Source organism: Mus musculus, chromosome 4 (assembly GCF_000001635.26).
Source record: "Mus musculus strain C57BL/6J chromosome 4, GRCm38.p6 C57BL/6J".
Lineage (NCBI taxonomy): Eukaryota > Metazoa > Chordata > Mammalia > Rodentia > Muridae > Mus > Mus musculus.
In genome coordinates this window covers 126,488,264-126,543,931 of record NC_000070.6, presented here as the reverse complement: position 1 = coordinate 126,543,931, position 55,668 = coordinate 126,488,264, and the positions used below count along the sequence as shown (strand labels likewise).

The window sequence follows — 55,668 nt, the reverse complement described above, 5'->3', positions numbered from 1 at the left end:
CTTCCTTCCTTCCTTCCTTCCTTCCTTCCTTCCTTCCTTCCTCCCTCTCTTTTCCTTCCTTCCTTCCTTCCTCCCTCCCTTCCTTCCTATCTGTATATGTGTGCAAGTGCACAAGTTTATGTATACCACACGCATGTCGGTTCCCCTGGAAATCGGAGGGCATCAGATTCCCTGCCTGAAGTTTCAAGCAGTTGTGAGTCACCTGATTTTGGTTCTGAGGCCCAAGCCCAGATTTTCTGCAAGAGCAGTTAGCTCTCTTAACTGAAGAGCCATCTCGCCAACACTTCACACTGTTTTTGTTTATTTGTTTTGAGACAGGTTTCATGTAGCTCAGTCTCTCAACTGACTATGTACTCAGGTGACTTTGAACTTCAGATCTTCCTGCCTCTGCTTCCCAAGTGCCGGGATTGCAGGCATGCACCCCAACATACCCAGTTTTGGTAGTTCTGGAAGTCAGACTCTGAGCTTTGAGCATGCTAGGCAAACACTCTACTAAGTAAGCTATACCCCAGCCCCTATTTTGATCCTTTCAAGAGCAAGTGATATTTTGTTTTGTTTTGTTTTGTTTTGTTTTTCTGTTTAAGTAGTACCAAGGATTCAGAGGAAAAAAATCTAAAGTCCTAAAGTGGTCTACAACTCCCTGATTGTCTGCCTGCCTACCATCTTTTCTGACTTTGTCTCTCACTCTCCTCCCTCAGTCAGGTTCAGTCCACAGCTTTGTTGCTCCCTGCAGCCCCCGGGGTGATGCTCTCAGAGGACTGAGTGTATGCACTCAGTGAGGTACGCGCTCAATGAGGATGCTCTCAGCTCTTTCCCCTCCTTTTCTGCATCAGTGAGGAGCCAAGCTCACATTTCCCGTTTTGGAGATGTGGAGATAACGCTCGGGGAAATTAACTAACCCAAGAGGAAGCCCACAAGTGTAGCTCAGTTGGTAGAGTTCTTGCCTAGCATGCACAATGCCCAGGGTTTGATCTCCAGCATGGAGTAAATCGGGTGTGGCAGTGGTACATCATTATAAAGTACCAGCTGTGTAGAGGCAGAGACCAGAGGGTTAAAACTGCAAGATCATCATTAACCACACAGTGAGTTCCAAACCACCCTGGGTTACATGCGACCCTGCCTCAAAAATAAAAGAAAGTAAAAATAAACGAATTAAAATAAAGTAAAAAAAAAAAAACCCACAGGACTTAAGATTTCTTTTTTTAGCACAAAAGAGTTCACCAAGTGCAGAATGACTAAAGACGAAATCTACGGACAGATACATTGTTTTGAAATTCCAGCTATAAAGAGAAGCTTCTATAAAAAGTTCCAGAGAGAAAAATAGGCCACATACAAAGCATCAGGAACCAGAGTAGATTTCGTTTTCTCTGCAGATAACCCAGGGCATAAAGGAACAGTGTTCTTCAGGAGACTTCTGTTAACCCAGAATTCTACACCCAAATGACTTTTTGGTCAAGCATGAGACTAGAATTAAAAAGGCTGAGACAAAGACTCTGAGACACCCTAACTTTAATTACCAGGGTTGGAGGATGAAGAGGCGGAAAGGCGGCGAAGGTCCAGAAGCTGGCGACCCTAAGGTAGAGAACAAACACACATCTGGGGAGAGACGGCTCAGTGGTTAAGAGCACTGCTGCTCTTTCCGAGGACCTGGGTTCAGTTCCCAGCACCTGTGTGATGGCTGACAACATCTGTAACTCCAAGGGAGCTGATGCCCTCTACTAACCTTGGCAGGCAGGAGACAGGTGCGTGAATCAGACATCTCTGCAAGCAAAACAGGCATTACATAAAGTAAGTAAATCTTGAAAAATATTAAAGATTTCATATTCTTAAATGTGTGTCAAAATCTGAGCTGAAATCCCACCTTGATCCCCTTGGTGCACCACACCCTGGTCACAACTCAACCAATCCAGAAACAACAGTTGCTTCTGGTGAACTGCACTCCTGTCCCGTGCTGTCCCCTGCTGTCCCCTGCTGTCCCCTGCTTAGTGTAACCTCACCTCTCTAATACAACAATGTAGAGGCTATATACATAGCTTATGCTTTCTTTCTACAGATTTTCCTTTTTAAAAAATGCTTTCAGTTTTGATCTAGCAGATGTATTTTGGACTGCTCAACTGGCCCTGATGCTGGCACCTGTGGGCTGGTTTCCCAAGGAGTGGTCCTTCTGTCAAACATCAGCAATAGCAAACAAAACAAAATAAAACCCCATCCCTTTAATTCAGGAGTACTGCAGTCTCAAGAGCTTTGTCTTAATTTCCAAACAAAACCCCACTCATCATATACCTGCCTGTGAGCACCACAGTGCTCATGCGGAAACCAAAGGGCAGCTTGAAGAAGTCCATTCACTTCTAGTGTGTGGGTTTGTGGGATCGAACTCTGGTTGCAAGGCTTGGCAGCAAGCTCCTTTATCCTCTGAGTTATCTTGCCAGCCTAAGTAGTAAAAGATGTAGTGACCGAAAAGATAGAGTCTCTGAGACAGGTGATATGAAAGAGAAAATCATTTCTCTGATATGTTTGATGAATGGAAAAAAGAAGTATTATAAAAGAATGCGAGTTTACTAAATGATACCGAAAATGGCTAATTTTTCTGTTAAATGGAATTTCAGCTCTATATATTTCCAATAACTGGGGTCAGGGTCAGGAATTTCCAGGTTCTTGGTCTCTTATTAGTTGAGACAAACATAAATTTGCAGTGCTCCAAAGGAAACATTATTTAAAGCAAGGCACCTGAGCTTGGTGGCATATGACTTTAATCCTATCACTTGAGAGCCAACATCAGGCAGACCAGCTATGTGATGACATCCTATCTCAGAGAGAGAGAGAGAGAGAGAGAGATTGAGAAAGAGAGATATACTTCAAGGGAACAGTGGGTCACATGAATAAAGACTCATAGCCCTGATTCAGGGCTTCCTTTCATAGGACTTAAGCGCTTAGGAGAAGGAGGAAGTTGGTACTAAGGGGCATGGTGAGTAGTTCTCTGTTTTGGTTAATAGATTCAGTTATATAATCATTCTCTGCTGCACCTGTCCCTTCCCACAATGCATTTCATTTTAATTGTATGCATGCTTAGCTATGTATAGGCGTAAAGTGCTAAATAGGGGATTCTCCCTAAAAGTTTATTTGAGGTCAAAATCAGCTTGGGCTAGGCTGACTTTTCCTTTTTTTCTACTGGATGCAGTCATCATAGGCTACACAGTGAGCATGATGGTTTGTATATGTTTGGCCCAGGGAGTGGCACTACTAGGAGGTGTAGCCTTGTTGGAATAGGTGTGTCACTGTGGGCGTGGACTTTAAGATCCTCATTTTAGCTGCCTGGAGGCCAGTCTTCTGCTAGCTGCCTTCAGAACAAGAGGTAGAACTCTCAGCTCCTCCAGCCCCATCTCTGCTTGGACACTGCCATGAACTTGCCTTGATGATAATGGACTGAATCTCTGAACCTGTAAGTCAGTCCCAATTAAATATTTTGTCCCTTATAAGAGTTGCCTTGGTCACGGTTTCTGTTCACAGCAGTAAAACTCTAAGCCAGTGAGTTTGAAGTCAGTTTAGGCTATATAAGACCGTGTCTTAAAAAAAGAAAAGAAGGGGCCAGAGACAGCTCAGTCGGCAAAATGTTAAGCACCAGGACACAAGTCTAATCCTTATAGTCTACATTAAAAAATGCATGGTAGCACACACTTGTAATCCCAGTCCTGGAAAGGCACTGCGAGCCAATCAATCTATGGGACTCACCAGCCAGCCAACCTAGCTTACTTGGCAAATTCCAAACCAGCAGAAGACCCTCTCAAAATACCGAGGAATGGCACCAGAGGAATAACACCTGAAGTTATTCTCTCACTACACAGACACACACACACATACACACACACACACCAACACACATACACACACCAACACATACATACACACACACATAGGCACACATGGACATGCATACCATAAGAAAAAAAAAGAAATAAAAGAATTAGAGCCCTTATAAATTGCCAGTGGCCACCAAGTAACACTGTCAACAAATTTAACATAGAGTGATCATATAAGCCAGCAGCAATGTCACCACTAGCTATACATCCAAAAAGAATTGAAGATTTATGATCACACAAAAAACTTGGGTATGGATGTTCACCACTGTATTATAGCTAGTGGATAAATAAAGTGTGGTAGTATAACGCTGGCAAGATTGGTCGGTGGTTTAGGCCACCTGCCAGCAAAGTTGATGATCTGAGTTGGATCCCTGGAACCTATCTGGTTTCAATTCCCTCAGGTTGTACATGCATGCTGTGGCATGTGTGTACACACAAATTGCCCCCAAATAAATGAATGTTTATCTCAGGCCTGTTCTTTTCTTTTTCAAGACAAGGTCTTATGTAGCCTAAACCAGCTTCAAACTCATTGTCTTAGAGTTTTATGACTGTGAACAGAAAACATCTGTTTTATTTTTGTGCCCGTGCCCGTGCCTGTGCCTGTTTATGCCACATGCATGTGGGTTTCCACAGAGGACCAAAAGAGGGTGTTTGGATTCCTTGGAGCTGGAGTTATAGGTAGTTGTGAACCAGCCCACATGGATGCTGGGAACTGAACTCTGGAAGAGCAGCAAGTACTCTCAATTGCTGAACCTTCTCTTCAGCTGCTGTAATAAAGTTTTAAATGTGGTATACCCATATCCATAGCTATAAAAAAAACAGTGAAGTATTGATACATGCTACTGCGTAGATAAGTTTTGAAAATGTGCTGAGTGAAAGAAATCAGATGTAAAAGGCCACATATTCTATGATTTCATGTATATGAAATGCCCAGAATATGAAAGCTCATGAAGACAGAAGGTAGAGTCATGGTTCCAGGGGCTATGTGGAGGAATGGACAGTGAGTACCCGTGAGGCTTCCTCTTGGGGTGGTGAATACATCCTGGAATTCTACAGTAGAGATGATTACATCTCATGAGTACACAAAAAACCCTCTGAACTGTGACTTTTAAGCTGGTAAATTTTAGCCAGGCACGGTAAGCACACGCCTTTAATCCCAGAGGCAGAGGTACATCTCTGTGAATTCCAGGCTAGCCTGGTCTCACATAGTGACTTCCAGGATAGCCAGAGCCACGTAGTGAGACTCTGTCTCAAGACAGAAACAAACAAACAAGTGTCGCGTCTGCTCTCGACCAGCAAGAACGACACGACTACCAGTCCTTCTAATAGCAGTTTATTCAGTCCTGATTCTTCTTGTTTATATCTCCCCCGAACCCTGGGCCTCTCACTCCTTTTATACTCTCATCCACGCACAGCAGGCCACGCCGCCTCACCAGGAACGCAGCTTCAGCTAATCAGGGCAGCAGGGGCATATCTCCATCAAACTGGATTCACCGGTATCCTAGCGCACCTGCGCAGCTCTCAAGATGTTTGTGGCTTATATGAGGAAGTCAGGTGCAAGTCATACGACTTAGCTACAGTCCCTGGCGCCTTTGGGACTGCCGCCACGCCCGCTCCTAACAAACAAGCAAACAAAAGGAAGGTAAATTTTACAGAAGAATTTTATCTCGGGGCTAGAGAGATGGCTAAAGCTTGCAATCAAACCTGATGACTGGCATTGGATATTTGAAAGCGGCATGACCTGAGCACTGTACACGCATACTCACATAAACACACACACACATTTATAAATAAATAAATACAAATTTTAAAAGAACTTCTCTCTAACTTCAGACTTGGAGAAAGAGCAAAGCTGCTGTGGACTGGAGAGTGTGGTCCAGCGCTCCATCTAGGTGGCTCTGGAGAGCTGCTCTTGTGTTCAGAGCTTGTCCCACTTTGGCTTCCTGTCGCTGTGATAAAAATTGTGACCAAGAACCTTGGTGAGGTTATTTGGCTCACACATCCTGATCACAGTTGATCTCTGGGGAAGTCAGGGCAGGCATTCAAGCAGGAACAGAGGCAGGAACCATGAAGGAAAGCTGCCTACTGCCTTGGTCTCTCCGCCTTTCTCATTTGGCTTTCTAATACAGCCCAGGATGGTCTGCCTGTCGGCAGCACTGCCCACTTTGGCTAGGCCCTTCCACATCAATCATTAATCAAGATCATGCCCCGCTGATGCTCCCACAGGCCAGTCTGATAGGGGCATTTTCTCAATTGAGGTTCCCTCTTCCCAGATGACTGTGCACCCAATTGTCCAAAACTAACCAGCACAATGTGAGTGGGTCCCTGCTCCCATCAGTAGGAATGGATCCACTTTAATTTCTACTTAAGTTCGTTTGTTTGAAAGCTGGACAGGGTGGTACATGTCTGTAATTCTAGCAGACTGAGGAAGCTGAGGATAGTGCAGCCCAGGCTATAGAGATAGGCCCAGTCTCAAATAAAATAAATAAAATAAAATAAAAGCTTTTGTTTGAATTGAGAGGTTCCCCAGCTAAAAGAGCAGGACTACCTATTGCAGTTGGTCAACAGCAAAGAAGTCCCTTCTCAACGTGCAAGCAATGGGCTCTCAGAAAAGCTGGTAGCTGTGGCATCAGAGTACGGACAGAACGGGAGCAGAGACAAGGGTGGAGTGTCACATAGTCCACTGGTGACTGGAGACAGAGCCTGAGCTCAACATCCACTGGTGAGGCTGCCTTGGCTTAGCCTGCCTCCGGAACAGCACCTACACGTTCAAGCAGCTCAGTTTGACTTGCCAACCGTCACTGAGCATGTCTGTGTGTCCAGCTCTCTCCTGCAGATGAGTGACTCGGGTACAGAGCGTGTCAACATGCTTAGTCCCCGAGGGCTCCATTCTCCTCACTTACATTGAGCTGAGATCTTGAGCTCACTATCTCTCAAGGGACCAACCCAGCAGGGCAACAGAGAGACACTTGGGGAAGGAGGAGGAACAAGGAGAACTAACAACTACTGCTCAAGGGCTGAAGGGGAAGTGATACAGATATGTGGCATTCTAGCCACAGCAGGAAGCAGAGAGGGAAGGTTCCTGAATTGAGACACGAGGCAGTTTATTGACGTGGAACTTCAATAGGAAGGGTTACTAGGAAGATGGTAAAAGGTGCCTCAGAGGGGGTGAGCCTGAGAATGGAATGGAGATACCATTCAGGTTGGGCTATTTGAGGGAGTGCAGCAATACAGTCCTTACTAGAACTGTACATTTCATGCTCCAGACTCTAAGCTAATGGTAACATTATTTATTTTTATGTAGAAAACAAGCTATAGTCAGGGTGCCTAAGGAAGAATAAGAGGAAATTTTGTTAGGAAGTAAGACTGGGCCAGTCTGCCTCAAACCAGTCCATTTCAGCCACCAGCATTGCTTAATTAGTTTTGTTTTGAGACAGGGTCTCATGTAGCTCAGGCTAGCCTTTAATTCACTATGTAGGTGAGGATGACTTTAAACTTCTAAACCTCCTGTATTTAGCTCCTAAGTGCTAGGACTACAGGAATAGGCTACCATGTCCAGTTTTATTGAACCTAGAGGCTTCCTGAACACAAGACAAGGCCTCTACCAACTAAGATAAATCCCCTAGCTCGACTGACATTGTTTAAATTGTATAAAGAAATGCGGTGGAGAAGGGAGGGTGGCTACCAGGTTTAAATGCTTGAGCCCTGGGTTGTCTTTTTTTTTTTTTTTTTTTTTTTTTTTTGAGACAGGGTTTCTCTGTATAGCCCTGGCTGTCCTGGAACTCACTCTGTAGACCAGGCTGAAATCCTGTCAGGCTGATTTCTGAGTTCGAGGCCAGCCTGGTCTACAAAGTGAGTTGCAGGACAGGCCGGTTTACACAGAGAAACCCTGTCTCGAAAAACCAAAAATAAATAAATAAATAAATAAATAAATAAAAATAAAAATAAAAATAAAAATAAAAAAATTTTAGGGGCTGGAGAGATGGCTCAGTGGTTAAGAGCACCGACTGCTCTTCTGAAGGTCCTGAGTTCAAATCCCAGCAACCACATGGTGGCTCACAACCATCCATAATGAGATCTGACTCCCTCTTCTGGTGCATCTGAAGACCGCTACAGTGTACTTAAGATATAATAATAAATTAATCTTTAAAAAAAAAAAAGAAAAAAGAAATCCTCCTGTCTCTGCCTCCCAAGTGCTGGGATTAAAGGCGTGCGCCACCACGCCCTGCACAGCACACATTCTTAATGGTTGAGTCATTTCTCAACCATTTAAAAACTGGGGCTCAGCCGGGCAGTGGTGGTGCATGCCTTTAATCCCAGCACTTGGGAGGCAGAGACAGGAGGATTTCTGAGTTCGAGGCCAGCCTGGTCTACAGAATGAGTTCCAGGACAGCCAGGGCTACACAGAGAAACCCTGTCTCGAAAAACAAAACAAAACAAAACAAAAGAGTGTGTGCTGCTCTTGCAGGAGACTTAGGTTCAAGTCCCAGTCCCTATATTCAGCAGTTCATAACCACCCTTAACTCTAGCCTCACAGGACCAGGAGCACTCTTCCGACTTCCATGTGTACTACATTCACACGCACAAACCCACAGTCAAACCCATACACATCCCCATAATTGAAAAAAAAAAACAAAAACAAAACTTTAAAAAAAAACCAACAAACTGTGAGCTTCATCCTGGGCATGGTGATGCATACATGTCTGTAACTCGGCCCTTGAGAATCCATGGCAGAAGGATCAGCAGTCATCCTTAGTCACACAGCAAGTTCTAGACCAGCCTGGGGCATGTGAGACCCTGTCTCAAAACAGCAATAACAAAATCCAAACCAAAACAAATCCCTTGAGCTTCTTTCTAGACAGTGGTTTTTCTTTTCCTTTTAGTTATACACCAGTTTTTCTTTTCTTTTCTTTTCTTTTCTTTTCTTTTCTTTTCTTTTCTTTCTTTCTTTCTTCCTTCCTTTCTTTCTCTCTCTCTCTCTCTTTCTTTCTTTCTTTCTTTCTCTGTGTGTGTGTGTATGTATGTGTGTGGATTTGTATGTGTGTGTGCATACATGTGTATGTGTATGTGCAGGTATGTGATGTGTGTGTGGTGTATGCATGTGCATGTGTAAGTGTGTGGTGTGTATTTATGTGTGTATGTGGTATGTATATATCTGTGTGTGTATCTGTGTGTGTATGTATGTGTATGTACTGTATGTGTGTGTATGTACAGTGAGCTCCAGTGATCTGCCTGTCTTTGTCTCCTCTGTCTCACTCTGCAGTCCTGGCTGTCCTAGAAGTCACTACATAAGTAAACCGAATTGGCTCTGAACTGCCTCAGTCTCCCTAGTGCTGAGATTAAAGGCTACACTGGGCTGGAGTCTCTTAAAACATGGATTGCCTTAAATTCTTTGGTAGCAAAGGCTGGCCTTGAACTCTCCAACTTCCTACTCAGGCTGTCAATGTTATAAAGTACCTTTACCCACTGAGCCATCTTCCTTATAAGAAAAAGAAGTTGGGGGCTGTAGAGATGGCTTTAGTGGTTAAGGGTACCTCATACTCTTGCAGAGGCCCCAGGTTTGATTCTCAGCCCCTACACAGCTTACATTATCTGTAATCCTGTTTCGAGGGGATTCGATTTGGTCTTCTGGTCTCCGGAGGCACCAGGCACAAACACATGCATGCAGGCAAAAAATACTCATACACATAAATTAATTAAAACCAACCAAACAAAAAGGAGCGGTTTGAATAGAAGTTACCATGGGAAGACCGTGTGATAGCACAAGAAGATAGATTTCTACAACCGAAGGAGAAAAATCACACCCCCTGCCCCAACTCGCCTTGATTTTATTAGACTGTCGGTGTGCAAAACTGAGAGAAAACGCATTTCTATTGCACTAAGCTGAGGTACCCAATGGTGGGCCCCAGCAAACTAGAATGAGAGTGTTGTGCCTTTTTAACTAATAGACTGCCGTTGCCCGTTTAGTTGACCAGACAGCCTATGGTCCTGTCTTAACTGGAAGTCCTGAATGGAAACTTTAAGGACACTTGACTCGCTGAGCTACCTGCTGCCTTGGTGACATGTTGACCAGTCTTGGGACCCAGAACAGAACCTGCTTTCCCTGCACAGGGAAGGAAGGTGACTGGATATGTGGTGTCCGGGGTGAGGGTGGGGGTGGAGTAGGAGGAATGACTGAAGGTGACTGAAGGACCGATTGTGCCTGAAGTGTCCAGGGGTCATCTCTGGTGGTGGTGGAGCGATGGAGGACAGGTTCCTAAGGTGAGTCTCAGGACGAAGTGGAGGGCTGCTGCCTGTGGGTCATCAAGGACTGGAATCCAGCTCTTTCGATGGCGACTTGGAGGAAGGTTGCCAGAATGGGGACCGGCGGAGCGGCGTGCGGGACCGCAGGCGAGCGGGCCCGCTGGTGGAAGGGCGGGCGGGCGCGCGCCTGACGCGTCCTCTGGGCTCGGCCCCCCGGGCGCGCGCCCGTCCCTGCCGCACCCCGCCCCCTGCCTCGGTCAGGCTCGCTGGACCCCGCGCGTGCGGGGCCGCGCACGCCCCCTTCGCTAGCCGGGACCCGGGACCGCAGGCGCCTGGCGCCCCCGCCCCGCCCGGCGGGCGCGCGCCGCCTCCCGCTCCCGTTCCAGCTGGCGGCGGCGGCGGCAGCGGCCGGGATTGTTTTTGTTGTCGCTGAGGCCGGAAGAGCCGTGACAGAGTCGGGTCCCTGTCCCCGGACTGGGCGCCGCCGCCGCCCCCTGCCCGCCCCCGGCCCGCGTCTTCGCGGCGCCGCTTCAGCGCCAATATTCCAGAGAGCAAGCGTTACGCGGCTCCGGCGGGGCCCGGAGCGGGAGGCGCTGGGGACCGGAGCGAGGCGGCCCCCGTCGCCGCCATGGAGGCGCTGGGACCCGGTGAGGAGCGCGCTCGGACCAGGGTCAGACCTGGGGCTCGGGAGGGCAGACAGACCGGCGGAAGGGACTGTCGCTGCCCGACCGCCGCTCGCGGACCCGGCTGCCGGCTGCCAGGCCCCGGGAAGGAAGGGGTCCCATGCCCTCGTCCCTGGGGGGCGGGGACCACGCCCCAGCTGAAGACTCTAGGTCTATTCGGGACCCGTCTAAGGGAGGGAGGCTCAAGAGGTGACCCGAGTTCCCCGGGGTAGGGCAGACCTGTTCGGACCTTAGATCTCTGTCCACGGTCGCCGCGAGGCTAGTTGGGGCCTCAAATGGGACCGTGTGTCTGGGGCACGCCGAGGCCCGGCCCAAACCTGGAAGGCCTTCTACCTTCTGTCAAGGGTTTTCTTGGTGTGGGGCAGAATCCCTGTTTTCTTTTGCACTGGCATCTGGTTCCTCAGATGAGGAGGAGAGACCCACTCACTCATGTCCCTGAAAGCCAAAGGGAGAAATGTCCGTTCTTTTTCCAAAACTCTGAAGTTTGGTATCTGTCAGTTTGTCAGTCCCAGAGTGCTCTGGAATGACAATCCAATACTCTCCAGCAAGGGCATCAATGCCCTGCCTTCCCTTTTAATTGGGTTATCAGAGGCTGTTAAAATCAAACGAAAAAGTGTTTTTGAAACTGTGATTCTTTGCTGGTTATGGGTGGCCCCTGGTTCTCTCGCTCTCTGCTCCAACCCAAGGAAGCTTTCCAAACTCTCACGAATACTCTTCGTTTGGAGCCTTGTGCTCCTGTCTCAAGCCCTACAACAGGTTGCTAATGGCTTGGCTAAGTAGGGCAAGGTTTAGGGGCAGTGATGGAATTAGTTTTCATATTCAAACCTTGTCTACATAGTAGACTTAGTTGTATGTTTTTAAAATTCATAGAAAATTAGGTTTATTGTTTGCATTTGGAAATTTTGCAGGTTTGTTAACTTGGAACATATTTACATAACTGAGCGATTAAATCCTATCTTTATTTGCTGCTTAAGGTTTTCTTAAAAAGCCCACATAGTCAAATGTCATAAGCCTTCAAAAAATAAATCGGCTTAGCTGGGCATGGTGGCATATGCTCATAATGCAAACAGTTCTGGGGTGGAGGCAGGGAGCTCCAGAGTTCAAGGCCAGTCTCAGTTACAAAGTGAGTTTGAGGTAGGCCTGGGCTACTTGAGACCCTGATTATAAAATAAACAAACAGGTTTGAGCCTGCTGTAGTGGTGCATACTTATAATCTCAGCATTTGGAAGGCTGAGGAGGAGTAAGAGTTTGAAGATAGTTTGGACTACATAGACTGTTTCTAAAGGGAAAAAACCACATTGGTTTGTTACAGATTGTCAAATATATTGTTATATATATTTGATAAACCTCAGCATATTATGCTGTTATTTCAGACATGTTCCTATAGATAAAGGGATGCTTATGGCTTTGGGACTGTACCAAACTTCTATTCAAAACTAATATAGTAATTTCATACTTGGATTACCCCCCAACCCCCACCTCCACTTCCCCACAACTTACTTATGTTGAACTTCGGTTTCCTCTTCTCTAAGACAAGGCTAATGTGCTATAAGACTGACAGTGTGAGAATGAAAGCTGACGTTTGTGCAAAGTCCTGTCAAGTTCAGTACAGATGTTCGACAAATGTTTCTTTTTTTCTGTCCCATGAGTAACTTAAAATGGAAGCAATTGTTGCATTTATTAGCTGATATGGAAAGAGATGATGTATAACTGTGCATACAGCTGAGTTTCATGGAAAGACTCACTATGGAGATGTAAGGAGCTGTCCAGGAAACCAGCTGCCCACCCTCTTTGCTTTGCTTTTAGTTTTTGCAGGTTAGAGGACTTGGAAGTTAACTCAGAAATGCTGGATTTGTAGAAAATGACTATTCAATCACCCTATTTAAAAGGCATCAATGATTTAAACCAAAAATTTACATAGATCTTCTTCGTTGAATAATGTTTTCCTGTGTGCCTTATAGCAGACTCTTGGTATCCAACTACCTTAGAAACTCAGTTACTAATGAGTACTACCAGTTACTTGTTGAGCATGGACTGGGAACAGAGGGAGCCCATGGGTTTGGTGGGATGTTACTTCTAGGCTGTTTTTAGAACTTAAGAAGCACTTTTGCTTCCATTAGAGAGTGCCTAGCTCTAGTGTGTTGGGTCCTCTGCACTTCAGCAATCCCTGGGAGGCCTCTTAGTCCTGCTCACTCCTCTGTCATGGCCCAGGTTCATCATCTCATTCATTTTGGTTATAGTGATTAGAACCTTAATTTTTGCATGCTTTTCGTAGTTGTTGGCTTGTTTATTTATGTTTGTTTTTGCAGTGCTTGGGACCCACGAATAATAAGCAAATGTCCTACCACTGAGCGGCAGCCCTCCAGCCCTTTGCAGTACTTTATAACTTGTGAAATACTTTTATATGGGCTGGAGAAATGACTCAGTGGTTAAGAGTACTGGCTGTTCTTCCAGAGAACCTGGGTTGGATTCCCAGCGCCCACATAGTGCCTCACAACTGCCTGTAACTCCAGTCTCAGGGGATCCAACACCCTTTTCTGGCCTCTGTGGGCACTGCATATATGTGGTACATGGACACACATGCAAGAAAAAATATTCACACACATACAAAAATAAATAATTCTTTCTAAGAAAATAGTTTAATAATTATGAGCTCATTTGAGCTGTACTGGGTGGCTTATAACTTGATCTCAGCACTTGGAAGGCTGAAGATGAGGGATTACTGAGTGCAAAGCCTAGGTCACTGAGGAAGAACCTATCAAAACAAACAGCAGCAACAATAAACCTCACCAGCCAACCATTTAACAAGCCAGCTAACCAAACAAACGAGCAAATCCTATTAACCCATTTGATCCTTTGGGAAGTAGACAAAGTGTATGTCTATTTTCATTTTACAAATGAAGAAATGAGATTCGAGGAGTATAAATGAGTATAAATGACTTCATCGAGACTCATAGCTCTGTGGGAAAATGAGGGCCAAAGTGTGGGGCAGCTTATATTTATTCTAACACCCTCTTTATTCAAGGCTGATCTCATCCATTCTGAGTTAAGTCATAAACATCTTGTTTTCAGAAAATGTAATTTTTTGACTGTCCAACGTCCTACAGATGCTCCCAATATAAAACCGGAATACCTGTGAGCATTAACTCTGACCGTTATGCAGCTGTTATAATAGCAAACACTTATTGAATGCATAACTGTTACAAAGCACTGTTAAGCCTTTTGTGGACGTCATCTCCTGGAATCCTCACTATAGCATTGTGAGATAGATGCTATTATTACCACTTACCCCTGTTTTATAAAAGTGGAAGCTGAGCTATAGAGAAGCTAGGAAATAGCCTGATGCTGTCCAGTTAGGAAATGGTAACACCAGAACCAAACTCAAATCCGGATCGTTTGGCTCCTGAGGCTCAGCTGCTATGTTTGTTTTATTAAGTAGATAGTTTGCCTAACTCAAAGAAATTGGCTTTTGAACTAAAAATTTTAGAAAATAATTTTTCGGTTTTTTTGAGACAGGGTTTCTCTGTATAATCCTGGCTGTTCTGGAACTCACTCTGTAGACCAGGCTGGCCTTGAACTCAGAAATCTGCCTGCTTATGCCTCCCAAGTGCTGGGATTAAAGGAGTGCACCACCACTGCCCAGCTAGCATACCATTTCTAAATAGAGAAGTGGTCACTCACCTGGCTTTCTTGTGTCAAGAAAAAGAGACATAAAATATTTTACTCTACTTTTTAGAAAAGATTTACTTATTTATTTATTAATTTATATGAGTACATTGTAGCTGTCTTCAGACAGACCAGAATTGGGTCCCATTACAGATGGCTGTGAGCCACCATGTGGTTGCTGGGAATTGAACTCAGGGCTTCTGGAAGAAGTGCTCTTAACTTCTGAGCCATCTCTACAGCCCACTTTTTTTTTTTTTTTTTTTTGATGCTAAGGATCAGCCTAGGGTGTTATCTTGTATCTATAGGGGCATCCTTTACCAATGAGCTGTACTCCCAACCTTATATTTAACCTCTTTTATTTCAATCCCTTTGCCATTAAGTACTTTAGAGAAGTGTAGATAATCAAAGACCTGTGAAATCTGGGGAAGAAATGGGAGACTTTGATCCAGTGACTGTTACAAATCTGTTTCCTAGGGAACTCATTTGATTCAATTCTGCTTCCAATTTCTCCTTTAAAACTGGATTCTTTGTAATTGTATGTTACAATGATTGCTTACATGTATTTTGTGCAAGGCTGATTTATCTGCATGGTTTCATTGGGTTGATTGGTAATTGCCTTATCACACCCCAGTGCATCCCAGTGATGCATTTCATATGCCACGTGCTTCTGTACTGTTGAAGAACAATTGTCACATTTTGCATATTAGGGTTGAGGTTTCTGATTTCTACCTGGCTTTAAGGTTGCTCTTCCACATGTATGGAATTCATACAGCTTGCTGGGTGATGAGGTAGGTGTTGTGGGAGCCAGAACTGAAATTCTAGTTCTTTTAAGGATCTGTGTAAGTCTAGTACAGAAGACAGGACAATATAACAATTTGATCCCTTTAAAAATTATGTTTGGAAGCCAGGGCAGTGGTGGCGCACGCCTTTAATCCCAGCACTTAGGAGGCAGAGGCAGGCAGATTTCTGAGTTCAAGGCCAGCCTGGTCTACAGAGTGAGTTCCAGGACAGCCAGGGATACACAGAGGAACCCTGTCTCAAAAAACAAAACAAAAAAAATGTTTGATGTGTGTGTGCCTGTGTGTGTGTAATCAGTTCACTGTGTTCACCATGGGGACACAGGGATCAGACTCAAGAGTTTGGCAGCAAAGTACCTTTACCTGCTGTGCCATCTTGCTGGTCCACAAGTGATTTCTTACACTTGTGCTAAATCCTACCCTACACACAGGGTCTTGTGTATACAGGGGGTAGATCTTTCTTAGAAAATTGCATCTGAACTACATTCTGAAGTTTAGACTTTAGGAGGAAATGAACAATAAATTGAATATGTGAAGAGATTTTCAATACTTTAACTATTAGTATATGGCGATTTGTCAATAGAATTTCCATCAAGATATTTGCTGTGGTGTCCTTAAGTGATGTTGGACCACAGCAGATAAGTATTTCAAAGCTTTCCCTTTTTAGTGGCTTCTCAGCCAGTAAAATGTCACTTTAGTAAGAGAACTTGTAACTTTCCATTGTAACCACAGCCTACTTTGCTCAGTGCCTATTCATAATGGAGAAGATGCTTATGTTTTAGGCCAGTGTCCACTTGATAGTCTCATTAGAGGGAGATTGGTTAGATAAGTACCTGCAGGCTGTGTCTACAAAATCCTTTCCCAAAGAAGGTTAATAGAGGTTCAGTTTTGAGAGGGGGAATGGGGGTCAGGAGGAAGAAGGAAGAAAGGGAAAGGGGAGGGGGACAGGAGAGAAAGAGCTGTGGTAAAATAGCCTAGTAAACGATGAGTTTTGATTATTCATTGTATAACATATGTTACTATATTCTGTGGGTCTGGGGAGATGGCAGTGCAAGTAGGAGAACCTGAGTTTGGACTCGCAGCACCTATGTAAAAAGCACATGGTCAGCTCAGTGGGGGATGTTGTCTGGGAAAGTAAGGTGGAGGGACCTAAAGACACGGCTCTGTGGGTTAGAGCGCTTGTTGCTTTTGTAGAGGACCCAGGCTTGGTTTCTAGTACCCACATGGTGGTCACTCCAGTTCCAAGGGCTCTGATGCCCTCTCCTGGTGTCCACGGCACTAGGCAGGCATGTGGTACACATAGATACATGAAAGCAAAACACTCATACACATAAAAAATAAAGTAAATAAATCTAAAAAAAAATGTAAGGTGGAGACGATAGACGAGAATACCTGATATTTTCCTCTTTCTATTTTTGTTTTATTTATTTATTTTTTGAGACAGAGTCTCACTTTGTAGCTCTGGCTGGCATGCTTCTGCCTACGAGGTGCCAGAATTAAAGACATGCACCATCTTACTTGGCTCCTGGTTTTATTTTGTATTATAATTATTTTTTAAAATTTTACTAATCATATTTTGTCTGTTTGAGTCTCTTGCCTCCATGTATGTCTGTGCACCATGTGCATATCTGGTGCCCACAGCAGCCAGAAGAGGGCATCAGCTCACCTCTCATTGGAGTTACAGATAGTTGTGAGCTGTCATGTGAGTTCTGGGAATCAAATCCAAGTCCTTTGGAAGAGCAGACAGTGCTCTTAAGGGCTAAGATATCTCTCCAATCCCCTTATTATTTTAATGCATTCAGTGTGCGCGTGTGTGTGTGTGTGTGTGTGTGTGTGTGCGTGAGCGCATGCATTAGAGTCAGTTCTCTCCTATGATGTTGTCAGTCCTGGGTATTAAAATAAGGTTGTCAAACTTGGCAGTAAAGTCTTTTATTACTGAGCCATTTTACCAGCCCCTATTGCTATTTTTTGAGACAGGGTTATGTCTTTGAGCTCTTAAGTATCTTCCCTTAGCATCCCAGGTATGTGCAACCATGCTACCATGCCTGGCTACATGTTATTTTTTAATGTATATATGTGTTCAGCTCCCAGCACCTACATGGCAATTCACAACTGCCTGCATCTCCAGTTCAAGGGGTCTGATTCCTCACATGCAGCCAAAACACCAGTATGCATAAAAAATTAAAATGTGACATATTTCTTTTAAAAATTATGTGTGTGAGTGTCTTGCCTGCAGGAATGTATCCCGTATATATCTGGTGCCCATGAAGGTCTGAAGAGAGGCGTTGGATCCCCTAGAACTGGAGTTACAAACTGTTGTAAGCTGTCATTCTGGGAACAATGCCCGAGTCCTCTGGAAAAGCAGCCAGTGCTTTTAGCCTCTGAGCCTCAGCCTCAGATCCAAGATTTTTTTTTTTTTAATATCAGAACATGTTCAGTGATAAGTAAGACCTCAATAATTTTAACTGTCATTATTCTTCTCATTACCAAATAGCACAACATATGTCTTTCAATCTCTTTAGGACCTCCAGCCAGCCTCTTCCAGCCACCTCGGCGTCCTGGCCTTGGAACCGTTGGGAAACCAATTCGACTGTTAGCCAATCATTTTCAGGTTCAGATCCCTAAAATAGATGTGTATCACTATGATGTGGATATTAAACCAGAAAAACGGCCTCGTAGAGTCAACAGGTAAGAATCAAAAACAGTAGGATTTTAAGTGCATATAGTTCAGACAGTTTATTAAGTATTGTATTGTCTTTGGAAGTCTCTCAGCAGGTAGGCATTGTTTTACCCTAGTAGTAAGTGTATGCCGTGAATCTTTTCGGTTGTCCTGGCAACTCTGCTGGATATAGCATTGATCTATCAATAAATACATGCTCTTTGATAAAGTGAACATGGGTCATCATCAACCAAAGGTAACAGAAGTCTATGACAGGAGATGAAGCTGTCAGTGTATGAGAAGTAGAGTTATCTGGAGGTTTAGATGTTATTGCTTTGTACTGTACATGATAGCATCATGATGTAGGGATTGTCTTGGAAAAAAGTACTGAAGAAAGCTCCAGGAGTAGCCCTGCTTGTTTCTAGCATTAGTCAAGAGGGTCTGATGAAGTGACCTGGCTGGTGGGTGTGGTCGGGTTGCCCGTATGAAGATGCTCTGTAGCAAAAGCACGCACACACTCGCTTCCCTGTCTCTGCCTCCATGTGGTCTTCCGACTCCAGCAGCCTCCGACCGGAAGACTCCAGCACTGCTGCCAGCTGAGCTATGTGGCGACGTCTAGGGAGGTTTTTTGGTTTTGCTTTATCCTTCTTAAAATTAAAATTATGCTGCAATAATTTGGCTTTCTGGTATAGTTTAGTGTTGTATAAGCCCGTGATTGTTCAGCCCAGGTATAGAGATCACTCATCTTTTGAGACAGGGTCTTGATATGCAGCCCAGACAAGCATTGATTTATAATGTTTTTTAATTCAGATCTTCCAGCTTTAAATTTCTGAGTGAGGACATGTGCTTTAAATATTTATTTATTTGTGTGTGTGTGTGTGTGTGTGTGTGTCCTGGCCCATGGAGACCAGAAGAGGATGTCAGATTCCCTTGGAGCTGGAGGCAGTTTTGAGTGGCCCAACTGGGAATCGAATCTTAACTACTCTTCACTGCTGAGTTACCTCTTTAGCCCCAAGATACGCTAGGCATGCTAAGGTCACGGTGTCTATTAGATTACAGAACATGTGAAATTAGATTTAGGGGAGATGTGTACTGAAAGTAGGCATTTGAGAGTCATGAGTATGTTGTTGGTAAAGCACAATACTGAATGAGATCCATGTGGGATGTGACCATGGTTACAGAGAATAAGTAAGACTCCAAACAGCCCTGAGGACTGGAGTGGTAGGTGTAGGCCTCCACACCTGGCTCGACACAAACAGGGTAGGGCATTTACAGTGTAGCAGGTATTGTTCTGTGCTCTTCTGTACCAGAGATCTCTTGCCTTTCCACTGACAGGACAATCTTTTAGTAACTCACCAGAGGGATGAGGAAAAACGTGCTGTGTATGTAAGCTAGGTGTTTTAGAAAACATGGAGTTGTTCCTTTGGCCACATATGAATGAATACATAGGAAAGATGAAATTGTAGGCATCCGGGGAATGGGTGCTGTTCAAAACAGAACCCCTACAGGTGCTACCATCCATGCAAGTCAGACAAGTCCCCACTGTTACCCAGCATGCTCTTGGCATTGCTGTAAGCAGAGAAGTGAAGGGCAAGAATCTTGCCAAGAAAATGGGCACACTGAATACATTAAGTTCTCTTGAGAGATGAGCTAGCTTCTTAAAAACCCTGAAAGAATATGATTAGAAAAAGAAGGAGAGGCCGGGCAGTGGTGGTGCACGCCTTTGATTCCAGCACTTGGGAGGCAGAGGCAGGTGGATTTCTGAGTTTGAGGCCATCCTGGTCTACAGAGTGAGTTCCAGGACAGCCAGGGCTACACAGAGAAACCCTGTCTCGGAAAAACAAAACAAAAAAAAGAAAGAGAGAAAGAAAGAAAAAGAAGGAGTGAAAGCGCTTGTGCTCAGCTGCCAGGCTGGCTGGTACCACACACACACACACACACACACACACACACACACAGACAGAGGTGCCCAGGAGTGAGCTGCAGGAGCCTGTCCTGGAGCCTCCCTAACTAAGCAGGTATAGAACAGGGGAACGACCTTCTAGGCCTGGGGGAGGGCTGATGTTTGTGGCTTTGAGATAGTCATATGCTAATGGGCAACACTTGATAAATCAGCAAATAAAACATATCATAATGAAAAATAAAGCAGGGATGGGGCCAGAACTGTAGCTCAGTAGGAGGATGCCTGTCAGTATCCACAAACCCCTGGATTTAATCTCACAAACCAGGGTCAGCGCCACACTAGGGAGAGGCCAAGGTCAGCCTCGGCTGCATGGGTCCGTCTCAAATAAATAAATAAATAAATAAATAAATAAATAAATAAATAAATAAGGGATACAAACTGAGGAGTTATCCTTTTCTGATATGGAAAGAATGTGCAGCTCTTAGTTAGCTTTTTAAAAAGTGAGACTAGATTAGATCACATTTCTCTATCTACCATTCTTTCTCATGATTTGTTTATAAGTGTGACTTTCCTACTGATTTCACTTGTAGTTTTGATGGCTGTGATATTTGAGTTAGGATACAGTTCACAAACATGGAGCTTAATAAGGTTGGTAAGGTAGGGGCTAGAGAGATAGTCAAGAATGCCTTTTGCTTTTGGAGAAGACTGGAGCTGGGTTCCCAGAACCCACATGGGGTATCTTACAGCTTTAGGAGATCCAGTACCCTCTTCTGGCCTCCTTAGAGTGTACATGTGCACACACACACGCACACACACACACACACACACTCACACACACTCACAAACACACAGAGTTATCTTTTTTTTTTTTTTTTTTTTTTTTGGTTTTTCGAGACAGGGTTTCTCTGTATACCCTGGCTGTCCTGGAACTCACTCTGTAGACCAGGCTGGCCTCGAACTCAGAAATCCGCCTGCCTCTGCCTCCCAAGTGCTGGGATTAAAGGCGTGTGCCACCATGCCCGGCCAGAGTTATCTTTTTAAAGGTGGTAACACAAAGCACCCAAGTTTTCACTGACTATAGATAGATAGATAGGTATATATATATATATATATACCTATATATATCTATATATGTATATAGATAGATATAGATATATAAGTATATCTATCTATATCTATATATACATACATACACAAATGGGTTGGTTTATTGTAGATCAAATACATAAATTCAGCATTCAAACATCTTAAAATTAAACTTTTTAGAAACAAAAGTTCAAACATTCAAACGGGAGTAGTTTACAGGAACACCCAGAAAGGGAGTTTTGTTATCTACTTGAGAATATTGGTAGAGATCATTCAGTGGAGAATAAAGAATGTTTAAACCAGGATTCCATTCTGGCCAACATGTTAGTTATAAATGTGGTTCATACCTGAAAAGGAATTACTAAATACATCCTCTCCTAGGGTAAACAAGACTTGGCCTGTAACTCCAGAGGGGAGAATCAAAGCACATACATGAACAAATACAACTAAACTGTTCTTTAGAGACAAAGCTAAAAGTATGTCTGTTACGTTATTCATAGTCTCTGGAAGAATTCAATTCAGGGTTTTCTCTTTTGCCTGCTTAAAAAAACAAAACAAAAAACAAACTCCAACTTCAGTTTTCCTGGTGTCTGTGGTATTTTCGAGCTCCTACCACAAATTCTCCTGTCTTGCTGAGTAACACTGCTAATAAGAATATCACCACGTCACTGGCTTCCACACCTTATAAAAGGATGATTTTTAGCTTTGAGATTTTAAATGTACTAGAGACAACATATATTTGAGTATGTATGTCAGTCATGCCACACAAAGAAAAGCATTAACTATTTTCAAAGTGTTCTGTTCCGAGACTGCCCACAGCTGCTTCTCCTTCTGTTTGTCAGGTGGTTTTGCAATAGGTTGACCGATGCACATATATGTAAAAACCTGAAAATTTGGCCATGTAAGCATTTTCAATTAACAGCAAGGCCATGGAAGGGTATTTAGAATTGTTTTGTTGATCGTCTAGTGGACTCTGATGCTGTGGGAGGAGGGGGTGGACTTCGGCGATCCAGGTCATCAACATAGGCCATGATTAGTTTCCTCCTCTCCTCAGGTACACAGTCCAGTACTAGATATGTTTGTCATTCTGCAAAATCTTTTATACATCTTTCAGATGCTGATCAGAATTTTGGATCTGTTTTGTTTGTTTGTTTGTTTGTTTTTCATTTTTCCAGACAGGGTTTCTCTGTGTAGCCCTGGCTGTCTTGGAATTCACTCTGTAGTCCAGGCTGGCCTTGAACTCAGGAATCTGCCTGCCTCTGCCTCCCGAATGCTGGGATTAAAGGCATGAGCCACCACTGCCCGGCTTGGATCTGTATGTAATGAATTTGGTCTCTTTCAAAAGTGTCCTGACATCAGCTTTGGCGGTTTTCACTGACTTTAGCACTGACAACATTGTGAACTCGGATCCGTCCGTGTCTTGTGTCACATGTTCCAGTTTCCAGGCCATTGCGTTTACTTGAGGAGCTGCACAGAGTAAACCGCTGTATGCAAGACTGAAATGGAGCCAGGCGTGACTAATCGAGATTTCTGTCTAATACAAACTAGATCTTTAATCTCTTTTGGAGTGGTAATATTTAATAGCATTTTTTGTTTATACTATCTAGGAACTTTTTGGAATAAGACAAGGTAGTATGCAGAATAATAAACATTAGCATTAGAAAAGGGGGTTGACCTACTCATTTGAATACCATGCATCTTGGATATATGGATTTACAAGTTTCTGAGTTCTATATTCTAAGACCTTCTAAGATTCTTTTTTTTAAAGAATTTTTTTTTTTAATGTATATGAGTACACTGTTGTATCTTCAGACACACCAGAAGAGGGCATCAGATCCCATTACAGATGGCTGTGAGCCACCATATGGGTGCTGGGATTTGAACTCAGGACCTCTGGAAGAGCAGTCAGGGCTCTTAACCACTGAGTCGTCTTTCCAGCCCCAAGACCAATGTTCTTGATAAGGATTCTGGTTTCATAAGAAACATCATTTAGTAGTAAACATCCACACAAAGCTTAGATGTCTCAAATATATTATCCTTCCGAAGCTATAGTTACTTTCTTTACATTCTTATTTGTGTGTGTGTGCGTGTGTGTGTGTGTTGTGGCATATGTGTGGAGGTCAGAGAATGACTGGAGAGAATTGGTTTTCTTCATTTACCTATAGGTTCTGGGGTTAGCTTTATCTGCTGAGCCATCTCATTGGTCCTCTTTTTTTTTCCCTTTTCTTTCTCTCTTTCCTTCTTTCTTTTTTTTTTTTCCATTTTTTATTAGGTATTTAGCTCATTTACATTTCCAATTCTTTCTTTCTTTCTTTCTTTCTTTCTTTCTTTCTTTCTCTCTCTCTCTCTCTCTCTCTCTCTCTCTCTCTCTCTTTCTTTCTTTCTTTCTTTCTTTCTTTCTTTCTTTCTTTCTGTTTTTTTGGAGACTGGGTCTCATGTAGTCCAAGCTTGTCTCAAGCTCAGTATTTAGCCAAGGAGAATTTTAAACTCCTGATCTTCTGCCTCCACCATTCCAGCGTTGGGATTGCAGGTGTGTTCTATGTGCTCATTTGTGCCCATTTGTTGTTACCTTCTTTAAGTTATTTTGTTTTCTTCATTACCTGAGTCATCTTTGTGACTTTTGGCTTTTTTCTAGTGGCACCACACAGAGTTAAGATGAAAGCGTGGAGCCGCTTTCTGTTGATCATTTCTCAAAGCTAACTGCCTCTGTCTCCATTACTGTTAAGGGAGGTGGTAGACACTATGGTGCGGCACTTCAAGATGCAGATATTTGGAGATCGGCAGCCTGGCTACGATGGCAAAAGAAACATGTACACGGCACACCCACTGCCAATCGGACGGGATAGGGTAAGTGCCAGCAGAGGCCACTCAAGGTTACTCAGTGGCAGCTGCAGATGGCAGAGGCTTTCCTTCCGGGTCACCTTCAGTACTTCTGTTCCTTCAGTACCTCTGGGAGGCGTGCTCATGCCGCTATACTTGTAAGTTGGTCCCCGTGTGGCTTCCAGAGATGGAATTTGAGGAGTCAAGCTTGTTGCAGGCATGTTTTCTCGCTGAGCACTTGGCAAGCCTCCTCCTCTTCCTGCTGCTCTTCTTCTTCTTGCTGTGGGGCTGCACACATGGTGGTGACTGCTCAACCACTGAGCCCCTCACAGCCTCCTTCACCTCAGGTCTTGGGACAGTGATGATAGACTAGTTACACTTTCCACAGTCATTGTGTCTTCGCTGGTAAGGAAGCAAGAGCAAGAAGTAAGGAGCCCTGCAGTTACACTGACTTCACATATATTCCACATTTTTCACACTCACAGTGAACTTTAACAGAGTACTGCCTAAATGTAATAACAGGGTTTTCATAGCTTCACTTAGGAAAATAGTACCAGAGCACACTCTTTAACATTTATTTTGATAGTAAAAAAAAAAAAAAGTGCCAAGTAAGGTGGTGCACATCTTCAATCTCAGCATTTAGGAGACAGAGGCAGGAGTAGCTCTGCAAGCTCCAAGCCAGTATGGTCTGCCTAGGAAATTCCAGACCAGCCAGGGTTATATAGTGAGACTCTGAGTCAAAACAAGACAAAACAAAACAAAAGAAAACAAAACAAACAGTGAAAAGTTATTTTTTAAAATTATATCTTTTAATTATAGTTATGCAAATGACTGTGTGTGAGTTTGTAGACATGTACATATGGTTCTGACAGAGGTCAGAAGAGGGCATCAAATCTTCTGGAGCGGGAGTTACAGGGTATTGCAAGCCCGTAATATTTTAACATTAGGGATTCTGAAGTGGCTTGGTGGGTGTAGTGTAATCCAAGCCAGGAAATCTGGATTCTATCCCCGGGAACCTATATGGTGGGAGGAGACTCCTCAGGTTGTTCTCTGATATCCACACATGTGCCATACTACATATTCACCTACAAATATGTACATGTATATATATACACATGTCTTAGCTAGTGTTTTACTGCTGTGAACAGACACCACAACCAAGGCAACTATTATAAGTACAACATTTAACTGGGGCTGGCTTACAGGTTCAGAGATTCAGTCCACTATCATTAAGGCAGGAGCATGACAGTGTCCAGGCAGGCATGGTGCAGGCACAGCTGAGAGTTTTACATCTTCATCTGAAGGCTGCTAGCAGAATACTGGCTTCCAGGCAGCTAGGATGAGGGTCTTAAAACCCACACCCACAGTGACACACGTATTGCAACAGGGCCACACCATCTAATAGTACCACTCCCTGGGCAGAGCATATACAAACAAACTGTCCCAGACAATAAAGGAATGAATAAATAAACAGATGTAATAAGCGTTTGGAGAAGGTACTGAAGGGTGGCTCAGCAGTTAAGAGCTCTTGCTGCTGTTTCCAAGGACTGAGCTTGGTTCCCAGGACTGACGTCAGGCAGCACAACTGCCTGTAACTTCAGCTCCAGGAAAGTCCATCTCTCTCTTCTGGCTTCCATGGGAACCTGCACTCATACACAAAAAAAGATAAGGAAGAAAATATTCTAAAAATTGACTTTCAAGAAGTACTTTTAAATTTAAAAAGGTAGTGTTGGAGAGATGGGTCAGTGGTTAAGAACCATTGTTGTTCTTGCAGAGGACCAGAATTCAATTCTTAAGCACCCACGTGGTGGTTCACAACCATTTGTAATTCCAATTCCGGGAGATCCAACACTATCTTCAGACACACCAGAAGAGGGCATCAGATCCCATTACAGATGGTTGTGAGCCACCATGTGGTTGCTGGGAATTGAACTCAGGACTTCCAGAATAGTAGTAGTCAGTGCTCTTAACTGCTGAGCCATCTCTCCAGCCCCAGCACACCATCTACTCAAGAATTTTTCTGTTACCTTAAACAGAAACACTCTACCCACTAAGCAGTAGTTCTCATCCCTCCCTGCTCTGGAGCCCACCATTCTACCTTCTGTCTCTGTGACTCTGTCCACTCTGAGTATCTCATCTAAGTAGAGTCATCAGTATTTGTCTTTCCATGTTAGGTTTATTTCACTTAGCATAATGCTTATAAAGTTCATCTGCAATGTAGTGTTTTCCTTAATTATTTATTTTAATTTATTTATTTATTTACCTTTGTGTATTTATGTATGTATTATGTATGTATGTATGTATGTATGATGGGTTCATGCCTGCCATGAATGCCTGCCTTCCATACGGAAGATAGAGGACAACTTGTGGGATTTGTTTCTCTCCTTCTACCATGTGGTGCCCAGGATCAAACTTGGGTCATTAGGCTTGGTGGTATAGCATTTACCTACTCTTCCATCCCTCTGGCCCCTTATTTTTAATTATTGTACAATACTTTCTATTAAATTATTTATTTACTTACTGAAAATTAAATTTCCAATGGTCTGCATTTGTAAAAAAGTGTTAAGATAAATATCCATTATGCATATACCATATGGAATATTCTTGGGGTCTTTCCTACAACCATTACAAACCTGTTTGTATGTATGTATTTTCCCTAGATTGATATGGAGGTGACCCTCCCAGGTGAGGGTAAAGACCAAACTTTCAAAGTGTCTGTGCAGTGGGTGTCAGTTGTGAGCCTTCAGCTGCTTTTAGAAGCTTTAGCAGGACACCTGAATGAAGTCCCAGATGACTCAGTACAAGCACTTGATGTGATTACAAGGCATCTCCCCTCTATGAGGTCAGTACCTTACTTTGGATCCCTTCCCACAAATATCAGCCTTTTTGACAGATTATTCTTAGCCATACAAGAGTTCCAACATAAATAAATCACCATTCCAACTTGATTTCAGTCCTCAAACTGATGTCAAAATGTTTTGCATGAAGTATTCAAACCTTTGTCTCTTCAGGTACACTCCAGTAGGCCGGTCTTTTTTCTCACCTCCTGAAGGTTATTACCACCCTCTGGGAGGGGGCAGAGAGGTTTGGTTTGGCTTTCATCAGTCTGTGAGACCTGCCATGTGGAATATGATGCTCAATATTGATGGTGGGTTGGAACTCCATCTGCTAACTCTGCTTTTTGTTCGTTTAGTTTGGGTCCTTCACTTTGCCTTGATGCTTAAGTACCCTTTCTCTGTTTGTTAGTATCTGCAACTGCTTTCTACCGGGCTCAACCTATCATTGAGTTCATGTGTGAGGTTTTAGACATTCAGAACATCAATGAGCAGACAAAACCTCTAACAGACTCCCAGCGTGTCAAGTTTACCAAAGAAATTAGGGGTAGGTATTCATGATAATGTCATCGTGACTTGAGTGTAACACAGTACGTGTCATCTGGGCCTGAGCCCCACAGACCTGGGTTCTCTTCCTAGCCTACGTCGTCCTAGCAGTGGGAATTGGGATAAGTTCTTTAGCTGTGTTAGTCAGTGTACACTTAGACTTGAAAATACACACTAGAACATATTGATACTTATACAAACTTACTGAATGAGTGAATTAGAGGTCAGTTATGTAGCCAGACCTGGTATTGCATGCCTGGAATCTCAGCAGTCAGGAGCCTGTGGCCGGAACATCACAAGATCAAGGCTAATCTGAGCTATGTAGAGACCCTGACTCAATAAATAAATAAATAAATAAAATGGTTGAACATCTTAGACCATCTGGGGCCTAATTTAACTTAGTTAGCTTAGACGTTTTGCCTCTTTATGATTAAATTGTTGCCATATTCTTGTAACTCTTATTCTGTATTTTTTAAAACTTTTTGTGTATGTGGAGAAATCTCTATTATCTGCATGAGAATTCTTTCCAGAGTAATGCACTCATTGACTTAAAAAAACAAAAAACAAAACCAAAAATACCCAGAGTCTCATTTCATATCTCTAGCTGTTGTAGAGCTCACTCTATAGATCAGGCTGGCCTCTAACTTACGAAGATCTGCCTTCCTCTACCTCCTGAGTGCTGGGATTAAAGATGTGTCCTACCATGCCCTGCCACTCGTTGACTTTTTAAAGACAATATTTGAATCTAGTTTCATAACTATGATTTTAATTAAAACTGATATTTTAGGTTCTCTCTCTCTCTCTCTCTCTCTCTCTCTCTCTCTCTCTCTCTCTCCTTCCCTCCCTCCCTCCCTCCTCTTCAGGTCTTAAGGTTGAGGTGACTCACTGTGGACAGATGAAACGAAAATATCGAGTTTGTAATGTGACAAGACGGCCAGCCAGTCATCAAACGTATGTGGATCACATGTAAAATAATATGGGAGCCATACATGACAGTTTAGTCCTGTAATCTCTAAGATGAGACCGAGGCAGGGGGATTGCTGTGAGTTTGAGTTCAGCCTGAACTATCCCAAGAGACCCTGTCTTAAAAAATATTTAAAAAAAAAAAATCACAAAATGAGCCGGGCATGGTGGCGCATGCCTTTAATCCCAGCACTCGAGAGGCAGAGGCAAGCGGATTTCTGAGTTTGGGGCCAGCCTGGTCTACAGAGTGAGTTCCAGGACAGCCAGGGCTACACAGAGAAAAAAAAATTACAAAATGAAAGAAAAAGATAAGGAAAGGAAACCCAAATTAATAGTAAAATTTGATATCCGTTTGATAACAGAGGAAGCTATTGAACTTTGAGAAGATGGGACACAGTAGAGTGGTTTTCAGGATCACAGGAGTCTTGACTTACCATCAAAGCTTTAGAAGATATTTTAGGGATTTGTGATTTAGTATACCTCTTACCTATACTAAACATAGGTCAACTTCTATTTAAGAATGTAATCATCAGGGCCTGGAGAGATGGCCAATCCATACGGCACCTACTCTATAGCATGAGCCCCTGAGTTTGGATCCCCATTTCCCACAGAAAACCTAGGCATGGTGGGGAACATGCTAGCGCGAGCGGGGCAGAAGTGGGAGGATCCCTGAGCTTGCTCATCAGCCAGCCTAGTCACTGACTGAGTGCTCTTTAGGTGCAGCGAGAGACTCTGTCTCAAAAAGCAAAGTGATTGAGGAGGCTGCAATGTTGACCCCTGGCCTCCAGATGCACACACACGCATGCACACATATGCTACATACATGTACATACAAACACAACTAAGACTTTTAAAAAGGAATACAATACTTGTAATCAATTACTATACTGTTGTAATTTTCAGTACAGGATGACTCTACTAGGGTCTAGCCATCATACAGGCCTTCATTGGAAGACAGATACTGCTTTGAATATTTGTGTAGTTGTCCTCCCTTCCTTTATAGCTCCATGTTGCTCTCAGCTATTAGTGCCTGTCTCTAGCAGTGTGTTCTTTCCCTCTTACTCAATCTTGCTTTTCTAATCACACAATGTGTGGTGCATCGAGTTCTGTGCCTGAGTGAGAGTGAGCATGGAAGTGCCCATGCACTTACTGCACGTGGCAAATGCATTCCTGTCCTCGGGATCACTAACCTTTTGTCTGACATGAAAGATTGGCTTTTGGCTCTCCTAAATAAACAGTGTTTAAATACATATCAATCTTACATGAGTTGGGTTATTCAGGAATTCTTTTCTTGTTATAACTTTGTGTCCATGGTTTTCTCTCTCTTTTCTTCTCCCTCTTCTTCTCTCTCACCCCTGCCCCTCTCTCTCTCCTTGCTGTCTCTTTCTGTCTCTCTCTTTCTGTCCCTGTTTCTCTGTGTGTGTGTCTCTCTCTCTGTCCCTGTCTCTCTCTGTCTCTGTTTCTCTCTCTCTTTGTGTGTGTGTGTGTGTGTGCATTCACACACACCAGCATGCCATAGCATATATGTGGAAGTTGGAGGACAAATTTTAGGAGTTGCTACTCTCTTTCTACCATATGATCCAGGGATTGAACTCAGGATATAGGGCTTGTAAAGTGAGGGATTTTATTTTATTTTATTTTATTTTATTTTATACCTCTTAATCTATCTTCCTAACCTGTGTATTTAGTCTTGTTGCCTCCAAACTACATAATTTGCCTTGGCTAGGAATCTCAAATCTTCGAGGTCTAAAAATGTGGCCTCAGTAACTATAGTCATTCATTTAGAAAAAGTTTATCTTGAGCAAATAAAATTATGTGCATGACTCCAAGTATACATCGCACTAGCCAGCAAGATAGGTTGAAGAGAGGGCCCAGTGGTTAGAACTTGTTATTCTTGTGGAAAATCAGGATACAGTTCCTAGCACCCACAGGGCAGCTCCCAGCTGGCCATAACTCAAGTTCCAAGGGATCCGTGGGCCTCTGCTGACCTCTGAGGCAACGGCGTGCACACAGTGGGCGTAAATATTTCAGCCTGGCCTCAAACATGAGGTGGTTCTCTTGCCTCATTCTCTTGAGTGCTTAGGGTTTCGGGTGTGAGCCACCAGACCTAGATCTTCTGTGAAAAAAAAAAATTTTTTTTTGAATTAAAAGGTTTGTTTGGTTGGTTTTTTTTCTCAGCTTCAACAAAAATTGAAATTTCATTGGACTTGTTCTGGTATAATACTAAAATGACTTCACTGAAAGTACTCACTGAAAGTACTCACGGAGAGTACTCACGGAAAGTACTCACTGAAAGTACTCACTGAAAGTACTCACGGAAAGTACTCACTGAGAATACTCACTGAAAGTACTCATGGAAAGTACTCACTGAAAGTACTCACGGAAGGTACTCACTGAGAATACTCACTGAAAGTACTCATGGAAAGTACTCACTGAAAGTACTCACGGAAGGTACTCACTGAGAATACTCACTGAAAGTACTCATGGAAAGTACTCACTGAAAGTACTCACGGAAGGTACTCACTGAGAATACTCACTGAAAGTACTCATGGAAAGTACTCACTGAAAGTACTCACGGAAGGTACTCACTGAAAGTACTCACGGAAGGTACTCACTGAAAGTACTCACGGAAGGTACTCACGGAAGGTACTTTCAGGTTGTTTTGGTGGTGGTGCTGGGGATTGAACAGAAGGCTTTATGCATCCTGCACATACACCCTTCACTGTGCTTGGCCCCTAGCCCTGACCATTGTCCTATCTTTCATTGTTTGCATTCTCTTTCTCTCTCCCCCTTCTCTCCCCCCACCTCCGCCTCACACACACACTTGTCAGTCTTGGTAGCAAGAACCTTCACCTAATGAGCTATCTTGCTGCCTCCCCCAAGCCCTTTTTGAGAGTCTTATGTAGTCCAGGCTGGCCTACAGCTTCCTATGTAAGTGAGGATGACAGTGAACTCTTGGCTCTCCTGCCTACATCACCTAAGGGCTGAACTATAGGCATGTACCACTGTGTTTAGTTAAGTGGCTTATGGAGGGCTGCTGAGCAAACACATGGCTCTGTGCATGTTAAACAAGCTTTCTACCCACTGAGCCACAGCCTCAGCCCTTGGCCATTGTTTCTTTAGTGACTAGCCAACATAGAAAATGTTAGTAGGCTTTGCTTACTTGTTAAAGAAGTAAAAGTTTTAAATCAACGTTCTTTCTTCTAGCTTCCCTTTGCAGCTAGAGAATGGCCAAGCTATGGAATGTACAGTGGCTCAGTATTTTAAGCAGAAGTATAGTCTGCAGCTGAAACACCCCCACCTTCCCTGCCTTCAAGTGGGGCAAGAGCAAAAGCATACCTACCTACCACTTGAGGTAAGCCAAGTGACATTCTTACCTGCCACTCGAGGTGAGCCAAATGACATTCTTACCTAACCTCTAAGCACTCGGACTGGGTGGGTCTGGTTGCACGCCTTTAATTAATCCCAGCCCTCAGGAGGCAGAAGCTGCTGGATCTCTGTGAATTCGAGGCCAGCCTGGTCTATAAAGTGAGTTCCAGGATAGCCAGGGTCACACAGAGAAAGCCTGTCTTTAAAAACAAACAAACAAACAAACAAACAAACAAGGTGTTATAAACTTGAGGCAGAGTTTAGTCTTTTTGAAGAATCTTGTGCGTATAAATTTATTATATAACTATTTGTTCCTGGAAATAGACAAAGACTTCATGTATAGAAGCCCATTTCTATGAAACCTAGCTTCTCTTTGTCTCTTTGCAGGTCTGTAATATAGTGGCAGGACAGAGATGTATAAAGAAGCTCACAGACAATCAGACATCCACCATGATCAAAGCCACGGCAAGATCTGCTCCTGACAGACAGGAGGAAATCAGTAGACTGGTCAGTAAGGCGTGTCTTCAACATTAGCCATCTGTGAGCTGAAAAAACAAAACAAAACAAAACAAAACCTAAAAAAGAATAAACAGCTCTGGAGGGGACACAGTTCCTGTCAGCTCTTATAGATGCAGGCTTTCCATTCCTTAGGTGAAGAGCAACAGCATGGTGGGTGGACCTGACCCATACCTGAAGGAATTTGGGATTGTTGTGCACAACGAGATGACAGAGCTCACAGGCAGGGTGCTTCCGGCTCCAATGCTGCAGTATGGAGGCCGGGTAAGCCGCTTCCGCACCAATCAAAAATAAATGCACCTTTGAATTTACCTGTAGTCAGTGCTCTCTATTGCTTCTGACTTCTACTGTACCAAATAAAGTTTTGTTTGTCCCCCTTCAACATAAAAATGGTCTTAGATTGTAATATCTTTTCTCTTTTCTTTTGTTTCTTTTTTTTGTTTTCTGTTTTTAAAGAATAAAACAGTAGCCACACCCAGCCAGGGTGTCTGGGACATGCGAGGAAAACAGTTTTATGCTGGCATTGAAATTAAAGTATGGGCAGTGGCTTGTTTTGCGCCTCAGAAACAATGTAGGGAAGATTTGCTAAAGTGAGTATCCCGTTTTTAGCTCAGTAATACTCCTTCTAGATATGAAATACCATCTTTCTGTGTCTGGGTACACTGGCACCAACCCCTGATGCCCACAGTTATGTCTTCCAGCTCTACAGCAAAGACCCTGCACTCACTGTATTGTAAACTGAGAATTCTTTGAGAGTCTGACTCAGCGTCTACATATTTCAAGTAGGACCTGGTGACGAGATTCACCAGAAGCTGTGAAATAGACAGAGTAGGAGCAATGCTATTTGGAAAACTCTGCTATTCTTAGGAGAACCTTTCCACGGGCATCGCACCTTTCCCAGTAAAAATGAGAACTAGCTTATTTTTGGCAATTATAACTCACTAGGTGAGCTTGCTTTGCTGCAGGAAAACTGCCTCAGAGTTATGTCACCTCTTACAGATACACCTTCTGTGTAAGGAAGTAAGTCCATGAGAAGGGTAAAAAAAAACAGAGAAACAGAACTGGGGTGAAGCCAAGGAGCCCTAGAAGAAGGACATTGGCAAATGTACAAAAGCAGTTACTTTGATAATAAGTCTGGTGGTTCACACCTTTAATCCCAGCACTAGGGAGGCAGAGGCAGATGGGACTCTGCAAGTTTAAGGCCAACTTAGTCTACATAGCAAATTTCAGGCCAGCTAAGACTAAATAGTGAGAACCTGATTTATGTATAGATTTAAGTAATTTCTTAAACCCAAAATTTAAACTTCAAAATGAAAAACAAATTGTTGGTTTCTTGAACCAAATCTGTCTTACAAGTTTGTTTCTAATTCTAAATATCCAGACTTGAATATGAAATCATGTTTACATGTTCAGAGTTGAACACAAGCTCACCTACTCTGCCTTTACCAGCCTTATCAAAATATGCGTTACCCGAAACTGGGACCCTCTTTTTTTCTTAAGCTCTGAATTACTGATTTGATTATTTAAAAAAAAATATTTTAAATATAAATGCTATTCTAGTCTATAAAGCTCAGCTGAACCGTAATTTTTTTAGAAATTAAAAATGGGGTTTGAAGGTATAGCTCAGTGGTAGAATGCTTGCTTAGCATACTTAAGGCTCTGGGTTTCATTTCCAGTACCACAAAAAATAGTAATAACATTTCAGACTGACACCTGTTAGCTCACTAATACCGATTGTTCTGTTTTAACTGCAGTGGTACAACTGCCAATCTGTTTTTGGCAACTGCGTGAAGACTTGTGTTTGTTTATGTGTGAAAATGAAAGCACTGTGTACCGCTGGTTTTATCTTAACAGGAGTTTCACTGACCAACTTCGTAAAATCTCCAAGGATGCAGGGATGCCCATCCAGGGTCAGCCATGTTTCTGCAAGTATGCTCAAGGTGCAGACAGCGTGGAGCCCATGTTTAAACATCTGAAAATGACATATGTGGGCCTGCAGCTAATAGTGGTGATTTTGCCTGGGAAGACACCAGTATATGGTATGAACACCTGTGTTTTTTCGAGACAGTGTTTTTCTGTGTAACCCTGACCGTCCTGGAATTCACCCCATAGACCAGACTGGCATCAAACTCACAGAGATCCACATGCCTCTGCCTCCCAAGTGCTGGGATTAAAAGCATGTGCCTTTAGTATAAGAGTATAAACACTTAATGTTGAATGAGAGATGATTTCAAGTCCTAGGTATGACAATCTAAGCTAGGTGATTGCACAGTCCCAGCCGTGCACTGTTAGTGGTCTAAGCCACAGGGACTCAGGTGTGTGTACAGGCAGATAGCTCAGTGGTAGAGTACTTTGCCTCGCAAGCTCCCTGAAACATTGGAAAATGGTGGGATTGGGGCATGGTGATGTGCTCTGCCATTCCTTCCCCTCTTCTCCCCCAACCCTTCTCCCCTTTTCTGTTGAGACAAAATTTTATGTAGGCTGGCCTTGAACTCATGTGATAGAGAATGGCCTTGAACATTGGATCCTCCTATTTCTACCTCCCAAGTCCTGGGATTCTAGGAATGTAACTCTACAGCTGACGTATGTGGTACTGGGGACTGAGCTCATGGCTTCATACATGGTAGGGAAGTACTATATCAACTGAGCCACACCCAGGCCAAGATTCCTTTCTTGTTCTTCTTTGCTGTCTATTCTCAATAGTCAATAGCCTCTGCTCCATGTAACCACACCCTTCTCACTCTGAGGCCCAACCTAGTAGAGCAGACACTGTTTAGAAAGTTGCTGGCCACCATGTTTTCCTCTCTACATCTGAATACAACTAGCTTTACCCAACCTGGTGGGAAATGCTGTGTGGGCCATCCATAGTCCAGGGAGCTGGAAGGCGCAGAACATTCTAGTGAAGAGCACTTAGGAGTATCAGAACGCGGCAGTAGACTGGAGTTGGGGGTGAGGGGGCTGCTGCTCTAGAAGAAGATATGGTAAGTTTGTATCTGCTGTGGGATGAGTGACAGGCTTTTCTCTTGGTGACCATCTGAGTTAGAAAGGTCACACCAGCCCCTAAGCTTCATCTCACACCTCCAATCCTCTCTATCTGCGTCTTTTGTCACCTCTTATTAATCTCTAATGTTTAGGGGACCAAAGTAAAACTGAGAGGGTGGTGTGTGCTCTGAGGAGGGTGGAGCTAGGAGATTAATTTCTTCACCAGACCAGTTCTGAGGGATAAGAAACCTCAGGGGACCTAGCAAGTGGAGGCAGGCAGCACCAGAAGGATAAAAGAAGTGGGCTGGCTTTCAGAGCTGCAGCCAGGAGAAAAGGAGAGGCTGCTCTGAGGGTTTAGCAGGAAAAGTGCTGGCACCTGACCCTTGCATGCACGGAGCCCTGTGTGCAGGCTGTAAACGTTCAGGTCTTTGCCCTTCACTCACAGTAATCAGGTGACTAAGCATTTCAAAGGGAGCTAATTTATTGACTTGTTTTTATAGCGGAGGTGAAGCGTGTTGGAGATACCCTTCTAGGTATGGCCACACAGTGTGTCCAGGTCAAAAACGTTGTGAAGACCTCGCCCCAGACCCTTTCCAACCTTTGCCTGAAGATGAACGCAAAGCTGGGAGGGATTAACAATGTGCTTGTGCCTCACCAAAGGTAAGATCAGGGCTTCTCTTTCCTACTGATCTAAAGCATGTCATTTATGACCAGGAGCGCACTTCCCAGCCAGATATGACGGTGCACGCCCCCATTACTTGGGGGGAATAAGGCAGGAGGGCCGGAGGGTCGTGAATTTCATGCCAGACGAGGGTACATATCAAGGCCTTGTCTCAAAAAGCCAAAACAAAACAAAATTAAAATACAAACAAACAAGACCCCCAAGGATTTACTTGCCAGGTGATAGTTCATATTTTAATCCCAGCACTCAGGTGTCTGAGGCAGGCCATTGAGTTCCAGGCCAGCCTTACCTACAGAGTGAGCTCCAGGCTAGCCAGAGCTACACAGTGAGACCCTGTCTCAAAACAAAACAAAAAATAAAATCAAGGTCTGAGATGTGGCTGAGTGGGAGAACACTTGCCTAGTGTGTGTAAGACCTGGGTCTCATTCCCACCAGGGCAAAGCAAAGAAACAAACCATCTCAAACATGCATCTCAATGGCTCGCTTGCTCTTTCTTTCTTTCTTTCTTTCTTTCTTTCTTTTTTTTGAGACAGGGTTTCTCTGTGTAGCCCTGGCTGTCCTGGAACTCACTCTGTAGACCACGCTGGCCTTGATCTCAGAAATCCACCTGCCTCTGCCTCCCAAGTGCTGGGATTAAAGGCGTGCGCCACCACTGCCCAGCTCCAAAATTCCTACTCTTGTAGAGATTATATTTGTGTAGGTATATATGCAAATAAAAATAAATAAAATATATGGTTTAAGTGATAAATATTATGTATAAAATTTAAGCATATATAATATATTATAAATAAATATAGCATAAGTCTATGTGAAGCAGATAAGAATGGATTTGACCCTCTTCTCTAAATTTCACAACTTAAAGAGAGTTGGTTTTTGGAAGGTTAGTGTTCTTTCCTGATGGGCAGAGGGTTCTTGGTTCTAAGATTATACCTGCAGTTATCTCTGCTGATATATTTTTCTAGACTCATTGAGTGCCACTGTCTTCTTAAATTTGGACAGGCCCTCAGTGTTCCAGCAGCCTGTCATCTTTCTGGGAGCAGATGTCACTCATCCGCCTGCTGGGGACGGGAAGAAGCCTTCTATTGCAGCCGTGGTGGGCAGCATGGACGGCCATCCCAGCCGGTACTGTGCCACAGTCCGGGTACAGACATCTCGACAGGAGATCACCCAGGAGCTCCTCTACAGCCAGGAGGTCGTGCAGGACCTGACGAGCATGGCTCGGGAGCTGCTGATTCAATTCTATAAGTCCACGCGCTTCAAGCCCACACGCATCATCTACTACCGCGGAGGGGTATCCGAGGGACAGATGAAGCAGGTGCTCCCATCAGCCCAGTGCCATCCTACCAGCACTCTGACAGAGCGCCCTCCTTCCTGCTACTGGAGACCTGAGACCTGAGGGATTCTAGGCAAGTTCTCCATGAAATAAAATTCCCCTTCTGTCTCCTAGGTAGCTTGGCCGGAGCTAATAGCAATTCGAAAGGCATGTATAAGCTTGGAGGAAGACTATCGGCCGGGAATAACTTACATTGTGGTGCAAAAGAGGCACCACACACGACTCTTCTGTGCAGATAAAATGGAAAGGGTAAGGAGACGTGCTGTGTGCTTCCTCATCTGACTGTGTGGCAAGTAAATGTGGCTTTGAGGAGATGTTTACAGTATCCCTAAAACACCTGTGTCTAATAATAATTTAAAACATGTGTTAACCACAGTTGAATTTAGATGACCAGTTCTAGATAGCACAAGTGTTAAGCATGAGTGCTTTTCTCATGGGACTAAAATGCTGGTTTCTACAGTTTTGGAGAGGGCACTGGAGAATTGTAGATTAGTTCCTTTTGTTATCACTGTAACAAAACCCCAGACAAAAACTTGACTTGGGCTCACAGTTTGAGGGGATAGTCTATCATGACTAGGAAGTCACCGTGTCAGGAGCTCTAGGCAGCTGCTTGGAGTACATCAGTCAACTGTCTGGAGATCAAACTCAGACTTTCACATGTGAGTTTTTGCTGCTTGTTACTGCGAATGCATGAGTGAGATAGTTCTAGGGTATAAGGCAGAATCACCGCAGTGATTTTATATCAGTTTAGGGAATTACTGAGGTATCTACTTGGAAGAATTATGAGGTCATACTTATTAATCGCAGGCAAGAGACTTTGCTTCTCGAAGCCACAATGAAAATTGATGATAATTTGACTTAAGATTTTTCATTTATGTATGTATGCATGCATATAAGTATATGTGTGTGTAAGTATGCATGCATGTACATATGTGTATGTATGTATTTACTTACCTATTTGCACGTGTGCATGTGAATATGTGTAGGTGTGTGCATCTGTACATACATACAGAGACCAAAAGTGGGCATTAGGTGTCCCCCTCTACTATTCTCTGCTTATTCATTTGAGGCAGGGTCTTCCCTGACCTGGGGCTTGCATTTTCTTGGCTAGGCTAGAAGCCAGTTAGCCCCAGTGTTCTTCCTGCCTTGGTCCCACTTCAGACCTAGCGTTAGAGGCATTTACTGGGACACCAGCCCTGAGGATTATGAAGCACGTGCTCTTAAATGCCGAGCCATTTCTCCAGCTCCAGACTTTGGAATTGTCAGCTTTATGTTACTGTGAAAGCAGTCTGCATTCTGTAGTAACTGCACTTTAATAGTGATCTCTTATAATGTCACCACTGTCACATGAGTAAACAGTAGACAGACTACATTGTGCTATACTACTAAGCTATGATATTCAGAAGGTTAGCTAGGTTAGGTAAAATCTTCATTTACAATGACCTTATTGGACATAATCCCTTCATAAAGCGAAGAGCATTTGTATTCTTACCTGTGAAATGTGATAGTGAACAACATCTAGGCATGGTGGTTACACAGCTGTAGTTCCAGTAGTTGGGAGGGTAGAGCAAGAAGATCATGAGTGGCAGGCTAGCCTGAGTTATCTTGTCTCCAAAGAAGGAGCAAGTGCAGGAGATGGAGCTAGCACACACAAAGCCCTGCATTCAGTTCCTCAGAACTGAATATCGTCAGTGACTTAGCACATCCAAGGCTTGCTTATGTCCTTGAGGCCCTGTCTAAGAAAACAAAACACAACAAAAGAGAAATAAAATCTATTTCAAGAGGTATGATAAAGATTAAATTTGGGGTATAATTACCAGCCCTTGATAAAAAAAAACATTTCTATTTATTTTATTCATGATTGAATATTTATGTTTAAAGTGGGTAAGTTCCAAGAGTACACTGTCGGATGGCTGCTTTCTGGATACTTTCTATGATGCTACTTCATTTATGCAGCCCTGCTCTCCCTCAGGCCTAGGAAGGCTCAGACCTGCTCTGCTGCTTGATCATCAAGCTTGCTGGCTCCTCCCATTGTTTTCCAGGACAAAAGTTGTCTCTTTTCCAGGAACCAGATGTTTGGTTTTGGTTTCTGAGTTGCAGGAGACAGGCGTTCTTTTCCCCCATCATCCCCAGGTCTGCCAGCCACTTTACAGTAAATCTTCGTCCTCCAGCTGCTCTAGCTCCGACTCTGAATTCTTAGGCTTTGCTTATTTGGATCATCTGAATGCTCGCCTGAAACTGAAGCAGGAAATATCCTGCCACCCATCTTGTATTGCCATGGTTTCCTCTCTGTCCCGATGTAAACTTGCTGTCCATTGCTGTCCACTGTGGAGTGGAGAGGAAATCCAGGACCTGAATTGTTGTACCCCTACCCTCAGTGCTGGTAATAGAACACAGGGCCTCAAATAGATTTGGAAGCAGTTTAACCTCTGAGCTGTTGTTGCCAGACCCTGAATTATTTTTCTATCCTATAGCTCTGTTCTTTGCCATCATTCAGGATCGATGCTCCAGTTCTGTAGTTTACTTTTATATCCTGGCCAATATCTCCAGTTCTCTTGCTTGCCTCCAACTCCAGAATACATCTACTTGCTCATTTGCTTTGTTCTGACTGACTGATGGGAGTTGCTGGCTGAACAAATCATGTATTCAGTCATGAGCCATGTTATACACACATGAGAGCAAATCTCAAACCTTAAGACGTTGTGAACCTTTTCTCATTGTTCTATCCCCCATTAAGTGTTTATCCCATTTTTAAAAGTCCTATCCTTGATGTCTTAATGATAACGAAGACCTACCTTCTTCTGTGTCCTGGTGGGCATAGCTGCCTACAGAATCCTGCCTGTGCTGTCTGGGAAGCTAGGATCTAGAAGGCATGGATGTGTCCGTTGCTCACCTGCCCCCTCCTCCCCAGTGTGACCTTGTGCTTCCTCATCTCCTCCTCCCATCTCAGGCTCATCTCCGCATCCATGCCTGTGGCTCAGTGCTTGCTGCCACACTAGTCAGTTAATTTCCTGTGTGTGTGAGTAGGTCAAAGGACAAGTGACATCTAGGTTTCAGCGATGGAATGCAGGTCATCAGCCACTCAGCCAGCTCACAGGCCCTCATCTTCCTCACTCCATGACCACTTTCTTGCGTTCCACAAGTTGTTCAGTTCTTCCTCAGTTCCTCCAGTCAGCATTGGTAACTGCTCTCCCTCTCGCTGGCTACCTTTTCTTTTTAACTTATAAATTCCCTTTTAGAAGAACAGTCACTTGACATGCCGTCTGTTCCTCACATCAGACTTCATACTGGGATTTTCAGGGAGTAGGAAGTTGAAGAGAGAACTAAAATTGTGCCTCTGTGCCTTGTTCACCTCCAACCAGATCAGATTCCCACAATGACCTCTTAGCCACATTTAAGACAGCACAGCCTTCTCTGGCTTTAGCAATATGAATTTCCAGGCTTCCTACCTGTCACTGCAGTCAGATTCCCTTTACTTAAAAAAAAATTAGATTTGTTTATCTTATTGCATATGTATGAGTGTTTTTGCTTCATGTATGTATGTGCACCACATTCATGCCTAATTCCCGCAGGGGTCAGAGGGGGCTTGGGGGACCGATTCATGGGGTGTGCAGTTACAGATGTTTGTGAGGAGTGTAGATGCTGAGAATCAAACCTGGAACCACTGAGAGACCACGTGCTCTTAACCACTGAACCACCTCTTCAGCCCTTCCCTTACTTCTTCCTGTTCTCGGTTCGATCCCATCCACTTTTCTAGGCTCACTTGCTTATCAACACCAAATCCATATCCCCACCTTATACCGCTCTGTCCGACTCCTGATTGGATATCCCCACCTTATACCGCTCTGTCCGACTCCTGATTGGATATCCCCACCTTATACTGCTCTGTCTGACTCCTGATTGGATATCCCCACCTTATACTGCTCTGTCCGATTCCTGATTGGTACTTTGAATTATCTACAAGCTATTGTCCCTGAGATGCTCCGTGGGCATTACCTCACATCAGTCTCCACAGCCCCTGCTGGGTAGTGGTGACAGCAACAACCCATCTTTGTGGCTTACAACAATTCATTTCCTGCTCATATCACTCATTCACTGTGGCCCTGCAGCAGCTGTGACTCTGTTGTCCTCCCTCTGGAACCTAGGCTGACAGAGCCTATCTGGAACCTTGCCAGTCAGTGTAGCAGAAGGGACAAAAGAAAAGACGAGCTGGGGGGCTGGCTCTTAAGGCTTCTGCCCAGAAGTAACACACTTTGGACCACAAGCAATTTACATGGCCACTCCTGTGGTAGCTGGGTGGAACTTTATAATCTTCCCCAGGGAGGGGTACAGAAATATTTGGCATCAGTGATACAGTCTACCATAGCATGTCAAGCAAAACACGTCTAAACCTCCCACTTATTGCTTAATCCCCATCCGAAACCTCTCCTCCTTCTCCTTAGATTCTGTTGCTTGGCACCACTGTGTTTTATGTTAGCCAAACTACAAACTTAGAGTCATTTTAAAATTCTTCTCCTGCCTTATTGTACCTGCCATGTCCAGTTTGCCAAATGGTCTTCTGTGTTCTGCCCCCAACTCTCTCTCCTCGAGTGTCTCCACTACCCTAGGCGGGAGACTCGTGGCAGTCTCTGTTGCTCCTTCATCCTGCTCTCAGGGGTTGGGCTCTAAAACAAACCCCACTGCTCAGAAGGCTCCAAGTGTCCTCCAGTGCTTACAAGACACCTTTCTTTGCTCCTTCATGTTTTTCCTGGTGAGCCAAAACAACACATTCATTTCTTCTTCCACTGTGTCCTCACTGTGTCTCCCATTTCCACTGCATTCCTTTATCTGGAATGAGCACATCTACCCCAGGCCTTTTTGTTGTTTATGTTAAGGTATACTGTAAGTGCCTTTTTAGGTAACAGTTGGACTTTATGATTCAGACTAATGCAGATAGTTTTTTTATTAGATATTTTGTTCATTTACATTTCAAATGCTATCCCGAAAGTCCCCTATACCCTCCCCTCTGCCCTGCTCCCCAGCCCACCCACTCCCACTTCCTGGCCCTGGCATTCCCCTGTACTGGGGCATATAATCTTCCCAAGACCAAGGGCCTCTCCTCCCATTGATGGTCAACTGGCCATCCTCTGCTATATATGCAACTAGAGACACAAGCTCTGGAGGCTACTGGTTAGTTCATATTGTTGTTCCTCCTATAGGGTTGCAGTCCCCTTTAGCTCCTTGGGTACTTTCTCTAGCTCCTTCATTGGGGGCCCTGTGTTCCATCCCATAGATGACTGTGAGCATCCATTTCTGTATTTGCCAGGCAGTGGCATAGCCTCACAAGAGTAAGCTGTATCAGGGTCCTGTCAGCAAAATCTTGCTGGCCTATGCATATAGTTCTGTTTATACTGAATCTTTTTTAAAAATGGTGTTGGACATTGAATCTAAGGTCTCACACATATAACAAGTGTGCTGTCATCCAGGCCCCTTTTACCTTTCTCTCTCTCTCTCTTTTTTTTAAGGTTTATTTATTTATTATATGTAAGTACACTGTAACTGTCTTCAGACACTCCAGAAGAGGGCCTCAGATTTTATTATGGATGGTTGTGAGCCACCATGTGGTTGCTGGTATTTGAACTCAGGACCTTCAGAAGAGCAGTCGGCGCTCTTAACCACTGAGCCATCTCTCCAGCCCTTACCTTTCATTTTGAAACAGGGTCTCACTAATTTACCTAGATTGATCTTGAAGTCACTCTGTAACCTGAACAATCCTTAACTTTGAGATCCTCCTGCTTCCATTTCCTGACTGGCCAGGCTCGCAGGTTGGTGTCACCAGAAAAGCCTTTTGTACTCAACCCTTTTCTGACCCTAACTTTTGATTAAGCAACAATGATAGGAATTTATTTCTTGCTTATAATTTTGCCTCTTCCAGGGTGCTGTATAAATATGAATAGAAACATGTAGCTTTGAGTTTGGCTTTTCTTATTTAGTATAGTGTATTGAGGTGTGCCACCCTTTGCTGAGTTCAGACATGACGATATGGACGAGCTACAGTTTATCTATTATCCTGGGCTCAGAGTGCATCTAGTGTTTTCAGACTTTATCCCACTTTATTTATTCATTTATTTAGAGACAGCGTTTGCTGTGTGTACTGGCTAGTTTTGTGTCAACTTGACACAGCTGGAGTTATCACAGAAAAAGGAGCTTCAGTTGAGGAAATGCCTCCATGAGATCCAACTGTAAGGTATTTTCTCAATTAGTGATCAAGGGGGAAAGGCCCCTTGTGGGTGGGACCCTCTCTGGGCTGGTAGTCTTGGTTCTATAAGAGAGCAGGATGAGCAAGCCAGGAGAAGCAAGCCAGTAAAGAACATCCCTCCATGGCCTCTGCATCAGCTCCTGCTTCCTGACCTGCTTGAGTTCCAGTCCTGACTTCTTTTGGTGATGAACAGCAGTATGGAAGTGTAAGCTGAATAAACCCTTTCTTCCCCAACTGCTTCTTGGTCATGATGTTTGTGCAGGAATAGAAACCCTGACTAAGACACTGTGTACCTAAGATGGCCTCAAACTTGTAACCTTCACACTTTAGCGTCCTGAGTGCTGAGAGCTCTGGTGTGTGCTACCATACCAGGCTCCCCTTCCTTTTCAACTCCTCCTTAAGCTATAGGATTCAGTGTGATTACTCCCTCCCTCCCCACCTCCCAGCAATTCTAGTGCCTTGACCTGTATCACTTTGTACCAAAGTGTGTGTATCGTGGAAGTCCATTCATTTATCCGTTCTGCCATTGGCTCTTAGACTTAACATTTGCAAAGCCTATAATTGTTGAGTTCAGTGTGTCTGGTTCCCCTCCCCCCAGGCATTGTACAGACATAGCTTTAGGGTTTGTAGAACCCTAGAGTTTGTTTTTGTTGTTTTGTTTTTGGATTTTTTGTTTTGTTTTTTCAAGACAGGGTTTGACTGTGTATCCCTTGCTATCCTGGAACTCTGTAGACTGGGCTAGCCTCAAACTCTAAGATCTCCCTTCCTTTGCCTCCTAAGTGCTGGCATTGAAGCTGTGTGCCACTACCACTCGACATCCCTAGAGATTTTTTAAAAAGACGTTCTGTGGTTAAATAAGTTTGGAAACACCATCTATTTTGTCTTCTTAAATATCATACTCGATTAAACAGTGGTTTTGAGAAATTACACATTAGAAAAGTGTGTCTGTGTGTATTTGTGCGTGTGTGGTGTGTGTGTGTGTGTGTGTGGTGTGTGTGTGTGTGTGTGTGTGTGTGTGTGGTGTGATGTGTGTGTGTGGTGTGGTGTGTGTGTGTGTGTGTGTGTGGTGTGGTGTGTGTGTGTGTGGTGTGGTGTGTGTGTGTGTGTGTGTGTGTGTGTGTCACTAGACTCTGAAGCCACAGCCTACATGTGGCAGGCATGTGCTATCCTCTGAGCTGTATTTCTTTCTCTAAAACAGCCTTATAAACTGTGCTTTAATGCAGAATTCCTCACATTTGACAAAAAGTACTTAAGCATACTGTAAAAACTAATATTCCTACAGGACACATTTCAGGAAAGATGCTAGACCTGGTATGTTCTTGTTTCTTTTATTCACAGGGGATATAAGACTTCCTAGTGGATGCCTGAAATACACACCACAAACACACACGTACACACACACAGTACGCAACACATACTCACACAAAATATATACACACACACTCCACACCCCACATACACATAATGCACATACACACAACACACATGCAATATATAACACACACCACACACTGCATATAACACATACACATACAACACATGTACCATGCGTACACATAATATACATACACATTCACAACATATACACACAACAAAGAAGCACACCACATCACACACACACAACATACACTTTTTTCTAAACATACATGCCTGTTGTGGCATTTAAACTATAAATTAGGCATAGTATAGATCAATAATAATAAAAGGAAGCCATAAACTGTAATAAAGTTATGTGAATCAGACATGGTATCTCAAACCTGTAATCTTAGCACTCAGGAGACTGAGATAAAAGAACTGTGGGTTCAAGACCACCCATACTACTAAATGGCAGGCCATCCTAAGTTATACAACAGATATTGTCTCAAAAAACAAACACAGAGGTAACAAAAGCAACATGTGTTTTTGTCTCTCACAAAGTATCTCCATTTTCCAATGCACTGTGCTAATATTTTGAGCATTGGCTGACCACAAATAACTGAAGCCATAACTTGAGATAAGCAGGAATTACTGTAACTCATTATACTTCCTCTGCTTCAGCTAGATACCCAAGCTTGATATGAATTTGAAGGACGAATGCTCTGTATTCCAAGTTCTTATATGCATTGTTATATAATTCACAGTTTGAAGGAAGGCATAGTAGTTAGAAAGTAGTCAAATAAACCCTATGGAAACATATGCCTCTGTGCTATTAAACTTTCTCATAGTAAAGCAGACAGAAACAAAATTTAATTTGTTGCTGTTCAGTGCATTTCTGCAGTGTCCCGATCCCCTTTCTAGAGCCTTAGGGTTTTAGAAATGCAAAAGATCATGACCTGATTTTTTTATAGATGATTAGATTGGGGGACAAAGATATTCTGCTCTGTTCAAGACTGTGAGTACTGGCCTGGCTCTGAACTATCTTCTCAGTCTCCATGTCATCAGAGGCTTCTGATAATCATGTGCTATAGACATAGACAGACATAAACATAGAAATGGACATGACAAAGACGTAGACATAAATGAATACGAAGACAAGACCAAGACATAGACATCACATAGAAAAAGAAATAGACATAAAGACATAGACATGACATTGACAAAGAATAGACAAAGATGAAGACATAGACAAAGAGATGAAGACATAGACGTAGACATAGGCAATGACATAGACATAGACATAGACATAGACATAGACATAGACATAGACATAGACATGAAGACATGGACATGGACATAGACAAAGACATAGGACTGAGCATACAACATTAGTTTTGTTGAACCTGGTGAACCAGTTTGAAGAACTTCATGTTATCTTTTACTGAAAGCTGTGTGTTTCAGGAATTCTTTTTCTTTCAGATGAGGAATGGAGGTCATTTTTTTCTGGAAAAGTTTGTCTTTTTCTCTTTGCTGCAGTGCTGAGGATTGAACCCAGGGTCTTCCTTATACTCCTGCTAAGCAAGAACTCTATAGCTGAGCCACATTTCCATTCCTTAAATGTTGCTTTCCCCTTCTCTGCATATGGAGTGAATCTGTAAACATGTGGCAATATTGACGCACAAAACTATAGATAAAGTTATTATTTGGAATCCCCAAAAAGGCTCTGGAGACTTGTTTGAGAATATGCTTTTAGGATAATAGGTTGGCCTAAGGAAAAGTTACAAAGGGACTCAACTTTTTTTTTTTCTTTTAAGTTAGAGGCAGGGTCTTACACTGTAGCTCAAGCTGACCTTGGTGACCTTGAACTCAGAACAATCCTCCTGCCTCAGCTTCCCAAATGCTGAGGTTACAGGTATGAATCACCATGTCTGGCTTAATATCTTGAATTAATCTAGTTTTGAGGCTTCGTATAACAGGCGTCTACTAACATATTGCCAATTAATCTGTTAAAGGAAAGAAGTGGCCTTAAACCAGCTTGTTATTTAGATGGTTAAATGTATTTTTAAAAATTGTATCTTTTTAACAGGTGGGGAAAAGTGGCAATGTCCCAGCAGGCACCACAGTGGATAGCACCGTCACACACCCGTCTGAGTTTGACTTTTACCTCTGTAGTCATGCAGGAATTCAGGTAATTTGGAAACTAGTCCAGATCTTTGACCTGATAGGAAAATGCCTGCCAGCTCAGCAGCTAGCTTGAGTAGACTTGTCATTAAATGCTGTGCCCAGCTTTGTGAACTGCTATGTTTCAGGACTGCTATGCAGGGATCTACTTGTAGGTATGAGGTGAGGCAGAAATACTGTTGAGCTTAATAATTAGATTTCAGTTCCACTTGTCTCTTAGGAAGCCAAGTCCTGCTGGAAATGCATTCATCCTAAAACTCTCCCTCCAGGGAACCAGCCGTCCTTCACATTACCAGGTCTTGTGGGATGACAACTGCTTCACTGCAGATGAACTCCAGCTACTGACTTACCAGCTCTGTCACACCTACGTGAGGTGCACACGCTCCGTCTCCATTCCTGCCCCTGCATATTATGCCCGGCTTGTGGCATTCCGGGCAAGGTATCATTTGGTGGATAAAGATCATGACAGGCAAGTTCCTCAATAAAAATCCCTTCCAGTTGTAGAAGCATTTTTTTAAAAAAAAAAAAAACAGGCTTTACAGGAAACCCCTTTAAAGATTTAAACGTCTTTTTAAGGTTTAGCCTGCAAGGAACAATTAAAACTGCACGAGGCTTTGAGAACTTTCAATGTGACTTTTGGTCCAAGAAGTGCTCAAACTTGTTTAAACTTGTGTCTCTAACGGAGTCTCATTTGGAGCTGCCTGTGGTTTGACATAGAACTAACTGCATTGCAGCTCTGCTGAAGTCCCAGGCAGCCTCAAAAGGTGGTGGGCAGAGCACCCTGGCTCTAGTCAGAGCAGTCTCAGACTATGCATTCCACTTCATGTATGAAGGAGTCCTGCCATGCTCATTTTGCTTCCAGTACAATCCAGAATTGACCAGAGTAAGTCGGGGCTTATTAGGAAACAGAAGTGACTATCTTCATTCCCAGATAGGGATCTCAAGAGACTCAGACATTTTGACCTGTTACTGAGCTACTAATAATTGGCCAAACAAGCTCTTTGTATTAATTTTGTTTCCCAAATGGCCATTTGTGAAGTGTAGCAGTTTCTGGGCTCTTCCCCAAGTCTTAATTTGGTTGCTAAATAGTAGACATTCCACTGCAAGTCTATTTCTGTAAGGGATTGAAATATACACTATTACAGAAAGCTCCCAGCTGTGGCTCTACATTTTGCATTCTTTAATATACATTCATCCATGCAATACATTTAGTTGGTACTATATGCCTAGTACTGTGCTAGGTACTAGAAAATGTGGAGATTAGTAAGCCATGTTTCTTGCCTGTGGGGATTTTATGTTTCAGTATGGAGGTGATAAAGGTGAGTATAAAACTGACAAGTAGTCTAACTCAGTGTAGATAACCATGCAGCGGGAAATCAGAGGAAGGTTGCTAGAGACTATAGCTGGGTGGGCAGGGCTTAGCTTTACAAAGGAAAGAGGGTTTTCCAGGCAGAGGGAACAGGAGACAGAGAGAGAGAGCGCAAGTGACAGTTTTGGGCAGCAGTTAGTTTTCTTTGGCTGGAGCATGTTAAAAGGGAATAGCAGACATGAAGTGGGAAACTGTTAGAGCAAGATTGTCTTTGCTAAGTGTAAACGCTGCTCTTGGGCTGGAGGGCTATGCGTGGAGAAGCAGAGAGTGAGGTCAGAGGTGACATCAGCATTCAAAGAGAAAGCTTGGGGGCCAAGGGGGTGGCTCCATGGTGAGTACAGCACTCAGCACACGTAATGCCCAAGATTGAATCTTCAGTATCCAAAAAGGGATGGTTTGCCAGACCTATGGTACAAGGTACCCCAAGATGTATGTTTAGAACTTGTGAGCACTCAGCTAGGCCATAGACTCATTAATGTCAGAAACAGTGTTAGCAAGTAGGAATGAGGCTAAGCCAGGCATGGAGGTGCACACCTCAAAAGCAGGCATGGAGGTGCACACCTCAAAGGCAAAGGGTCTCTTTGAGCTTGAGGCCAGTGAAGCCTGCTTAGTAAGCTCCTACTCAAAAGAAAAGAAAAGGAGAAGGAGGAAGAAGGGAGGAGGAGAATACTCTTTTCCTTGAAGATTTCATCGCAGTAAAGCATCTGAGAATACCTAGAAATGTCCCAGTTAACACTCTCACTCCACTGCGTCTAAGACTGTAAAAGAAAAGCACAGTATTCGGGTTTTTAGTCTACATAAAGAAGGTTGTTTTGCTTTATTTGTTTTCATTTTTTTCTTAATTTTTTTCTTATTTAAATTCATTTTATATATTAAACATATTAATAATATTGAGTATTTTGAGAATCAAATAATACATTAAAAATTTGTTCAACTTTTATATTCATATCCTTTCATACCCTAAAAATACCATTAATGAATATTTAATACTATCCATAACTGAGGATCTTATATCTAATGTTTAATACTAAATTGTTTCAAAACATACAAAATATTCTTTGGGAGTTAAGCATAGTAAAAGAGCATAAAATATTAAAAATGAAACATTAAGAAATATACTCAAAAGCTCTTACATGATACCATCTGACATAGGGAGAGAGTATTTAAAATGCGTTATATATCTGTGTACATTGTCTAACAATTAGTTTACTTAAAAAAGATTATCAGTGTTTCTAGGAGAGAAATTATTTTATCAGTAAGTGTATTTTAATAATTTCAAAATAGCAAAAATTAGCCAGGCGTGGTGGTGCACGCCTTTAATCCCAGCACTTGGGAGGCAGAGGCAGGTGCATTTCTGAGTTTGAGGCCAGCCTGGTCTACAAAGTGAGTTCCAGGACAGCCAGGGCTACACAGAGAAACCGTGTCTGGAAAAAACCAAAACCAACCAACCAACCAAACAAACAAACAAAAAACAAAAAGCAAAAATTTCAAAAGCTCTTTGAGGTTAAACATTAAGAAAATGCTAATTTCAAGACAGTGAGAAAAATTATCAACAATATTTCCATGATGTTTGTAGAACATGATTTTAATATTTTCAACTATTGATATTCAACAAACAGAATAGTTATCTTAAGAAATATTTCGTTGTTATATCTCCCTTTTCATTTCTGATTTTATTAATTTGGATACTGTCTCTGTGCCCTCTGGTTAGTCTGACTAAGGGTTTATCCATCTTGTTGATTTTCTCAAATCAACCGGTTCTGTTGATTCTTTGTATAGTTCTTTTTGTGTCTATTTGGCTTGATTATTTCCTGCCATCTACTACTCTTGGGTGTATTTGCTTCTTTTTGTTCTAGAGCTTTCAGGGGTGCTGTCAAGCTGCTAGTGTAAGCTCTCTTCAGTTTCGTTTTGGAGGCACTTAGAGCTATGAGTTTTCCTCTTACCACTGCTTTCATTGTGTCCCTTAAGGTTTGGTGTGATGTGTCTTCATTTTCATTAAATTCTAAAAAGCCTTTAATTTCTTTCTCTATTTCTTCCTTGACCAAGTTATCATCGAGTAGAGCGTTGTTCAGCTTCCGTGTGTGTGTGTGTGTGTGTGTGTGTGTGTGTGTGTGTGTGTGTGTGTGTGTGTGAAAGCACAGTACTCTGTGAAAACACTTTCTAGGTGACCCTGACCTGGACTTTGAAGTCAGAGTAGTCTCTAAGAGGGGCTTGACTTGTAATTGAAGCTTGAAGAACAAGTAGAGACCAAGCAGAGAGAGGGGCACTGAAGTCCTTTCATAGGTGCTCTCAGACACTTGGCTTCTGTGAACATTAATTACTTATTGCAACCACCCATTAAATAAGCTGTACTGTACTTTTCAGTTGAACCAACGTGTCTAAGGAAACAAATTGTTTGAGTAGCCCAGGCTTCAGCCAAGATGTTCTTGAATACAAGACTGTTTGTGCTCTTTGAAATACTGAAGTTTCAAGTTGTCCTCTGCTAATGCCCGGTTTCTTGTTTTGTTTTCATTACAGTGCGGAAGGCAGTCACGTGTCAGGACAGAGCAACGGCCGGGATCCTCAGGCCTTGGCTAAGGCTGTGCAGATCCACCATGATACCCAGCACACTATGTATTTTGCCTGAGAGTCTTGGAAAAGAACTCAACAAATTTGGCATCTCACGCATCCTCAAAATGTTTCCGACGCCTACTGCCTCTCTCAGGTGGTCCCTACCAGCAGCTCAGAATGGTTGCACTGAGTCTACTCTGCAGCCCTGTCTGATACATCAACAAAATTGAGCCAGTTGGGTTTTTTTGTTAAAGAAATAGATACTCATAGATTGTGTTTTCTGATGCACTGGGCAGAATTTTTACCTCAACGTGCAAAGGCTGATCAGCCTTGACTTTCTAAAGGACTTTCCAAGAAGGGTTTCTATGGAATCTTTTGCTAGCTGTGGTATTCACCGCATCTAGTCTTATAAGAGGAGTATTTCCTTTTTTCTGTGTTTATTGAATGGTGTGCATAAGTGGGAGAGAGAAACCAAACGGCCTGTATCATTTCCATGTAACTTTTTAATTGGGTGGGTCCATAGACCTCTTACTTCTGACTTTGCCACTGTCAATGCCTTTAAGGAGCATCAGCTTTTGAAAGTTTTACAGAACTCTGTTACCTTCACTGTTCTACTGATCTCTTCGGGCCTGCACTGTGGGGTACAGGCTGCCCAGCAATTGCACTATATTTGGCTGCAGATTCGAACAGGCAGTTCCCTTACTTGACTGGCTTTTGTGAGTCTGTGACATAAGCAGATGTGATGTGTGTCACAGGGACAGATACACTGCCGTGGTAAAAAGTACCCATGTTTTCCATATTTGGAAAAAGAGAATTAGCTTTTAGTATTTTTCCACATCTTCAAACATGCCCATTTTATGCTGCTGTGTGGTATGCTAGATCTAAACGATCTTTAAACTTCTCTCATAGAAAGTTAACTTTGGCAATAAGCATTTGTAAGGCCCTTGCCCTTTCTCCTGACGTCGTTTTCTAGATGAGATTTCAGTATGATTTTATCAACTATTTCTTACATATCATAACTGGGATATTCTGAAACCAGTTTATAAAGACACAGATTTCAATGTCCTTATAAATAATTGTTTTTAAAACAAAACAAAACAAAACTTATTTTATAGTCAGTGTCCTGTCACTTTAAAAAAAAAAAAAAGAAGCTGGAACCAGGATGCTTTGTGATCGGTCAGGCTTTGCCGATGCATAAGGCACATTGAGCAGTACTGCACTTGAAAAGAAAGTACCAGCCAGTGAAAACCTGGTTTCCCTGGGAATCAGGGGTGCACACACGGCTGCCTACAAGACAGCCTGAAATGTGCTTGGTGGCTCTGCCTTTCTCTTTTTCAACTAAAACTCTGTAGAAGTTGTTGTTGTTGTTGTTGTTTTTCTTTTTCTGTAACAGATTCTAGATTCCCTCACAGGAAGACAGGATTCCGTTTCTTGTCCAAACAAAGGGAATTGATGTAAAGCAAGAACAGTTAGAACATAGGGAAAATGTATTCTGTATTTAGTGTAGATAATACCTTGTAAAGGACAAGTGTTACATAGTCAAGGTAGTTGCACCCACGGTTTCCAGCCCATGTTTTACTCTAACCTGGAAGGTCAAGGAGTAAAAGGTAAGAGGCTCTCTGTAGAGCCACACTCCTCATGGCTGAGGAGGGTGCTGGGGAAGGAAGAGACAGGCACAATATGCTAAAAGCAATTTTGCAGTCTCGGTGTAGAAACCATTGGTGGGAAACACTGGATCAAATGGGAAAGGGTGTTTGCTTGAACTCATTAATTGGTCCAAGGTTCAAATCTGTTAAATGGGCCCTCTCAGAATCCCAGCAATAGAAAGCACTGTTTCCCTTCAGTGGCTTCAGCAAGTGTGTAGATACATTCATGTTTACATTTCTGTGTGCAGTCGCTCAGCAGTGCCACTGGTGTTTGCTGAGCCTGGTCTCCGAGAGAGTTTATAATGTCCGTCTAGTCCTATAGCACATGCGGATGGGTGCAGACATCTTTAATCTCTGCAGACAGTGGGAAAAGCAAGTCCTGTGACTGAAGCACAACACAGGCGTGAAGCGACAGCAGACGTCCGTTCCCTGAGATCTTCCTTTTTTTCTGCAAATACCTCCCTGGGATAATACAAATCCAGACATGTTGATGAATGGCTGACTGCCGCTTTTATTCACACCTGTTCAGGGAAAGCACAGAAAATGCTCTGTAGCACAGACATTCTGGACCCAAGAGGAGGGGGAACAAAGGAAGCCTTTTTAGGAAAAGGAAAACTTGCCTGGAGTCTGTGATGTGAAGAACTCTCGGTGGCTGGCAGCTGACAGAAGGCACCGTACCTGCACAGGAGCGCCTCGGGCTTGCTTGTTGACAATGCACAGAAGAGACTCTAGCCATCTTCCGACAGGATGGAACAGTGAGCGAGCTGTGTGCCCGGAAGCCCCATCCACGGTCCTGCAACTGAGTTGTAGGTTTGCCCATGAGCGATATGCCTGAAACACCACTGCCGGTCCTAGTATGCTGGGGTGAATCCGTGTGGAGCTGGAGGAAAAGCCAGGAGACCAACTTTTGTAGAAAAAACGGTATCAATAAGTGTGTGAAGCCGTTGTTCTGGGCAAGTGGAAAGAAATATGGAAGAGTTAGGATTACTTGGGGGAGGGGAACTTGCTGAGGGGTGAACAGTCCAGAGGTGATCACTTGAGAATCAGAACTGCAGTAATACCACCGTAAGCAAATCTGAATGCATAGTTTTAACTTAACTGGGGTTGACAATTCAAATAGGTACCTCCCCCCACCCCCCCAAACAAAAACCTGACTGAGTTGTTATGCATGTGTCAATCACTGGGAGGTGTGCATTCTCTAGTAGTGTTAGGCTGTTTGGTTCTTTTAAATGCAGCCTATTTAGGTACTGTCATGTAGTGTGGAAGATTTTGGTGCGGCAACTCTAAAGAATGACATTTTTGGGGCTAGGGAGCATAGGACATTAAGAACGGGAAAGACCCAAGTGTTGAACCAATTGTGTTTTTTTGTTGTTAGTTGTTGAATCCTGAGTTGATGCAGTCAGCATTCTGGGCAGGCGAACCACCTTTGTTCTTACTGTTAAGTTCTTTGTGCTGCTTCCAAAGATGATTTACAAGCAGGGATGTTCTAAATGGGTCTGTACCTTAGGGTCCGGGGTCCAGCCCATATCCTAGGTCAAAGCCTACCCACCTGGCTCAGCTACCTACTGCTTTAACCAGGCTCATCCTCTCTACTCCGCTGTGGTTGCCCTCCACGGATGTGCTCTGAGATTCTCTTGCTCAGTGGCAAGGTGGCTGCTCTGCTTTCATTTTTAAAAAAGCGGAAGTTAAGGTCATCATACTAATACTGCATCAACTCCAGGAATTAAAGGAAAGATCTTTATTGCTCAACCATTTTCTTATTGGTTCCTACTGACATATTCATCTCCTTTCTGTGTCTACTGGCTGAAATGTTTGTGTTTGTTCATCTGACTAACGGTATGGTTTCTGTATGGTTAGACTTGTAATGTTTTAAAATGTATTTTATTACTTTGGACTGGATGTTCCTCTCCAGCGATACGAGGTACTTTCTAAGCTATTAAGGAAGGGTTTGAATCCCTATGTGAGATAAGATAATGGTTGTTTAAATTTTGCAGAGGTTTTTGTTATTGTTACTGGTTTTGATTTTGGGTTTTTTTTTGACCTGTGGGGATATTTTGTGTTTATGTGTCCAAAAAGTGGGGAGGGGAATAAATTGACATTCTTGTGCTAAAAGTTGTTTTTCTCATCAGTGGTGTGGTAACTATGGAATACACTGTAATGGCATCAGACATGACTACTTTAAACAGTGTCATCTATTTGAGAAGTGTGCTTAATTTCTGGGTCTCCCTATATTTAGGAATTGCATTTGGGAATTTTTGAAGGACTCCAAGAACACTTCACATACAGAAACTTTGACAATATTCATCAAGGTTCTAGGTACTGCTCTTAATAGTTAGCTCTGATTAAGTCATATCTTAAGGAAACATTGAGGTAATCCCAAATTTTAGGAGACGGAAGCAGGAAGATTATTTTGATTCTGAATCTAGCCTAGGCCTTAGAGAGGGACCCTGTGTAATAGCTACTCTTCTCTCTGATAGGATAAAACAGAACAGGACCAGCAATGGCCTATGGGAGAACTGTTTTGTTGGTTTTCTTTGTGTATGGTTCTCCAAGGAGAGTTCACAATGGTGTAGAAAGCATGGCAGCAGGCAGCTTCAGTGAGAAGCTGAGAACCCACATCTTTAACCTCAAGCATGAAGCAGAAAGGGATGTGGAGATGAGGCAAGGCTTGCTTCCAGTGACGAGCTTCCTCCAACAAGGCTGCACCTTTCTAAAGCCTTCCTAAACAACGCCACCATCTTGGAGCCAGTCATCCAGATGCCTGAAGCTGTGGGAGACATTTCTCAGTCAAACTGCTAGACTGTGTCTCAAAGACAAGACACTGTGGACAGATACTTCTATTTACAACTTAATTATTTAGAGAATGTCCCCAAATTTACCCAAAACAGGGAGTCTCCAGTCTTTTGACCTCTTTGCTTTGGGGGCAAGGTCACCGTGTATAGGTCAGGCTGCTAGTGAACTCACACTTCTTCAGTCACCAGAGCACCAAGATTACTGCCATGAACTACCATGCCCACCCAGCTCATGATTTCCAAAAGTCTTCACGGGGCTGGAGAGATGGCTCAGTGGTTAAGAGCACCGACTGCTCTTCTAGAGGTCCTGAGTTCAATTCCCAGCAACCACATGGTGGCTCACAACCATCTGTAATGGGATCTGATGCCCTCTTCTGGTGTGTCTGAAGACAGCGACAGTGTACTTATATATAATGAGGCAGCACAGTTAACATGAGTGCCTGCTTGTTAGACACTTAGCAGGGACATCTTTAATCTTAGCAACAACCCTTTGGGGTTAATAGTGGAATCATCATTTTCAAGAAAAAGAACTACTGGGTTGGGGCAGAGTTAATTTGTGCATCATGTGCATATGGCCATATGTCCAGTCTCTAGCAC

At 43.2% G+C, this 55,668-nt stretch overlaps 1 protein-coding gene across 6 annotated transcripts; it reads left to right on the top strand.

The window, feature by feature from the left end:
- Positions 1-10,345: 10,345 nt before the first annotated feature.
- Positions 10,346-54,445, top strand: Ago4 (argonaute RISC catalytic subunit 4). Of its 6 annotated transcripts, none has more exons than XR_003955036.1 (18): positions 10,348-10,747; positions 17,769-17,934; positions 23,621-23,741; positions 26,375-26,556; positions 26,726-26,862; positions 26,961-27,095; positions 27,958-28,045; positions 31,265-31,412; positions 31,814-31,933; positions 32,078-32,206; positions 32,399-32,532; positions 33,797-33,981; positions 35,425-35,584; positions 36,606-36,921; positions 37,054-37,188; positions 46,620-46,721; positions 46,935-47,183; positions 50,601-54,445. XR_003955036.1 is itself a non-coding variant. In NM_153177.3 (18 exons), exons 1-18 carry the CDS (start codon positions 10,729-10,731, stop codon positions 50,707-50,709), a joined length of 2,586 nt encoding a protein of 861 aa, NP_694817.2. In that variant the 5' UTR covers positions 10,474-10,728; the 3' UTR covers positions 50,710-54,391. The 6 variants fall into 6 exon arrangements, 5 of the variants coding, with proteins under 5 accessions (XP_006503545.1, XP_006503544.1, NP_694817.2 ...); NM_153177.3 differs by having other exon boundaries at positions 10,474-10,747; positions 46,984-47,183; positions 50,601-54,391; XM_006503481.4 differs by lacking the exons at positions 46,620-46,721; positions 46,935-47,183 and having other exon boundaries at positions 10,347-10,747.
- Positions 54,446-55,668: the final 1,223 nt, after the last annotated feature.

Coding starts and splice junctions, on each gene's coding strand:
- Ago4 (NM_153177.3), top strand. Junction 32,533..33,796: donor TGTAGGGAAGATTTGCTAAA/GTGAGTATCCCG, acceptor TTATCTTAACAG/GAGTTTCACTGACCAACTTC. Junction 36,922..37,053: donor CCGAGGGACAGATGAAGCAG/GTGCTCCCATCA, acceptor TCTGTCTCCTAG/GTAGCTTGGCCGGAGCTAAT.